The 72089-nt window shown below is 42.0% G+C and overlaps 1 protein-coding gene across 1 annotated transcript; it reads right to left on the reverse strand.

The window, feature by feature from the left end:
- Nucleotides 1-5640: 5640 nt before the first annotated feature.
- On the reverse strand, nt 5641-58226 carry LOC309385653 (uncharacterized protein). Its single transcript, XM_081940287.1, has 33 exons — nt 57992-58226; nt 56558-56671; nt 53780-53899; nt 48470-48697; nt 44431-44544; nt 44218-44337; nt 42519-42644; nt 42061-42267; nt 40581-40749; nt 39553-39721; nt 38210-38432; nt 37392-37517; nt 36570-36797; nt 34235-34552; nt 33596-33805; nt 29997-30311; nt 28977-29192; nt 27303-27541; nt 26262-26391; nt 24825-25000; nt 23331-23517; nt 20749-20967; nt 19688-19868; nt 16909-17110; nt 16470-16634; nt 15491-15691; nt 14446-14992; nt 13788-13916; nt 12642-12749; nt 11672-11908; nt 8638-9172; nt 6799-6916; nt 5641-6134 (listed from the first exon to the last, which is right to left on the reverse strand). Exons 1-33 carry the CDS (start codon nt 58209-58211, stop codon nt 6096-6098), a joined length of 6636 nt encoding a protein of 2211 aa, XP_081796413.1. The 5' UTR covers nt 58212-58226; the 3' UTR covers nt 5641-6095.
- Between the last annotated feature and the right edge of the window lie 13863 nt (nt 58227-72089).

Below are 72089 nucleotides of genomic sequence, written 5' to 3' on the forward strand. Positions count from 1 at the left end.
CTGGGGTGCTGAGGTTTGGGGCAGAAGTTCGGGAGTATCACCTCCTGAGCTCTGTGGAAAGGAGAATTTACCTTCGGCAAGAAGGTGGGATCTAGACGCAGAATGACACGGTCCGGGTGGATGATACAAAGCTCTTCCCTGACAGAGAAGGCAGCAATCTCCGACACCCGTCTAGCTGAGGTAATCGCTATCAGAAAAGCGGTTTTTAGAGACAGATGCCGAAGAGAGACCTTTCTCAAGGGTTCAAAGGGCGCAGAGGTCAAGGCCTGCAAAACAAATGGTAAGTTCCAGGTCGGGTATCTATGCACCACCTGGGGTCGTAAATTAGAGGCCCCCTTTAGGAAACTTTTGACCTGGGGGTGATGGCTCAAGGTCTGAGAGTGGTGTCTCGCCAGAATGGTAGACAAGGCCACGACCTGCCTCCGAAGAGTTTCTGGAGCCAAACCTTTGTCCAGCCCGGCCTGAAGAAAGTCCAGTAACTGAGGCACGGAAGCCTCAACACCAATGATGTTCCGCTGCTCGCACCAAGTTGAGAATGCAGACCAAGTCACTTCATATATACGAGTCGTGGCCGGTCGTCTGGAAGCTTGTATAGTCTGAATGACCTTGTCCGAGAGACGCAGGCACCAAATGGCTAGTTGAAGCCACTGGGGCTCTGGGTGAGTGATTGCCCCCTGTGTCAGTACCACCTTCTCTGGGGGAATCCTCCATGGTCTCTCCACTGAGAGGTCGGTCAGATCCGCGAACCAAGACCTCCTGGGCCAATATGGAGCCACCAGGATGAGCTCCGCCCTCTCCCTCAGGAGCTTGGAAATCACCTGCAGAATCAGAGGTAGAGGCGGGAACGCGTACAATAGCCCCGGAGGCCACTTGGACCTCAGGGTGTCTGTCCCCTCCGCTTGATTTGACCGGTACCGTGAGAAGAATCTCTGCAGGTGAGTGTTCTTTGTCGTGGCAAAGAGGTCGACTTGTGGCGGGCCGAACCGTCTCACAATCTGGTCGAACAGGTCCGGATGCAGCCTCCACTCCGAGCTGTTGAGTGTCTGACGACTCAGCCAATCCGCACTCACGTTGCTGGTGCCTGAGATGTGATCTGCTCTCAGCGACGCTAAGTGAAGCTCTGCCCAACGACCCAGGGCCTCTGCTTCCGCCATGAGTCTCCTGGAGTGAGTGCCACCCTGCCTGTTCACGTGCGCCTTTGTGGCGATATTGTCTGTAGGCAGAAGCACGTGGTGGCCCCGGAGTAGTTTCCAAAATCGTCTCAGAGCGAGTCTGTCAGCTCTCAGCTCCAGCCAATTGATGTTTCGAGCCGCTTCCGCGCACGACCACCTGCCCTGTGCCAGCTGACCCTGGCAATGCACCCCCCAACCGAAGAGGCTTGCGTCTGTAGTCACAACAATCCTGTCGGGCTCTTTGAACAGACAGCCCTTCTCCACTGCCCGAGACTGCCACCATCTCAGGGAACGGGACACCTTCAATGGGAGTCGAACTTTCCTGGACGAGTTGCTTGCCTTCGCCCTCTGCATTGGCAGAAGGAACCATTGCAATTCCCTGGCATGAAGGCGAGCCCAGGGAACCACATTGATGCAAGATATCATGATCCCCAGTAACTGGGACAGTTGGATGATTGGCAAGGTTGCAGCCCTGCGACACTGTTGGATTCTGTCCCTGAGATTGCGTAGTCTGTCTGGAGACAGGAAAACATGGCACGAGGCCGAGTCTATAATGGTGCCCAGGTGCTGTATGCGAGTGGCAGGGACCAGGTGGCTCTTCTCTAAGTTCACAGAGAACCCGTGGTCCTGCAAGGTGCGGATGGTGACACTTACGTCCTTTGCCACTTGTGATTGGCTCCTCGAGTGAATGATGATGTCGTCGAGGTAGCACTCCAGACAGATGGGAAGCTTACGCAGGTGGGCTGCCACAGCTGCAAGAAGCTTTGTAAACGTTCGTGGAGCCGGAGAGAGTCCGAACGGCAGCGCCCTGTATTGATAGTGTCTGCCATTGTAGAACAGTCAGAGGAACTTCCTGTGAGCCGGATGAATGGGCACATGTAGATACGCCTCCTTGAGATCGATGGAGGTGAGCAGGTCGTCTCGCCGAATGCAGCTGAGAATGGACTGGAGGGACTGCATCTTGAAGCGCTTGTAGGCCAGATACCGGTTCAGGCGCTTCAGATCTAATATGGCCCTCCACCCCCCCGAGCTCTTGGGAACCAGGAATAGAATGGAGTAAAATCCCTTCCCTTCCTGCTCTGGGGGAACGGGCTCTATGGCCCTTATCAGTAGAAGATGATCGATCTCTGCTTGCATGAGGGATCTTTTTATGGGATTTTTGGCCACAGGGCAACAAATGAATGTTCGGGGCGGGAATGATAGAAATTCCAGAGTCAGCCCCTTCCTGACAGTGTTTAGGATCCACAAATCCGTGGTAATCTCCTCCCACCGTTCTGCATAAAGTTGCAGGCGGCTGCCAATGGGAGCAGTCCTGTGGTGGTCACTTGCCACGTCTGAACTGTTGGTTGTTGGCTCCCCCTCGAAAGGGCTTTCGAAAGGAACCCTGGTTATGCTGCCTACCCCTGGGGTTGAAGCTGCCCCTGTCCTGTGCCCTGTCAGTGGACTGGTTGTAGGACCTCTGGTAGGGATAGGAAGAGGTGGAGGCCTGGGCGGAGTCCTGATTACGAAAGGACTGCTTCCTGAAGGACCCAGAACCCTTCCTCTCATTCTTTTTGAAAGTAGACGGAAGGACCTTACGTTTGTCCTTCGTCTCTATCACAAACTTGTCCAATGCATCCCCAAAGAGGAACCCCCCCCTTGGCCTTCATGTCTGCCTGCCAGTGCCGGAGCCATAGCAAGCGACGTGAGGTCACGTTGGAGGCCAGTGCCCTGGATGCAAATTTTGCAGCGGTTAGGGAAGCATCGGCAGAATATTCTACGGCCGTAATTATTTTGTCCAGATCGTGACGTCAGCGAGATGCCTCGGAGGGAGGCTTGGATCTCAATTGGCGTAGCCATAACAAGGAAGCCCTCGTGAAGAAAGAAGAGGAGGTGGAAGCCTTGATCGCCCAGGCAGCCGCCTGGTGCGTCTTAAGACAGGCCTTCTCAGACCTCTTGTCCTCCGCCTTCAAACCCTCCAGCAGGTCAGCTGGGAGGGAGGAAGAGGAGGTCAGAGAAACCACTGGAGCATCCACTTCAGGCATTTTTAGCACATCCTCCAACTTCTGTTCCAGAGGGAACAGAGTCTTGTCTGCGCCACTGGGATTGGCCAGAGTCCCCGGCTGCACCCACTGACGCTGCACCACGTCCATAAACATGTCAGGAACTGGAATGAGTTCCGGATCTGGAGTGGTCTCACTGAATAGCCCCGCTTTAAGGTCCTGAGGAATGGGAATAGAGGCCTTATCCTTAGGCTTAGTCCCTAACTCTGTAGAGGTCCTAGCCTTGTGCAATATGGCCTTAAACAAAGAAGGCTTGAACAAACCAGTGAAGGCTGGTTTGTCGGGGGGCATATCCTCATCCTCTGAAAGTTGAAACTCATCCGCAGTTTCATCTTCCCACGTGGACACCTCTGTGGTAACAGAAGTGCCTGGGGAACCAGGCTCGCGGCTCCTGCCCGCTGCTAGAGAGGAGGTAGGCCTCGAGGCCTTACCCTTTTTACTCTCCATGTGGCGCAAGGCCTCAACCACGCCCTGAGAGATGGTCTGAGTAATTATCTCCTGCATCTCTGCCGAAATAGCTGGGCCCTTGTCCTCAACAGGCCTGGGCCTAGAAGAGCCTGAACCCCTTGCATAGTGAGTAGGAGCTAAAGGCCCCTCCATGTGGGGGCAGCCAGAGAAAGGCCCCAAATCATCCCTTACAGAGGAACTGGGGGAATGATAACCCAGAGATGCAGCAGGAGAGCCAGATCTGGAATCCCTACCACTAATGGAAGGAGATTGATCCCTTTGGTTAGAGAGTCCTCTCTCTCACGTCTGCTTAAGACAGGGCCAAGCTCAGCCTCACAGGTTTGAGGAAGATGAAGGGCCTGGGCCTTGTCAGGCTGCTCTCTGGAGCCCTCAAGCCTCCTATCCCCTAGGTGCTTGGGGCCCTTATTTCCTGAGGAGTTATGGGGGGGTTGCCCCCTGCCCCTTTACCACCCTTTCTCCCCTGGCCCGAAGGATCTGGCCTACTGCGCTTGGCGGATGGCCCAGCCAGCTCGTCCCTCTGCTCCAAACCTTCGTCTGCCATGGCTGCACGGGTGTGGATCAGTTCAAATTGTTGGAGAAGGGCAGTCGACGCTGGCCAACCGGCTCCAAAGCGTCTGCAGATCTTCAAATTTTTCTGGAGGCTGGAAGAAGGCACCAGGACACTCCACAGTCGCCCCTTCAGTTGAAGGGTCACTCTAGAGGCTCCGGTACTGCCGGTGACCCAAGCAGGACACTCCAAGCTCTCCGCGGCGATCTGCTGAGAGGCAGAGAGGTGCGGAGAATCCAAGAGCTTTCCCTGCTGCTTGCAGTTAAAGTTAGCAGAGAAAATGGCCGCCGCGACTTTCGCGCACTTTTAAAATGCGCCCAGAATGCAGCCAGACGTCTAAATCGGCCGTTGGAAAGCGCACCAACATGTCGCTTCCAAAATGGCCGCTGCAACCTCTGGAGCCAGCAAGGACGCTGCCGAAGGAGAGATCCAGCCGAAATTCTCCTTAACGAGCGGCCGGGGGCATGCCGATGCCAGGATTGTATTTCCCCCCCTCCTACTTTGGCAATGCTTTATAATCTTCTACCAACTGTGTAGTTTGATGCTACTATGTACTGATAATAAAACTGGAGAGAAAAATCCCGTTCTTCATTCTCCAAATCACCTATTCTTCTGCAATGAAGTTCTATCTACTCACATTAAAAGCTTGTTAGGAAAGAGAACTGTGCTGTGCTGGCAACCCAAAATGGATCTAAACAGTGTTGGTTGTTTTAAAGAGAAATGCTGCATGATGATCCTGAGCTGATCTGGGCAAAAATTCCCAGAAAAGTTGCTAATTCAAGGAAGAGCCATGAAACATTCATTAGTGGAAGAACTGGAAAACTCAACAAAGGACCATGATGGAATAATGCTACTCAGTACCTAAGGCTCTAAGAAGCAAGAAAAGAGAAAGGAAGACGAGCCAAAAAGTATTGTTTCAGCTACACACACACACACACATACAAACACACACACACACACACAGAGGAGGTGGGGATATCCTGGCGAGTCCCTTTTTGGGAGAGGGGGCGGTCTAAAAATCTAAGAAATAATAATAAGTATATTTATCCTTCTTGTCTCTAAATAGAGATGTTAGAAACATGGCAATCAATAGAATCCATATACATACAGGCAGGGGGAAAAAATCTATGCTGCAAACTGTTCAATAGAGGGAAAATGGAATTTTTCAAAGAATTTTCCACTTAAGCCACAGTAAGTCATTAATGGAGAATGGAAAGTAGTGACCAGTGTAAATATAAATCTTTCCAAGAAATATACCTGCAAAAATGAAAGAAAATGCTATTTGATATTTTAATGAAAGGGAAGCATTGCTTCTTGCATCGAAATTCATGAATTCATAAAAGCCTGTGTCAGATGGATTAGTGAAGTTTAGTAGGTGTTGGATACAGATCATATTATTCAAAGGGCTGAATTCTTGTAGGAAGTTGTTTGCGCCAAAGTTTTTATTGTGCATTCTGTTTTTCATACAATTATATATTATCCTTCATTTGCAAAGCTGATATACAGCCTAGACATAGTACTATACAGCTTGTCAATTGCGTAACTGCTGCTAGTTGAGTACTAGATAAGCCGTTTGGCCTCTAGAAGTGATTGCAGTACATTTCATTTGGTCTCCACCTCACTGTAAAACTGGAATCTAACTCATGCTATCAGCAGAATCTCTCCATGTTTGCTACTTTTAGCTGGCTTTTAAAATACTATTTAAATAGCTTTTAAAATGCTATTTAAAATGAACACTAAAAGACTGAGTGGTAATATAATAAATATGACATTGAGAAATTCCCATTCTGTAATTCTCCACAAGCATCCCTGGTTTCCAGCTGGAGAAGACAGCATGAGGTTTATAGTTAGCATAGTTCATTTTTCTTACAAATCTGTGCTTGTCTTTACAGTAATTGTCATTTCCTGTTGGGGAGGAAAAAAATCAAGATTTCAACATTTTATATTACATTTTTTGCATGTTTACATTTTTTCCCCATTTTGCGAGATCCTGCAGCCAGGGTATGTGTTTGCATGCTCGTTTGATCTAATCAAGCACAATCTATAAAGAAACTCTATCAGCTTTGCAAAATAAGATGCAGTTAATTTAAGTGACAAACTATCCTTTGATCAGTCTCAAAATCAATTTCTTTAAGGCATGGCTCAGCAACCTTAAACACTCAAAGAGCCACAAAGGTCCTAACCGGAAGCCCACTATTCAATTCTGGAGCTGACCGGAAGTTCGGTTCCCCACCATAGAGTCTCCTCCTAGCACGGCATCCTTTTTCCTCTACCTGTCCTAACCGAAAGCCCTATCAATTGTGAAACCGACCAGTGACAGGGAGAGGGATGGAAGAGCCATATGAGGCTCCAGAGCCATGGGTTGCTCTAGGGAAAGAAAGGTTGTGATTCCAAAACTTTTTAACTCAAAACAACCGTAAATAGTTTAAATATCCTTGATATTTAAATTATATTTAAATTATACTTAAATATAAAGGGGCTATAATCAATTCAAGATTATAGAGAAAGCTACCAAGTGTACGTGCTTGGGACTGAAATACAACTTTAAAATTTTACTAGAAGCTGTTACCTGGCCTGGGTCATAAGCGGCATTGATGCACGTTTCATCTTCAACATAGCTGTCTCCTTCTGGCTGGTTATCCTTCTGGTAGATGGCCAATGTTTTATCGGACCCCGTACTTGATGTCCTTTGAGAAAGAGGGACAGAATTCTAATGTGAGCAACAGTTTAAATGTCAGAAATTTTCTATCAGAGTTGTAATTTTACATTAGTATCAGTCCTATTACATTTCCCTTTCAATACCATGTTGGTACTTGCTTTATAAAGGCCATAGTTGTTGTTTATTTCAAGACAACGTCATAGTCCTATACAAAGGCCAATACTCTGTGAACTATAATGTCTCCAATAACAAAAATAACCAAAGCTCAAGAACAGCAAACACACACAATTGAGGCACATCAATATAGGCAACACCTCCTGTATAAACAGAGGCATAGAATCAAGATCAGGTGAAGTATTACTACTGCTTTATAAAACCCTAGTAAGACCACACCTGGAATACTGCATCCAATTTTGGTCACCATACCACAAAAAAGACGTTGAGGCTTTGGAAAAAGTTCAGAGAAGAGCAACTAAGATAATCAAAGGCCTGGAACTAAAACATATGAAGAATGGCTGCAGGATTTGGGTTTGGGTAGTCTAAAGAAAAGAAGAATTAGGGGTGACATGATAGCATTATTCCAATATTTGAGGGGCTGCCACAAAGAAGAGGGGATCAAATTATTCTCCAAAGCACCAGAGGGCAGGACAAGAAACAATGGATAGAAACTAATCAAGGAGAGAAGCAACCTGGAATTAAGGAGAAACTTCTTAACAGTGAGGACAATTAACCAGTGCCTCCAGAAATCATGGGGACTCCAACACTGGATGTTTTAAAGAAGAGTCTAGACAGTCGTTTATCTAAAATGGTATAGGTTCTCCTGCTGGAGAACCAGAGCAGGGGGCTGGACTAGAAGACCTCAAAGGTACCTTCCAGCTTATTCTATTCTATTCCTAGGACAAACTCAGCTAACATCTTCGACCCGAGTGAACAGTCAGGACTTCAAGGTCTTCAAAGTCTATCAAGGTTGGGACCTGTTGAATCTCCTGTGTTGAACTCCATAGGATAGGTACCATGACAGAAAAACCTTGCCTCCTAGTCCCCTAAGATACATAATTCACATTCAACATGAAACTAAAAGTTCGTTGTCATAGGTCAACAGCCACCTGAAAATAGAATTAAGCAAGTATACTGACTGGATAGGACTGGGTTTTGAATTAGATAGCATTTAAGCGTTTGAACAGACAATGTCATGCCTATTTAGCCTTCATGTTGTTTGTATAGCCTTCTGCCTACTGGGTGTCCACCTCCAAGTTTATAGCTTCATACTTTCTAGCAGCAAATGCAGTCCTAACTAGATGAATATCTACTTAAGTGGGACTAAAAATGCAATTGGTAGCACATGTGAAGAATCTTATCAGGCAGGATTCACTTGACTAATAGAGCAAGGTAGTACAATTTATTTTAAATGCCAGCATCCCAAATTCCTTGCAGAAAAAGTGCAATATGAATACAGCAAGCATGTATAGAATTATAAAAATAGAGTGAGAGAGTTACGGTTAGTAGAATTCACTCTAATGTCAAACACCAATTGTTGTTAATTCCAAAATGTTAATCCTTCAAAGGGGAAATACAGAAAAGCAGACACTAATGTTATTATAGATCAGGTAGCAGAGAAATGTATTGCATTCACCTAATTTCACCACTGAATGTGGGTTAATTAGAAAGAAAGAAAGAAAGAAAGAAAGAAAGAAAGAAAGAAAGAAAGAAAGAAAGAAAGAAAGAAAGAAAGAAGATAACGAAACTTACCTTAGACGTGATCTTTGTCTCCTAAAGTAGATAAAGATCCCTGCAGCTCCCATTACAAGTAGTAAGACAGTAATGATACTCAAAACAATGGAACCAGCCATAGACTTCGGTTCCTCTTTTTCGCAGTAGTCACCACTATATCCCAGCATGCAATTGCACTTTATTCTATGGTTTTCCACACTACAATCTCCTCTCATGTTACAGGTCTCGCTGTTACAAGCATGCGACCCTAAGTCACTTTGTTTAATCCCCTGAACTAGAGAGGGCTTTTGCCATTTCCCTGCTGTAGGTTGTGTAGGTTTTTCTCTTCTTCTTGAAGGAAGGATTCGCGTAGTGGTAGAAGTTGTACTTTTATAGACAGTAACAGTAGTTCTCTTGTATTTTGTCTGTGGTTGCACATGCACCTTTTTAGTGACAAGTTTCTTTGTGGTGATTTTGATGGGTGCCAGAGTTTTCTTTTCGTGAAATGGTTTTGTTTGCAGCCGTGTTGTCCGAGATGGAGTGATTGCCTGGGGTTTATTGACAATGTAGTGACCTGTAAGTAGAGAACATCATTTACATACATCATTTTTGAATACAGCAGAGTCAAGGTTGAATGTTTTGCAGTTGGCGAGAGGTTCTTAACAGAAAGAGTAGCTGCAAGCAAGCCGGATTTCCCCCACCCCCAAAAAAACCTATAGTGTCTACTCAAAGGTTAGGTGTAGGGCATTGGGATAGATCCAGGTTAGTGGAAGGACTGTCCTATCCTTCATGGTTTTTGCTAGATGGTACATTCCAGCTAAGGCAGCATGCTCAGGGTTCTTTCAATTAAACAGTGCCACCTACTGGGACCCAGGAAATGTGCCTTCTTGTCATTGTGCCTGCCCCCTGGAACAAGATCCCACCTGAAACCTGTGTGCTCCTACATTAGAACCCCGTTTGGTGTTCTATAAGGTGCTGAAGACCCGGTTCTTCTCCAAGGCATTTGGTTAAGGTGGATGGAACCCCTTGTTGGATGTGTTTTTAGTCTATAGTTTTTGCATTGAGCAACTGAATCCCTTCTTGTTTTGTTCTGTATTGTGTTCTTATTATTTTTAGACTGAGCTGCCTAAAGTTAGTTTGGTGGTCAGGAGGCACCTAAATTTAAATAATTAAAAACTAAGCCATCAGACTTGTCTGATAAATAAGATGTACGGTAGCATACAAATAACCTTTAAAAAATAGGCAATGCTTGCATTTCAGATGTGATCACCTTTCACTGAAGTTTATTTTCCTTTCTTCCCTTTATTGCCCCTTCTACAGAGACTTACAGGCTCTTAACACCTCACCTACTAAATATAGGTGGAAACTCTGATCATTTTTATGTAAAACTGTTATTGTTGGATCAATATGATTGAGTTTCACTGAACATAGCTAATTTTTGTTAAACTATCTGTAAAATTAGGCAGACTTTGACCATCCATGGATTTCACCATCAACCGTAAAATATTTCTATGCTTTGTTCTGTTTGGTTCTGTTCTGTTTTATTTTAATGTATAATTTTTTGTGATTGTCCAGGATGGTAAAAAAAAAGAAGATCTGATTTTGATTTGATCCCTTTATTCATATTACCCTATTTCCCTAAAAATAAGACCTCCCTGGATAATAAGCCCACTCGGGCTTTTGAGTGCATGCGCTAAAATAAGCCCTCCACCAAAAATAAGCCCTCCCTGAAAATATATGCAACACAGAAGCAGCCATGAGGTGACCACGCTCGCCACCTCCTGTACCTCAAAAATAATAAGACCTCCCCGAAAATAAGGCCAAGCGCTTATTTCGGGGGGTCAAAAGAAACATGGTATATTTGCATAACTCTACTGCTTTCTGAAAGAATTGGAGCGAACTGAATTTTTAAATATGATGCTGAATGTTGGGAAATGTTAATCCCTTTTTTTATGTGGCTACAATTTCCAGGAAGCGGAACAAAAACGACTAAGTAATTTAAACATGTCACACTATGTTAGATTTGACTAATGTACTATTTCAGCCATTTGATACCAAAACAAAACAAAGCAACTTGAACTGGGAAATTTGATGGGAGATTTAAAAATCTGATGTGCTAATCCCCTTTTAATTTCTGAGTAACCATTGCTACATAGAAACTGCAGTCATTTGTTGTTTCCCCAAGCTAGTCATAGGAGGTGTGACTTTTACTTTGAAATGGGCACTGAATTAAAACAGGCTATTTTATGAACTAGCCATTTATTTCCAAAACCACATCTTGTAGTAAATGCACCCTTCTAATGTGAATGCCCTTCTCTTGCTTTTACTTTTAAAATACTGTTTCATTATATCGTCATAAAAGGCAGGTGCTTCATTATAGAACTATTGTATAAATTATTAACACTCTGATGGTTTAGGTAACTTAAACCTTTTTTTAAAAAAAAGAAAAAAGGTCTTGTGAACTATGATTTCAAAAATGTTAATGTGGATACACATAAAGCTGCTTAAATTATGTATCGAGAGCTGAGGGTAGCATTTGTGTGTACTAGGAAAGCACCTTATTTCAGTAAATGCAATCAGCATATCCAACATTCAGAAGTTTATAAAAAGCATTTGTGTTAAATAAACTGGTTTTGACATTTAACAAAAATCAATTTTAACAACAGCTATCCATCCTTCAAGGGACGAAGTGGCTCAGTGGCTAAGTCACTGAATTTGTCGAGGGTTGGCAGTTTGGCGGTTCAATTTCCTAGCGCTGCATAACAGAGTGAGCTCCCGTTACTTGTTCCAGCTTCTGCCAACCTAGTAGTTCGAAAATATGTAAAAGTGCAAGTAGAAAAAATAGGAACCACCTTTGGTGGGAAGGTAACAGCGTTTCGTGCGCTTTCGGTGTTTAGTCATACCAGCCACCTTCGGCTTTGAAATGAAGATCAGCACCGCCCCCTAGAGTGAGGAACAACTAGCACATATATACGAGGGGAACCTTTACCTTTACCTTATCCTTTGGGTATTAATGAGCTGTTTCCCAAGCATTCATCTCTCTGATTGTTTAAATACAGCTTTTCATACTTACAATTCAACTCATCAGATCCATCAGGACAATCAAGATGTCCATTACAGACTTGTTCTTTTATAATGCATTTGCTGTCATCCAAGCAGGCTTGCAAAGGCTCTGAGCACCTTATGCCTTTGATGCACACAGTATCACGTTCTAAAAAGTACCCGGTGGTGCACCGGCAGCTTCGTCCTTGCGGATTTGGTAAACAGATCTGACTGCATCCTCCTTGCTTTTCCGAACAGCCATTGCTACCTAGAAACCACAAGATAAAAAAATAATTGCTTCAGTTCTATTTCCCGTGCAGAATATGGTACAGTAAGGAAGCATCTACTTGGCAACCTGGCTGGCATGCTCTTTGACTTGGGAAGATATTTCTGACACCATCTCACCAATTTCAACAGCTAGAAAAAAAGTCAATATAGGACAGGTACTATTTTTCTAGATACTATTTTTCCGGAACGGTCTCTCACTTAACCTATGCCTAAGGGAGAGAGAGGTTCTCAGTAAAAACAATGGATTGATGCTTAGAACAACACCCCACTTTCTATATGCTTAAAACTTAAAATGTTTGCTTTACCAAAAAGAATGTTATTGTTCAGTGTAGTCCAGCCCTATGACAGGGATGTCAAACTCGATTTCATTGAGGGCTGCATCAGGGTTGTGTTTCACCTTGGTGGGGATGGGGGGCATGGCCAGCTTGACATCACTTGTGTTGGAGGTGCCTGTGGTGGCCCAAGTGCTCTGCAAGTGAAAACGGCCCTCCCAAACTCTGTTTTCACTGGCAGAGGGTTGCAGGAGGCAGTGGCAGCCGAAAACAGCGCTCGGGAGCCCGTTTTCACTGGCAGAAGCACTGCGGGCCAGTCCATCACTGTTTCCAGGGTGGCCCCGCAGGCCAGATCTAAATACCCTGCTGGCCGGATCCAGTCCTGGGCCTTGAGTTTGACACCTCTGCCCTATGATTTCTCAAAGTTATATTGAACTTTACCTTGTTGGTATAGTTTGCTGTAGATCTTTATATCCACAAGTTTCTGATTTGTTTGAAACCACCAGTCTTCTACCGCTTCCAGCTGACTATGCCACACCTTCATTGCATCTGTTAGGAATAAAGTTAATCAGGCAGGAGAAAATATTTTACTGCTACGCAGAGTATTGCTATTGACTTACAGGATACTACCCAACACTAGTATTATCTGACTAGAATCTGTTAATTTCTGAGCCAGCTGGAATACAATATAGGTGGTTCTGAACTTATGACCACAATTGAACCCAAAATTTCTATTACTGGGTGAGACAATTCTTAAGTGATTTTTGCCCCATTTTATGACTTTTCTTGCCACAGTTGTTAAGTGAATCAGTGCTGTTGTTAAGTTAGTAACCCGGTTACTAACTTCCTGGCTTCCCCATTGACTTTGCTTGTCAGAAGGTCACAAAAGCTGATCACGTGACCCTGGGACACTGCAACCATCATAAATATAAGTCAGTTGGAGAGGAGCATCTGAATTTTAATCAGGTGACCACGAGGATGCTGCAAAAATTGTAAGTGTAAAAAATGGTCGTAAGTCACATTTTTTCAATGTCGTTGTAACTTTGAATGGTCACTAAACTAACTGCTGTAAGCTGAGGACTACCTGTATCACATTACACTGTAATAGGCTAATAACTACACTGAACACTGCATGAACATTTGCCAATCATATATTAATATAGCTGGACGCAGGTTTTGAATCTGAACTTACAAAATATTTGTCGTGCAGGCATTGACATAAAAATCTGATTTCTGGTTCCCTTGATTCTATGATATGTCGTAGTTCTGAGTCAGATAAATGACCCAAGTGACACACTGCTTAATATATTATGATTGAGCCGCAGTGGCGCAGTGGTTAGAGTGCAGTACTGCAGGCTGCTTCTGCTGACTGCAATTTGGGAGTTCGAATCTCACCAGGCTCAAGGTTGACTGAGCCTTCCATCCTTCCTAGGACCCAGATTGTTGGGGGCAGTATACTGAGACTGTAAACCACTTAGAGATGGCTGTAAAGCACTGTAAAATGGTATATAAGTCTAAGTCCTATTGCTATCTGTGACAGAGAGCTTTCCCTTTCCTTGGGAATTCCTATAGTTCAAGCCGGCTTACGATTGTGAGCTGCTGTTGTCCAGGACATCATTCCATCCCCTACTGTGAAGAGCATAAGGCCATGCATTCCTCTCCGAATGACTCTGTGCCCGGAGCCATCTAGACGAATGCTTTCCACAGAACCTTTTGCTATAGGAAACAGAGCCTAGTCAGAAAAGTAATACAATAGGAAAAAGGAATTGCACAAGACATTTGATGAAATAGAAATAGATATGTCGTCATCTCTGGTAATCCTTTATGGACTTTTCTTGAAACAGGTCTGAAATTATGAGGTTTTTTTAATGGGTTTGTTTATGGATAAAAGAGATGGGATATGGGAAGAAGGCATCATTTGTTGCATTTTAAAAGAAGGGGATAAGTTGCTTAAATTGTGAGGAATGTGGGAAGTCGTATTTTATATTTGCTTTCTTTACTGCATTTTTATTTTCTATTTCTCTATTTTTTTTCTTTCTTCCTTTTCTTTTTTGCACCTTTTATTATTTTTAGGGTTTTTTACTGTTTATATTAGTTTTTGTTGTCGTAATTATAACTCTTAATAAAATTACTGTTAAAAAAGAAGTACATACAGTATACTAGTCTAGGAGTATGACCAATTTTTTCATAAGCTGGGAAAATAAGCTGAACCCAGAGAGTTTGACCAACCCGTTAGACTGCTTACCTTGGTCAGCCCAATAGAGCCAAGTGCCAGCATCCACTATTGTTAAACCAACAGGAATCATGGATCTCTTCCAGAGTATTCTCCGCCTACTCCCATCCATAGCAGCACATTCTATCGTGGGATCGGGTATGCCATGTTCACCACCTAAATCCACAATGCACATGGATGCAGTTGGGGGATGCACCACCACAGTGGTTGGGTTGTAAAGACCATCACTAAGTACCACGTCCTTATATTTGCCTTCTGATGCTGCCACTTGGACAGATGTATATTTAGTGTCAATCCAATAGATGTTGGCACTTAGCCAATCAAGTGCAAGCGATATCACAGTGCCCTCAACTGGCAGAATCTTCTTCAAAGAAGCTCTTCCAGCATCTTTAATAGCCAGGACTTTTATGAAGTCATCATTTAAGTCTGAGAAGTACAATGCAGCACTGCGTACAGAGTAGTCTACAGCCATCAGGTGAGTGACATTAATCAAGGGGAGAGTGCTGTGCTCAGGAAGAGCTGTCTGCCCAGCTGTGGAACGCAGTTTTTTCAGGTAGACCTAGAGTTCAATATTAGAAACAACATTATTATATTTTCAGTTTACAAGGGGCTGTTTGCATTCAGCAGCAACCTGCTCTAAGACAATTCTATCATAGTAGAAGCCTAGGAGTGCTGAAGCCCATACAGATTTTGCTACCTTGTGCGATGCTAAATGAAAATACTCTACAACAGCCTCTATTGATCTCTGTAACACTTGACTACAAGGGGTAAACTGTCACTTTCCAACAGCATTTCAATAAGATGTTAAAAAAAAAAAGTGGCTTAACTTTTGACTGAGTCACTCTTTTTGAGAAAGGTGTGTGTTTGTGTGTATGTGTTTTCAGGGCTACTCTGTAAAAATTAACATGCAGTCAACAGCATTTACTTGTTACTAAGGAAAACTCAGACGGAAGCCACTTTGCTCTGCCAGCCAGTTAAACAGCTGTAAGAACATTTCATTTGGGCAACTTGGCTTGCAGCTGACTTATTCTCTTTACTATCCAATTGAAAGCAATACCTGTGTAATATCTCTATGACCAACCAGTAACATGAATGCTGACTCCTTTAATGGAATGCAAGTCTTTCCATCACTTGATAGCACAAATTCAAGCGGGCAATGGCAGCTTCCTTTTTTGCTGGGGCTTAAGAGGCACAAATACGAACATCCAACTTCTACACATGGATTAGGGGCTGCTGGCTGCAGAACTTCATGCATCACCTGAAAGCCAAATTTCAAGAGCATGAGATTGTTACACTAGGGCATCTCTACTATGCACTTTTGTATATTCCTCCTCAAAATGTATTAAAGGAATGCACACTGTATAAACTATATTCCACTATTTTCATCCATCGTCCACTTGCATCATATGGCAAAAGCCTGAGAGTTTCAAAAAAAGCAGTCAATCTACTTTATGACTGTGTTTTTTTTCCCAGTTGATAGGACTCTTAGATCAACTCCAAATCTATAACTGGTATGTTACTATCTTCTTTCTCATCTTTCAATTTTCAGAGCCATATATCACCAAGGAAAGACCATTGATAACAAAGATTTTAAAATAAGGCCAAGCAATATCATTCAAATAGCCTTATTCTTCACGATTTTATAAAAGTTTGACATAGTCTTTCTCCCCACCATCTTCATGAGTCCAAGAAAACAAAACAATGTAATACTTTCACTTCTTTGCCTACCATCAAGTCTATCATCACTATAGGCATACTGGTTGACATTACCTTTGTCTTCTTTGTCTTCTTAATATCAACCAACATTTTTTTTCATTTACCCCCTACGAAGGGAGATTGAGCAAATGAAATAAACCAGTTCTATTAATAGAGGAGAAATCTGAAATAAATTAGAAGATCTGAAGATCCAGGCCAAATAAACTTGCCTTAACATTTATTCATTCCAAGCTAGAGACATCCCCTTGGCAAAGTAAAATAAAAATAGGCACTTGCTCCAGTAATCAACCTTTCCATAATGTGTACTATTGGTGCAATACCTTTAGCCCATATGGTTGTCCATGACTCTTTAGGAGAACTCTTCTATTTTTGCCTGTCCTTTTGTCTATCTTCTGTACTATCCTTGTTTGCATGTCAGACCAATAGATGTAGTCTTCAAAGACACTCACTGAAAAGGGACTATGTATCTCATCCAGCTGAAAAATCTGAGAGAAAAACATTGTTGTTAAGAGATGCATCATAGCTCAGGGACTGAGATCTTATTTTCAGACAAACAAAAAGATCTGGAAGTTGGACACATTCCCACATTTATTTCCACAACTCTAGTCAGATATGGAATTCTGAAACAACATAGAATGCTACCTAGGGAAGAGCAAGATTATGACATTATCAGAATTGACCCTTTCCTTTAAAACAAACAACTCAAATAAATTCTTGCCTGCTTCCAGCTTAGTCAAGTGTATGTACAGTAGGCAATACCTTTATATCGCTACCATCCAAAAAAGCTGAGCCAATGGAGTGAAACTTGTCATCAGACCAGAAAATTCTCCAGCTCAAGAAGTCAATGGCTATGCTTGTGGGCCAACCTATTCCATCATCAATTAGCACTTCTTTATTACTTCCATCCATCCCTGCTTTCTTGATTGTGGATTCAAAGCCTATTTCACACCAGTACATAAATCTAGGAAAGAGAAGATAACATTATATATTTTTATAGAATGGAATTCAATTACTATGGCTTACAATGCTTTCTAGAAGGGTTATTGACCACCAAGTTAGATGGCCTTCATTGTACATTTTCTTTAGGGTACCAGACAAGGTGTCCCACTGGTATTTCAGATGATTTCAGACTCTAGGAGAACATTGGCATCGGAATTCTTTTGGCTAATGTCTCTTCATTTGAATCTTACATTCTTTGGAATTTGAAGTTAGATCGCCACTATCTTTCTATCCAGTCATGCATCAGATATACCGTTTTAGCACAATTATGACATCATGTACCTTAGCTCCCATTAAGCATGCCACTTGGGGGAGGGTGGACTACTCTGTTAAAGTTTAATACATCTGGGGACTAATCCTAACCCTTCAAATTTCATTTGCATTTAAATAGTATTAGAGCCAAACTAAAGAAAACAATATTTATTATTTTACATCCATATCATTTAAAATTTCTGATAATCTGAGACAAGTTTTCATTTTGAAACTCCATTCCATTCCCAAGCTAAGGGTCATTTCTAACCCATGTGCATAATATACTCCATGTGTTTGTGTTCTGACCCCCCTCTTCCCCTGCAATCACAGACACACTCCAAGCCAAAGATACGAGGTTTATTGCACAGACAGACAGATCCTTGGCAGCAATCCAACACAAACTCGACCTTCAGAACCCTCCGGCACTGACACGCAATAGCAGCTATCCAGCCTGCCACGCTCACAAGACTGTACTCCCACAATAGTTCCTGCGTTGACTTCTGCAAAGGGCGTGTGCACAAGCAGTCCTTTTATAGTCTGGAGAGGAGTCTAATTATCAGCAGCTGAGAGCAATTACCTCCTGTAACTGCGCACTTGCTCCTTACGCCTGTTAGTGCGTCGGTAACGAGCATCTAACAACTCACTGCTGATGTCTGACTCACTGTCCCGTGACTCCTCCCCACTGCTCCAAGGCATGACATCAGGAGCCCTTTTCCTTTGGCTTTCACCACTGCTCCATGCCTCAGGCGCCTCCTGGTGGCCGACCAGCCTCTTTGATCCCTGCTCGGAGTCAGAACCCTACCCAGGGTCCTCCACATCCTCCAGAGCCAACTCATAGGGACCCTCGCTGTCGGAGTCTGGTGGCCGCTCCAACGGCTCCTGCTGGGCCACAACATGTTTGTGTGTATTTCCTCAGCTAAGAGTAAGCAAGGTCACTAACAAAATTAAGGCAAAATTGAAGAGCTTCAAGTGCTTCAACATGGTATTAAACACTCTAATTTAGTCCTCTCACCAATAAAGGAGAAGAGCAAGAAACCATTTAAATAAAAAGTAATAATGATTCAATAAAAACTCCAAGAAACATATGAGTTTTTGAAAGTTAAACTTTACAACCTGAAAACAATACCAGACCAGACTGCAGAGAAGGACGAATACATATTAAACTGCCTTGGAGGTTTAAAAGGCTTACTGCAACCCTCAGGTGAAAAAGAGAGGGAATACTGCAATCTTGTGCTAAAAATACCCTCTTCAGATCTAGCTAATATCCATCCATTGAACCCTCCTAAAATGCATCTTTTCTAGCACTTCTAACCCTAACCCACAAAACAATCCTTTGGGATGCAACTTCAATTTAGGATTTCTCACCTATCCCATCATATTCAAGTGTGGAGAAGGCCCACACAGCTTCCCTTGACTCTGATGTGAAGCGAGTTTAAGCTGGGCATCATTAGCCTAATGATAAAGCCATTACAGACACTGAATAATCCCAGGAAAAGAATGGAATCCCCTTATTAAATGGACTGCCAGTGTATGCTCATCCAGTGCTTTTATGGGGCGCAGCATAATGAATAGGTAGTAGAACAACCGTTACACAGCCGACCAAAGAAATTTCCTGATCAGAATCAGAACCTGATCCTACCGGTTCGGACCAGTTCGGCCGAGTAGGTAGCAACTCGGCATGCCACACCCCCGAACCGGCTCTATTGGTGTCGGCGCCATCTTGATTTTTGGTTCTGTGCATGCAGAGAACAGTCATTGCAAAAAATTAATTTTTTCCCCTTTTCTAATGTTGTGCACACGCGCAGACCTTTTTATGTGCGCCGAAATGGCAGCAGGAACCCACCCTTGATCAGAACGTCAAAATCTGGGAACAATCTTGCCTTTGGCTTTTAAGTTTTGTATCGACTGTGGTTAATATTTGAATATTTATTATTTTGATTGTTAATTGCCCAGAATCGCTTTGCAGAGTGAGATGGACAGCATATAAATTTAATAAATAATAAATAAATCAAGCAGAATCAATAGAGCAGTACTCCTGGTTTCTTCTCTCTAAAAAATTCTATTTGCCTTATCAATTATGATTCAATCACACAATTGGACAGACCTGATCATACATCAACATGAGCCCGGACAATGTTTCCAGTCATGACCCTCTGAAATATCTTCCCTAAAAACATAACATTAGTGACTTAATAATAGGAGATAACTTTGGATGAACTCACCTATCCAATTCATTTCTGAGATCTGTTTCTAATAACTTTGCATAAGCAAAATATAAAAGGCTTACCCATCCAGTGGGTGGAGAGCTAATGACCGTGGTTGCTCCAGATCCTCAAGAACCATCGTATAGACCGGATTTCCCTTCCAAGTGATATTTAACCATGTAGCCAAGATCTGTCCTGAGGTACCATCAGTCCAGTAAAGATTGTTTCCTAACCAGTCCACTGCTATACTGTCAGATTTGATGCCTGTAATCAGATGTTTGAAATGACAGAAATGAATCTACACCAGTTTCCACGTGTGTGTGTGTGTGTGTGTGTGTGTGTGTGTATGTGTATGTGTATATATATTTGTGTTACAACCCCTGATATGCCCAAATATGGGAGGGAGCTCACTACTCCCCCTTTCTGTCCTTTGGCTCATTACAGAAGACCATCCAGGCAGAAAACCATATTTTTATTTTTAATGTTGCCTTTGCTGTTTGTGTTGTATTTGTGTATGTATGTATGTATGTATGTATGTATGTATGTGTACGTATATATATGTATGTGTGTGTGTGTGTATATATATATATATATATATATATATATATATATATATATATATATATATATATATATATATATATATATATATATATATATATATATATATATATATATATATATATATATATATATATATATATAAATTATTTTTTAAATAGCCATATTAAAAGAAAAAAACATCCTGTTCAGAGGTTTTTGTGCAGAGTACTTTTGGTTTAAGCCTGAATAGTTATGACTCAGTTCCCAAAAGATTGTTCACTGTTAACAGTACTTGAAATCCATCTTCTTAGGCAATCCTCAAAAATACTCATACTTGACCAATACTCATAAAAGTATGCTTTTTTAGGGGCCAGCTTTGCTATTACTGCCCCTTTATATTAGCATACACTGGAGGAACATTTACATTTATACACTAGAAGCTGCAGATTTCAACCATCTGAGAGTGAGAGTCAGCTTCAAGAGTCAAATATGAGTTCTACCAATAGTTTATCTTGCCGAAATTACAATTAAAATTAGTTTTGTCCTAAGCCACTAATTTTTTAAAAACTGTCCAGACATCTGAAAATATATTAAGACCTACCTTTTATTAGAGTTCCCTTTTCATGGGTTTTCATATCAATCCACTTAATACTTTCTGCATTGAGATTCATCCAAAAGACAGTCTGTGATACAAAATCGTAGTCAATGGAAAAGATAATGACGTCATGATCAACTCTCAAGATAACATCCTCTTTCATGGTTCTTAATCCGAATACGAGTAAGTCAAACTGAACTGCAACTAGCAGTGATGGCTCAGAACCTATGGCAAAGACAAAACTAGTTACTTTCCATGCAAAATATGTATAAAGTGCAACCACCCAACTATGTTTCAAGGTGTTGATTACCATCTTCAAAGCGCTCCATGGCACAGGACCTAGTTACCTGCGGGATCGCATCCTACCGCATACATCCCTGCGACCAATTCGCTCTCACAGGGAGGGACTCCTCCGGGTGCCGTCCACCCAGCAATGCCAACGGGCGGCGCCTAGGAGTAGAGCCTTCTCTGTGATGGGCCCAACCCTCTGGAATGACCTCCCCCCCGATATTAGAACTACTACCGACCTCCGCTCCTTCTGACAAAAACTTAAGACTCACCTGTTCCAACTAGCTGGCCTGGCCCATTTATAGTCCCATTCATACCTCCTGGCAAATATTTTTATCCTGGGATAGTTTTTAGGGGTGTTTCTAATGTATTTTTAAATTTTTAAAATTTTAATCTAACTTTAACTTGTACAGTAAACTATTGTTACCTCCTCCAGCCCTATATTTATTTTCTATTTATATTATGTATACTCACTGTTTTTAATATGACTGTACACCGCCCCGAGTCCCTTTTGGGAGAGGGGCGGTCCAGAAATTAAATAAAAGTTAAAGTTAAAGTATGTAAATTAAGGGAGAAGAGGTAAGAAATGGTTTAACAAGTCATCTTTTAATGAGGGATGATGTTCATTCTTCCACTCTATTCTTCGTTTTCTATTATTTAGCACTGCACTCAAATTTAGACACCACAAATATACACACAAAACAGAAAGATTCTAAAACCATTTGAGACAAACTCCAAAATAATTCACTACCATCTTATCCGGATGGTGGGTTGCCTTGTGTTTGCTGATAAAAACAGAGGCCATTAACCAAATAATGGTCTGGAAAACCTCCAAAATCATTCTTAAAAAAACGATGGATGCCTTTGAAGATTAGCCTGAAGTGGCAATCCTAAAACAAAAACATGGGGAAACGGGCAACTCCCCATGATTTTTGTTTGTTTTTGGTCGACTTTTTATTTTATGGCAAACTTCTCTTAAATTCAGGCTTGTCTTCTGTTTAAGATACTATTTTGCTCTAGGGAACTATTCAAACTACATTATTTGCCTCTCAGGTTTTCTCCATAAGGCCACCAAAGTCATTTTATGCTGAATGTTACTTGCCACTCAGCCCTATCGAGAAATTGCTAAGGATGCAGGGAAGGGGCATTGTTCCTTTAGTGCCAATAGGCTACTGCAGGGGTGGGCTGCAACTGGTTGAACAAGTTAGAGCCTTTGTGGACCTAGGATTAAAAATGGCAACATGATCCAAGTTTCTATATTTTCCTAGGGGAGAATATGAAAATAACACAGAACTGACTATCCCTTTTTGTTCCTACCTTAGAATGGATGCCTGTTTTGAACATTTCAAACTCAAAATGTTTTGCACATACGTTAATGTGTGAAATTCAAATAGGATCACTGCAGAATCAAAACACTAAACAACTATTTACTTTACCCAAAGTATTTATATTTCATTATGAATGCATTATTTTAACTTTGTCAGATTTTTCTTTCTGAACTACCATAGTAACTGCAATCTTAGCAGGGAAGGCAGCCGTTAGTTGGATAAGATCATCATAGAGAGCAGGGGTTCCTAATCTTTTGCCACACACCATCCTTTTGTGTAATCTTAATGTATACACCCTCCCCTAAAAATCCAAGTATGAAAATGAACACAAATGAACAAGGAAACAATACAATGAAAGTTGGGGAGAAAATGGATATATTGCAACAATATAAGTAAAACATTCTTTCAATCTCAACTGAATTTAGTTCCTTCTCAAGGGAAGGAACTCTCTGAGTTTGGGAAACCCTGATCTAGGAAGTTAGAAGTCTTTGCCCACCTAAAGGTAAATGTTCCCACTGTCTAGTTGTGTCCACGATTCTAGGGGACGGTGCTCATCTCTATTTTTTACCCAAGGGAGTCAGTGTCGTCTGAAGACATTTCCATGCTTACATGGTCAGAATACTACATGCTGAGGTGCACAGAATGCTGTTACCTTTCCACCAACGTGGTACCTATTTATCTATTTGCATTGGCATGCTCTCAAACTGCTAGATGGACAGGAACTGGGGCAAGTAACAGGAGCTCACCCCATTGCGCGGTGCTCGGGTCTCAAACCCAGGCTCCATCTGAGCTTTCACACACACCTTCTTTATCCACCTAATACAATCCTCCAGCTTAATAGTACAAAGCCAAAGGGATGGCAAAGCTTTCTATGTTACATTTGCCTTCAAAAAAAGCTTATGCGTTCACTAAATTTTGAATCATATAGATTCAATCAGTGGAAAGCCAATCAGTAGATGGGAAGAATCTTACCAACTACTTTACATGTGTGGTCATCAGGCTCCAGTAAATATCCAGGGTGGCATGTGCAATAGTAACTGCCTTCTGTATTGACACAGGTCTGGCTACATTTATCAACTGCCAACTCTTTGCATTCATTGATGTCTTTGCAAGAGCGCCCATCACTACTTAGCTTGAACCCCTCATTGCAAGCGCATTGCTGAAAATTAGAAAACATGCATTATTGTCTAGGTAAATTTTCACAACTTCTCTTTTTCCTCTCTCTGCCCTCCAAAGGTTGCTGCTGGAAACCCAGAATCCAATACAAATTGAGATTTAATTCGCAAGTATGCATTTACTGTAAATAATACATTTGAAGGCATTGGGGTTTTTTTCCAATTATTTTTCCACTAAAGAATTTTTTTACAAAGTAAAACAATTCAAGTTTAAAGAAAAAAAAAAGGAGAAAGTGATAATAGAAATGAAAGAAAAAAAGAACAAAAGATATAAAGAGGTAGCTTCCAGTTTTCTTTTAAAAAGTTACAAATGCATTTATACTTATTCTCTTGCTCTAAGGAAGGGAGTGTCCAACCTTGGCAACTTTAAGAGCTGTTGGCTGGGGGAGTTATGGGAGTTGAAGTCCACAAGTCTTAAAAGTTGCCAAGGTTGTAAGATTACATAGTGGCTCCCCTTTCCAAACTTTCAATCTGCTTGCATTGCTTGATGCTGTTTTTATGATTTAATAGTAATCATCTCACCAGGATTACCTATCAGTAACTGCTTTGAGTTCTTTTAAAATTATGTTTAGGTCATCAACAAGATAATTTTAACTCCTGAAGCTTTTCTGGTCTCTTTTTCCATTGAATCACATTTTTCCAAATATCTGGGATTTCAACAACTCTTGCCTTTGTACTGCTTGTTCAAAACATTTTATAGTTGTAGTTTAGTTACTAACACTTTCAATGAACGGTGTTATTTTCTTTTACCTACTTTTATGTTATTGGTTCTCACAATCCAGGTTATTCTGAGACATGGCCTCCAGAACCAGAGTTTGAAAGTATTACTTCTTTATTCAGCCAATCAAACTATAATGCAACTTTTACATTACAACTGGAAAAACTATTGCCTTGATCATATATTCCTTCGTTGCCAGCAAGATGCCTTTGCCTTTTAATACTTTGTCCAATCCGTCATAATCTTTCCCAAGTATTTCTCATTTTCTCATGGCTACAATCACTATCCTTGTAAAAAATTGTTTAGCTTAAGATGACAAACCCTGTTGCTTTAATAGTAGCAATGAGTCCATATTGTATTATTATTTGAGAATGGCCATCTATTTTTCCTATTTTGAAAGAATTTTAGAATAAAGCCTAGGAAGAAACAAATCTCCTTAACCCATTATTTGCTTTTACAATACTTTCAGTTTAAAATGTACATGTTGTCCATTTTTAAACAGTTGTCCATGTCGTACATGTCCATTTTTAAACAGTAACATCAACAAGATTCTTAATTCTGGTCTTTACTTACAGGCCCACTAGGAGATTTATAACAAATGTGAGCACATGATTTTTCGCATGGCATGGCACAATGGCTGCCTTCATCCATTCCATCTTGGCAATCAGATCTCCCATTGCAGGCCAAAGTGTAATTGATACAGGTATCCCCACAGTGAAATTCATAGTCATGGCATTTCCCGGGCTTACCTGGAAAAGCAAAGAGGAGTTCAAGATTCTAGTTTTAGTGCAATTATAAACAAAATAACCATTGAAATCTAATGAAGCATAAGCCAAACTCAGTATGTCTTTTCATGTGATTGATCTGGAATAGGGTAGGTAAGAAGAATATGTCAACAAAGAACATGAAGAAAAATCTGGAACTTTCTTGTTATAAATGTTGAGAGAAGCGAGAATGCTCTATGCATAAAAATAGAAAGATATCCTAATTCCCATAATAGAAGAGGGCTGGCTGAAAATTGATGGAATTAAAAGAGCAGAGGTGGCACAGTGGTTAGAGTGCAGTCTTGCAGGCTGCTTCTGCTGACTGCAATTTGGGAGTTCGAATCTCACCAGGCTCAAGGTTGACTGAGCCTTCCATCCTTCCGAGGACCCAGATTGTTGGGGGCAGTATACTGAGACTGTAAACCGCTTAGAGATCAGCTGACTGCGAGCTGCAGTTCGGCAGTTCAAATGTCACCAGGTTCAAGGTTGACTCCTTCTGAGGTGGGTAAAATGAGGGCCCAGATTGTTGGGGGCAATATGCTGACTGTAAAAACTGCCTAGAGAGGGCTGTAAAAGCTGTATGAAGTCTAAGTGCTATTGCTATTAGCAGAGATGGCCAAATTAACTGCTTTAATCAAAGAAAAGGATCCAATGTTGCTTCTACTTGGAAAGTGCTTCTAGATTTTGTGCTTGAGATAGAAAAAAAAAAGAAACTTTGACTTTGGGATTTGCTGATTAGACAGGTTTGCTATAGAAATGGCTAGTGCATATTAAGGACTGTGTGCAAAAGTAAAAAGTTGAGGCTGTAATGTTATTTTTTATTCTACTATGCAGAAAAGAGTCAGAAGTTAATGCTGTTCCCTTTCCCCTTTAACCTACACTTCTCTCTCTCTCTCTCTCTCTTTTCCCCTTCCCTCTTTGCCCACTTATTTTCATTTTATACTTTGATAAGTTTCATAAAGTTATATTTAAAAAGGAGAACATGAGCTCAACAATCTGGTAAGCACAAATGGAAATAAATGGCAGCGGCAGAAGGATGGTGAGAATGAGGTGCCCTACTATATCCTTAAATTTCAACTCCACAGGAAATTAAACCAAACATTTAAAGACCAACATAGGACTACTACAATTGTAACTTGGCTCTTGTTTTGCAGAACTTCTCTCTGTTAAGCTAACAGATCCCTCCCATCATTTCAAAAAAACCAGACTATTGCACTAGCTGACAGGATGAAGAAAGTTTACATACATCCAATCTCATCAGTCCCGTCTCTGCAGTCACGCTCCCTATCACAATTCCATTGATCTGGGATGCATTCTAGTGAGTTGTGACATTGCCACTGATGGGCACCGCATTGTTTCTTTGGAAATCCACAGTCCTGTAAAAACCAATCAATCAATCCATCAAGAACTGCTGCTGTTCAACAATGAAACATTTGAAATACTTGAAGACTTGAGATGGTGTAGGTTCTGCTGCTTGAGCAGGGGGGGTAGACTAGAAGACGTCTAAGGTCCTTTCCAGTTCTATTCTATTCTTTTTGCCTGCTGGCAAGGTAAGACTGACTTGACTTGAGATGCTATATTGATGTAGAAAAAAATGCTATCTGAGCCGTGATGCTTTACAGCAACACAGAGAACATGGTGGAAATGGAAGCAGGCACTATTGAGAAGAAACCTGGAAAAAATGGTTTCTGTGGGGGGCAGGCGGCTGCTTGATCCCGCCTTCTGATTTGCTGAGAAGTCTGCCTATACATATTGCATATTTAGAAAGAAGTATCTTAATATCTCTGTAGCAGTTCAGAGACATTTGGTGACCATGAATGGAAATATGTTGTGTGCTGAAACTTTCAACCTTGACAAGAGCTATACATCTTGAAAAGTATTCAGAAATAAGCATTACACTTTTTTTTTCTTTTTATGATGCTGTAATCCCTTGTATTGGGATGGAGCCGGGGCAACTGGTTGGAGCTGAGCATTTATTGGCCGGATGCCCTTCCTGATGCCACACGGAGTTCACAGCAGATATTTTCTCTTTCTGCCCTGATAAACAACTGCCACTCCCTATGACTGAATTCTCAACCTCCTCAGGGTGAGACAATCTCCTTAATCTCTAAGTCACCACGCTGCTCAAGCGTCACACAATTAAGGTTACTTAATTCTTAATTAAGGCAAGGACTGTAATGGAGTACCCCAGTAGCTATTCCAGCTGCTGAGTGGTTGAAAAGGCACCATTTCTCCTGTTTACCCCAAAGGGACAGCTAGCTTACTTTAGGGTTTTCACCATTTGTACCTGCTCATCTGACCCATCTTTGCAATCCAGGTCCCCATCACAGAGCCATTGCTTTCGGATGCATTCTCCACTTTCATGGCATTTGACTTCATCATTGTAGCAGTGCACCTGTTTGGGGACTGGGCAGTCTTCTTCATCGGAATGGTCCTTGCAATTGTAATTTCCATCACAGTGCAAGAAATAAGAAATACACTGCCCGCTTTTGCACTGGAAGTGCAGGTCACTGCATATGATCTGAGCTGCAAACAGATAATAATGTTTAACCTTCCCTTGTTTCATGCCCTCCTCAAAAACTTATCCAGACAGTACAAATCAATTAGTAAGTACCTATCAAGATTTTATAAAAGAATGCTATTCACCTTACATGGTAGAAGAGTAATATGTGCAGCAAAAGATTTATGTTCCCTGTTTTGGACATGACATTGTAATACCGCGTTTCCCCAAAAATAATATATTATATATTTCTTCCCACCCAAAAAGGTACCAAGTCTTATTTGAGGGGGATGTCATCCACTGACTCACCTCACATGTGTGCGTCGCCCCCTGCCTCCTTTTCACTGCCAGAGGCCTAACCCTAACCCTCCTCTAAGATCACAGACTACCTTGTAGAAACCACATTTCCTAGTTATGTGAGTGCAGAACAAGAGTTAGAAAGCCACTGCTCTCAGCCATGCAAGAGTCACAGTTATTAGAACTGAGGTGGTGCCTGCTTAAGCCCTTTGTTAAGTTCAAAATGTGGTTTTCACAAGGCAGCCTGTGATCGTAGAGCAGGTAGCAGTTAAACTTGTTGAGGAGTCTTTCGTGGCACGTGCAGGAAAAACCAAATTCATGCCTTATTTTGCTTTTGTGGCCTATTCTTCCCCCCACCCCCCAAATAGCTGAGGGAAAATATTTGGTAGAGATGGTGTGTCTGGTGTGGTTAGAAACAAGGAGACTGTGAGTTCTAGTCCCACCTTACGCTTGAATCAAACTGGATGGCCTTGGGCCAGTCACTCTCTCTCAGCCTTAGGATGTAAGCAATGGCAAATCACTCCTGAAATCTTGCCAAACAACAACATGTGGGAACTAGTTCCAAGAGTCTCCAAGAGTCAAACACTGACTCAAGACCACCAAAATTAATAAAAAAGTTAACTTGAGATAGGAAAGGCTGTCTTCACTGCGTGTAACTAAGAACCTGATATGGGAAAAGGGCTTCCTCCAGAAATCTAGGCAATGTAAGTCAATGTCACTACTTTAAATTTGCCTCAGAAAAACATATACAACCAACATAACTCTTTGAACCTTCAACCTAAATGTAGCTTCCTCTTGATTTCTTTTTCCAAAGCATCCCAAATAGAGACCATTGCCATAATCTAGTGAAGAGGTCATTAGGTAGAGTTGCTCAACTTGTTGGGACTCTATTTATGTTTATTAGCCTACCTCAAAGCTTGACTACCTCCAGCCACTGACCTACCCCACAAGTTTTCATCTGATTCAATGACAAGGAGAAATAGAAATGGGTATAACTAGCATTTATGTTGCATTGTCCCTGACCCCCTAGTCATTTAGCCAAGTAGCTTCAAATGTATTTCAAAGAATTTCCTGTTTATTCCAGCTACAACCTGCCTAAAAAACCAATAATCCAAAAACCGATTGTTCCTTCTTAGATATCTGTCTTTTTCTGCACTGGCTTACCACAGTTTTTTTCATCTGCCTCATCAAGGCAGTCTGGGTTTCCATCACATAACCAACTCTCCGGCATACAGCGAGTGTTGTCATCACAACGCAAAGCACAGAGGGGTGTTGGCATCCAGCAGCTAGATTCATCAGAGCCGTCAGGGCAATGTTGTACCCCATCACACTGGTACTTCTCATTTATACATCTGTGGTCACTCTGGCACTGGAAGACTCCTTTAAGAGAGACACATTACAATAAGCTCTTATATTCAGGCACTTAGTTACATATTTGCAGATTCCTTTCTTTTTCCTATTAAGCCGATTTCAGCACGGACTATTTACAAAGCCAGTTGCCATATTCAGTAAGAGCAGATTTCAATCTTTTACATAAGTAAGTCTGGCCTTGATGCAGATTTAACCACATTGATCAAGACTGTCTACAACATTAGGTTAAGAGTTGCTCTGTCTGCTCTTATACTGTAAGAACATGTGATGCTGTATTTGTTTTATTTAATTACTACTTGACTTAGATCATTCCCCATTCAATAGACTTCTGGCAGTCCACAAGTAAATTCCCAAACAACAACAAAAATTAGAAAGTTAAAATTAACAATAACATTAACACCAAGTAGTCAAGTAACAGGTAACTCCCAATATGTGGTGAAAAAGGACAATTCTCGTCACCTTCCTACAAGTCAAAAGTGTGGGAACCATCCAAAGGGGGCAACTATTCCCAAGAGCTTGATAACTACAAATACCTCCCTAATGCCTTGCCAAGAGGGAATCCAAAGCATCCTTTTACAGATTAATTGCATAAGATGGACAGATTCTACCCAGAAAAAAATGGTCCCCAAATATCCTGGATTCAGGTTAAAATGTTGAATTGTATTTGAAACACACAGGCAGCAAATGCAGTGCCTATTCCTTATGCTCCAAGCCACTAGCTTCAGGTTAAGATACCTCAGAACAAAACTGATAAAAATAACAGAAGCCCATTCGGCTCAAATGTTTGGTGTCCAGACTGTGAGAACTTAGTACCTGGGTTATTACAGAACAGGGAACAGTCTTCTTCATCAGATCCATCTGAACAATCTTGGTCCCCATCACAAATGTATTCGTGGGTGACACACTCTTTTCCATTCTTGCAAAGCAATTCTCCCCATCCACAAACCAGAGGTGTCACAACTTTGGCCTTTGTAGTAAATGCAGTATGTAGAACAATAGGTGCCATTGTTGAGGTGGTAGATGTAGTCCTGGGCACGGCTGTCATCAATTTTGTCTGTGGAACTGCTCTAGCCGTAGTATGAGGCAATTTAACAGTCGGATTTGAGACAGGAACCACTTGCGTTACAGCTAAAAAAAAAAATTGAATTGCAGAGTAAAAGGTTAACTTCACAGCTCTTTGTGTGTTCATGTATTTATATAGCACTATAGTTCTTGCATTTGATAACAAATTTTCTTCTTTTCTATGGAAAAATGGGAGTAGTTGCCTAAAAACCCAGGAAAGCTCAACCAATATGGGGTCATAGCAGAGGTAGTATTCAGCTGGTTCGCTCCGGTTTGGGTGAACCGGTAGCAGCGGCTGCAGGAGGCTCCTCCCACCTGCCCCAATGAAATGCACAAGGACTGCATAAGCACAAAAGGGCAGTGACATGCGGTGAGGTTTATGGCTGGTGAGGCTGGTGACATCATCAGGAAGGCGGGGAATGGGACCACGTGTGCTGGAAGCTGAGGCTGCCTCAGCCTCCAGCACATGTGATCCCATTTCCCGCCTTCCTGAGCGTGCTCCGCCGGCTTGCGCTCCGCAGTCCTCGAACGTGACTGGGGAATGACGAGAACCTTCCTGCCTCTGCTGGACTTTGCAGTCCAGCAGAGGCAGGAAGGTTCTCAGCGTTCCCCAGTCGCTTTCGTGGCTTCGTCATCCAGGAGCACCGACAACATTTCTGCCTCCGCAGCTCACAGGCGCAGACGGACAGAGGTAGCCAGATTGGCGCCGAGGCAGTCCGGTGGGCGAGCGACCGAGGACCTCCATCGCTCGCTCTTTCATCCGCCCGGACCGCCTTGGCGTCGTTCTGGCTACATCTGTCCAGCCGCGCCCAGAAGCTGCAGAGGCAGAAATGTTTTCGGCTCTCCCGGATGACGAAGCCACGAAAGCGACTGGGGAACGACGAGAACCTTCCTGCCTCTGCTGGATTTTGTGCAAGTCCAGCAGAGGCAGGAAGGTTCTCGTCATTCCCCAGTCACTTTCGTGGCTTCGTCATCCGGGAGCGCCGAAAACATTTCTGCCTCCGCAGCTCACGGCGCGGACGGACGGAGGTAGCCAGAGTGGTGCCGAGGCAGTCCAGTGGGCGAGCGACCGAGGACCTCCATCGCTCGCTCGCTCTTTCGTCCGCTCGGACTGCCTCGGCGTCGCTCTGGCTACATCCGGACGGCCGCGCCCGGGAGCTGCGGAGGCAGAAATGTTGTCGGCGCTCCCGGATGACGAAGCCACGAAAGCGACTGGGGAACGTCGCTTTCATGGCTTCATCATCCGGGAGCGCCGAAAACATTTCTGCCTCCGCAGCTCCCAGGCGCGGCCGGGCGGATGTATATAATATTATAATATTATATAATATTATAATATTATAATATTATATATATGTGTGTGTGTGTGTGTGTGTGTTATATTTGTACTGATAAATAAATAAAGGGAGAGGTTGTAACACAAATACATATATATATATATTTGTTTTCGTAGATTTTCACGGGTGTAGGTATGCTGGTTTTGTTGTATTCGGGTCTTTTCCCGTGTAAGGTTGAGATTGTCTTTGCAACGTTTCGTCAGGATCTGACCTGCCATCTTCAAGCAATTTTAAGCCCACATTGCTTGAAGAGGGACGTGCGGTCAGGGGAGGCAAGGGAGGCAGAGCCTCACCTCTCTTAATGAAATAATAGTATATAATAATATTATTATATACTATTATTTCATTAAGAGAGGTGAGGCTCTGCCTCCCTTGCCTCCCCTGACCGCACGTCCCTGCAAAAGGGGGTACACATGTGTAGACACAGCGCGTGCGCTCCCATTTGCGAACCTGTAGGGAAGGGAAGGGAATTTCACTGCTGGGTCATATCATCCTTTGAGTATTTCAATCCCCCTCAAAAGATTGAAAGGTGTTACCAGCCTTCACATCAGAATGAAAATGTTTACCTACTGCACGTTTTTAAGGATCAGTCACTTAAAAGAAAAAGAACCTCCTTTGCTTTCTCTTATTTAAAATATGCTGTGAAACTATAACATTACATCACTGTAAAATAGATTATATAAAGACACTGCATATCAAATAAATTAAGCAAAATCAAAACATATTTTACACACTAAGTGAAGACAGTCCTTGGATTTAGGATTGTAACCCAATCATCCAATTTACTTTTATATAGAGTTCTGCAGCAGAGTAATAAGAGTTTTTAGCTACCAGTGTACACAATTCTAATTATTACTAAATTATTATTCCTAAAAAGTTACTAGTAAAAGTTAAAAGATTATTCATATGAGGTAACAGCAGAAACATTAGCAAAAAGCCCACTGTGGACCCATTTTCCATTCCTGCTTATATACTGAGGACTTTTTTGGTATGATGGTTAAAAATACAAGGAGAGAAACTAAGCGACAATGGGTTCTAGCTCTGTCTTAGATACAGAAGCTGGCTGGGTGATTTTGAACCTTAGCAAGGACAAACCACTTATGAAAATCTTGCCCAAAATCCTGCAGACATGTCTGGTCAATTTCAGGTCTGACTTGAAAGCACTAACAACCAAAGAAACAAATAACTAGTCTTTAAAGATAGCCAAATAGATAAAAGGTATATTAACTTTTTGAACTTTATAACCAAAATAGTCCTCTGTTAGAAGGAAGCAAATCACCAATACAAAGAATCTGGTGACCACCAGAGTCTTAAACCCCCCCCCCCTTTTTTTTTTCCTAACCATAAACCTAAGTCTTCTGAGGGCAGAATGCATGGAACACTCCTTCCTGTAACCTTTTGCCTCTGGTTTCCAAGTTGCAATTTATTTTATTAGGGTGCCACCACCATGAGGTGGTAGTGCTAATCTGTACTGCTAGAACACTTATAAAGCATTATTAACACTGGGCAGCTATTTTACACTATCTTTAATCTGCTGAACACTTTCTATTCAATTTGAGGCAAGCAGCAACATACCCCATTTTCAGGTCATGCATGATTGCCTGAAGCTGGTTCTTGGCTCAAACTTAATGACTATAATTTTTAATTGAGACTTAGAAGAACCAAGACCACAACCAAAGTAGTAGGTTGCCTTATAATTTGAGTCTGCTTTTTTTAAAAATCTTCTCACAGTTCTATAAAGATGCTATTCTATTCCAGGAGCTACAAAGGGGACAAAACCCAGGAATCTGGCAAATCAAATCAAAGGTCAACTCTAAGTATCTGCCAGTCTTCCTTGAGACATTTAGGTATAGGCTGATCCTGCAGAAATTGCTTCAGCATATAGAAAGCTACCAATTCAAGCTGCCACCAAAGCAATCCACCTACTGTCAAACTGGAAGTCACTCTCCAAGTAAAGATTTTTGCCTGGCCATCACTTACTATTCACTGGCAAGGCAGGGGCTGGAACTTGCTTACCACTTTTCAAATCTGTGTCAAAGACGAAGAGTGCCTTTTTTACTTTAGCTACTTGCACAGTGGAGGCCTCCATTGACTTCATGTTCCAGATCGTAAGTGATGTGCCATTGAATGTGACCAGGTAAGGCCTATAAGCAGCTGCCACTTCATCGGACCAACCCTGCTTCAGATTATATTTCCGGTGGGTAATGACATTCAGTACATTAAGCACTATGATAACAGAAACAGTGCAGATATTAGAATCCCTTTGTGACAGGTGGAAGCAAATACTCTAGATGTATATCTTCTTTCAAGAAGCAATGCATTGAGTAGTCTAACTTTAAAGACCAAACCAGCTGACAGATCTAACATTTTCATATGAACGCTGTAATAAAGTGACTTAGACGTATCTAGAGCAGTGTTTTTCAACTCTGGTGATTTTAAGACTTAAGAATCCCCCAATCAGCATGCAAGGGTGTGATGAGCTAAACGGCTTATTCTAATTCTTAACCACAAACCTAACTTGCTCTTTAGCTAGTCAAATGTAAATACCTGCTACTAGGAGCACATCAAATTGAAATGAGATAAATGTAGGCTTGTACTACATTTCCATAGTGTTTCATATTTTAGCCCAATCTCCATAAATAATAATTCGGTTACCCATGTCTTTTGAAGTCCAGAAAAAATTGCATGAACTTGTATCCAGAACTAATGGAGTATCTTCTGTCCAGGTTTCATTCCACACTTCCTTGATTAGTCCACTTTTCAGAGGGTGGAGCTGGATGCGTTTGCCACTTTCAAGCCAGAGGAGAGATGACCTCTGCCAGTCCATGTAGAGCTGCCATATAATATTCTTGAGGGCCGCATGATAAAGGATCTTTGTCACCAAGCCAACAAACGTGGTAGTCTTAATTTTAGTTCTGTCACAAGTTAACCAATAAACATCTCCTGATGGTATATCAACAGTTGCTGCACAGACTACAAAGGGAAGAAAAGAGAAATCAGCTACTTTCCTCCATAATCCTTAACTAACTTGCTGGATAGAAAATGGCCATTTGCTCTTTCTGTGTAGAAAACTAAACCTTAAAAATAGAATAAACTGCTAGTAAAAAGAGGCAGAAACTATTCAGATCCAAGATTCTTCAATAGGCAGACATAGAGCTCTAGAATCTGTGGGAACTAGTCCTCTCTCACAAGTTAATACTTTCCTTCTTGCCATGTGTTTCTCCTAGCTGGTTATAGAAAACCTTTTTGCAGTTCCACTGATATCTACCAGGCCACGTTGCCACCACCATCTACTACCTACATTCATTGTCATCATTCTGGAATTGAGCCAATGAATGCTCTGAATGTGCCTTCCTTCTGTAATATGGATTCCTTGATTAGAGAAGTCAAAGTGTTAGTAGTGGCTGTTGTACCAGCTTTTAACTGACTTTTGGTTAACTCAGGAAGCTAAGCAAAATGAGGGAGAGAAGGTTTGGTGTAGCTGTTTTAAGGCATCAGAATAGAAACTGGGAAACTAAATTCTAGTCCCACCTTAGGGACAAAACCACCTGGGTTTGGTTGGAAGTTGGGGGTTCAACATAACAAGCATTCAGAATTATTTTCATTTAGTTTATCTAAGGACAGAATGAATAGATTAATAGATTAAGACCAAACATACTATGCATATTAACTATGCCCTTTCCTTTGTTTCATCTAAAACAGGAATAGGTCTCAAAATCCTCACCTCCAAAGCATTTTAGAGTCTAACAGTTATTTGTAGATAACCTAAATAGAACCTTTGTGTAATTCTCAAGTCTTTGATCCAATGTTAAGGATTGTGGTGCTTGGGATCAATATGGCCTCAGATTTCTCTCTACAATCACTATTCTATAATGTAATAATTCCTAATCCAATCACTATATTCCAATCTTGCCAGTGGGAGATAATGTCTGTTTAGTTCAAAGTTTCTATGCCTATTTTGATTTTTTTTTAAATTCCTCAATTAAATTCCTAACAAAGGGACTACGGTATATTTCCTTCTTTGTCCTAAAATGTTTTATTCATGGGAAAGATTAAAACAAACACTCAGTATGGATATGGTGATTAAAACATACAACCAGCATGCTCAAGATTCAACATCTGTTTTTCAGGTTACAAATCTTCAGTTCTATCTTATTAGCCTTCTCTGTCAATATTCCACATTCAGAAATTGGTATTGAGTGATCTGTTTCTTTTCTTCCAAAAATATCCAAAAACATGGAATTACTTTAAGTTTTAACCAAGTTTTTTTAAAGTAATTTCATCCTTAGCAGTGGTACAATCCATCATGTGCATACCTCCTTCAAATCAAATAAAATTAAATATGAAAGTAACTTCCTGTTGTTATGTAGGCATCTACCTCAATTTCACCTTCCTGCATACACAACAAGATGCCAAAGCCAAACCTTCTTGCAGAGGAATGAGTCTTTAAGTGGTTATACACTTCAGGGTCAAATTCTTCTACATAATTCTACAGCAGTTTTTTTTCAAATTCATCAGTTTTAAGAGGTATGGACTTCAACTCCCAGAATTCCCCAAGCTGGTTGGGGAATTCTGGGAGCTGAAATCCCCACCTCTTAAAGTTGCTAAGCTTGAGAAACTCTGTTCTACAGGCTTTTGCTCTCTGTTCTTGGATGTCCTTAAACACACGATAAAAAGTATTCCTTTTTGTGCAACTGTAAAACCTAAAAAAATGTTGGCATTAGCAAAAAAGTGAGGTCTTTATGGCATTATACCAGAAAATCTATAATACCCAAGAGAGTAAACTACTGAGAAATCTAGTTATGAATATGTATTCTAGCTGCCAGAAACATCAATTTCTTCATTTTTTGTGGTTTTAACACTGATTGGAGGCAGTTCTTTTAGAAGGCTGCTAATAACCTGTAGGTTATGTCAACATATCAAGGCTTGGAGTAATTTTAACACTAAGAGCTGTATTATATTTCACTTATACCAATGGATAGTGCTTCACCTGGAGAGTTTGTAGGAATTATTAATTTTGTCTTTGTTGCTATATTGTAGCGCATCAGTTCTCCTTTGTGATCAATCCAGTAGAGGAATCCTCTTTTCCAATCCATGTCCTGAAAATAGATTATTTCTGGCCATTCAGGTATCAGGGGTTGATGCTGCTGAATTACATCTTCTGGTCCAATGTGCACTTGGAAAATTTCATGGTCAGTAGAATACACAACTTTCAATTCTGTCAAAGTACACATAGGAAGAATATCACTTTGGAGACTAACTTCACCAGTCATTCAAGCACCAAGAACATTCACTTAATATTGTACCTAAGAATCGCAATAGCCTTTGGCTTTCTATATCAACAGCTGGCATTAGTGCTTCCTTGAATGGAGAAAATATAAATAGCCTGGTTTCTAGTTATAAGCCATTCTTCACAGAACTTGGAAATTGTTTTGTCAAAAGAAATTAAGACATGGTTAAACATATTCTAGCTGTATATTTGTATTTGCCTGAAGGTCTGCTTTAAGTCTTTTGACAGCTAGCAAGGACCAGCTACTAACCTTACTGCCATTGGCTTTTGATATATTAAGATAATGGATGACAAAGGGATCAAAACAACAATTGGATATAAGAGGTAGCTACCCAAACCATCATTAACCTATCTTTCCTCTGTCAACAGCTAAAGCATATTCAGTATATGCATCACATCACAACAGCTGACGTCTAAAATATACGAGTCTCAAAACTAGTATTTAAAAGGTCAAGAGAGAGTTTCCACCAATGTTCCAGGGACTTATGGTCTTCCAGTTGCATCCGAGAATTATAGACCTACCTCCACATTCACCAGAAGCTAGAAGAAAAGTACCCGTTGGACAGGCGCATTTGTAGCCTTTGGAATGAACTGGTGACAAAAGACAAATGTGGCTGCACACTCCAGGTAAACATGCATTTGTGTTATCTAGAAATTAAGGGAATATGTTAGTATTCAAGGCTAATTAACCTCTTCTCCAAACTATGTAATTTATTCACTTAGGGCTGTACAATGCTTTGGAGTCAAAGGAAAAGATGCTCCAGAGCAGGAGTCTCCAAACTTGGCAACTTTAAGTCTTGTGGATTTCAACTCCCAGAGTTTTGGGAGTTGAAGTCCACAAGTCTTAAAGTTGCCAAGGTTGGAGACACCTGCTCTGGAGCATAGGTGCAATACTTGGCTACAATGTCTTAAACCAAATCTTTTTCCCCAGGATCAACCTACAGCTACTGAAGGCAGCAATTTTAGGAAAATGTGTTGTTTTTTTAAAAAATTACAGACATATGGTACGCAATTAACTCAGGTGCTCTGAAGCAAATGTTGCCTTCAGACCTAAGTGCTCCACAATTCTACCATGAACCCAAGAAAGACCTTTCAACCTTTGGCTCAAATGAAGTTGCTTTAGATGTATCTCCTGGTTGCCTCTTCAACCTCCCTACATGTTCCTGATTATCATTTAATACAATCACCACTATATACTGTAATTCTCCCCAAGCAAGTTTATTACAACTGCTTATGAATTCCTACAGTGTATCCCAGAAACACCCATGGGGGAGAAAATGTAAATTATTTTTTCTTAGTAGCTCAGCCCTGCTTATGGCTTGCCAAAGAGATCAACTTACTTAGTGACTGCTGTAACTCGTGCAATACTGTGAAGGAAGAGATTGAGGCATCCAGCAGTGTACCAACACCGGGTGAGGTGCGAGATGCATAAAACAAGTGAGTTCCAGTGCTCCAGAAGAACATATTTTCAAATATAGCAAGTCTTAGGGGATCCTGATTTTTCAGCATTGTATCAGGGAAAGTGTGTCTTCCAGAACCATCTACTTTTACTGTTTCAATGGACTAAAAAAAAAAAAGCAATTTGAAAACAGCATTCAGACTTACAGAACTATCACTAATTGTTTTAATTAACTAGCCATGTTTTCTGATAACCAAGGCAATTCTGTATGGCATTTTTTTTGCTCAAATTCTTCTGATTATATGGTTTATACATTGTGGCCCTCTACATGGATTAATAGGGACACAGTGGCTCAGTGGCTAAGACACTGAGCTTGTCAATCAGAAGGTTGGCAGTTCGAATCCCTAATGTCCCATAACAGAGTGAGCTCCCGTTACTTGTCCCAGCTTCTGCCAACCTAGCAGTTCAAAAGCATGTAAAAACGCAAGTAGAAAAATAAGGGACCACTTTTGGTGGGAAGGAGTTCTGTGCGCCTTTGGCATTTAGTCATGCTGGCCACATGACCATGGAGATGTCTTCAGACAGCACTGACTCTTTGGCTTTGAAACTGAGATGGGCACTGCCCCCTAGAGTCAGAAACGACTAGCACATATGTGCAAGGGGAATCTTTACCTTTACCTTTATATGGATTAATGCTAGCAATTCAACCCTTTCATATCCTCATTTGAGAACAATTCTGCAGAGGATTCGATCAATTCAGGAAAATATTTTTGCTTCTGAACAGACATTTAAAAGAATTGTTCAGCCAGATTGTTTAGCCTTATGCAGCAGGGATTTTTTTTTAAATTCCCTGAGCATTTTCCAAAGTTATCTAAAAAGCCAAATAAAAAGATTTTCACAAAATTTAGAATCAGTGGAAATATAGCAAAAATAATAAGGATCATTTCAAATCTATAGCCCTCTGAACCCTTAGTCTAAGTCATATATAAAACTCTCTGTACAGATTGTCATTCTAGGACCCCTTTGTTTGGCTCCCTATTGAAATAGATGGACTGCAACAAGTATAAAAATGTAATGGTTTCCCTGAGCAGAAACATGAAAAATTGATATATGGTATTAAATGTAACAACAATATTATATTTAATTAAAGAACATAAACACATTATTAGGATTTGTTTTAATAAATCATGAGAGAGAAGGGAGGAGGGAGGCAAGGAGAGAGAGAGAGATGTGGAGATGCAAACCATAGGTAGCTTTGCATTTGGGATGGGCTGAATTGCACACCTTTTTATACATACTGATCCAATAGAGTCTACTAGTGATGTAATCAAGAGTCAATCCCACGGGCTCTTCAGCAAATACTACCACAAGCACATGTCTGTCTGATCCATCCATCCCTGCAGCTTCTATTACAGTCCTGCCCTTTTCACCACAATTCACCCAGTACATGTATCTGTGATAAGACAGAAAACCAGAGCAAAAAGCTTCAAGAGCAGTGGTCTTGAAATAGGACTCTTTAGTCACTCATCCAGTTTGTTACCACACATGAAGGACTTACACACTCTTAGATCAGGATCTTCTCAGCAGCTGAGCAATATTATGTAATGTTGTATAGTATCACGGGGACCAAAAATTATAAGAATGGAGTTAAACGTTTATCAAATTTCTAGGTTTAAAAATTTCTGAGATTATGCTACAGGCAGTCTTCAACTTACAACCACAACGGACGCCAAAATGTCTGTTGCAAAGTGAGACATTAGTTAAGTGAATTTTGCCCCATTGTACGACTTTCCTTGCCACAGTTGCTAAGTGAATCACTGCAGTTGTTAATAACATGGTCCTTAAATGAATTCGGTTTCCCCTTTGACTTTGCTTGTCACCAGGTCACAAAAGGGGATCACGGGACACTGTAACCATCATAAATATACACTGCAACTATCATAAGCATGAGTCACTTGCCAAGTGTCCACATTTTGATCACACAACCATGAGAATGCCACAATGGTCGTAAGTGTGAAAAATAGTCATGTCACTTTTTTTTAGTGCTATTGTATCTTCGGATGGTCACTAAACAGTTTTAAGTTGAAGACTAACTGTATGTAAAGATGTGGGATTCCTGCCCTAACGGCTTATGGGATTTCTGGAGAGAACAGTGAAATCTTACTAAATTTGGTAATCTCTTGAAACTTTGGGCATTTTGAATAAATAGTTTGTGTCTTGGAGATATTATATGGGGAGGCTTCAAATATGCATGAAATTACGTCACTATGACAATACTGTAAATACAGTACTGTCTATTCTGGAACTCGTACCTTTTTTGTGGAAATGTAATCAGCTGCTCTGGCAACAGATTTTTCTCCAGGATCTTTACATAGCCCCTACCATCATTCAAACCAGCAAAGATAGCACGAGGAAAATTGCTGGCCCAGTATAACTGCCCCGTGAACCAGTCTACAGAGATGCTGTTGATGCCACTGACATCTATAGACAAAATTAAGAGAAATTCAAGAAGACAAAATATGGGAAGAGGCTCAGTGAGTTTTTGTTATAGTCCATCTGTAACTTGTAGGGTTCTATAAACACCCTACATAAATATTCTTTTGTAAAGGGGCTTGTTAAGTATATCTCCTTTTGGAGACTAGAGTTGAGTAGCAGACGGTAGCAAGGAATGTGCCGCTGAATAGTCACGCTATCAATCACATCCGCTGAAGTTAAAACAAGGATAACTTTACTTGCGTTAACAAAAATAAAGTAGGATAAACATTCTCCAAAACAAGCGATAAGTAGTCTTGAATTATATATACAGTCTATGATACAACACGTTGGTTTACAGATGCTCAACTCACAATTCATCATGTAGACAGGTAACTAACATACAGAGTAGCCACCATCCAATACACAGTATTCACCTCCAATAACAAGCATGGAGAACATACAGAAACAACCAGGAACAAAACAGTAGTAGTTCCCATTCCCTCTTATGGCTGATTAAAGCAACAGCATCCAATCACATCTCACTTGAGCATTTAAAGTGATAGATACATTATTTCAATCATGGCATATATATTTTGCCAACCCAAGACTAGGGTTACATCCCTAACAGGACTCTTTACATTGCTTCTCTCTGAGGCTTAAGAGGTCTCTGTGTAATATTTTGCTTGCTATTTCACCTTCCTGTAAATTCAACCACACGATAATAGGATATATTCCATTTATTCATCAGTGTAATCGTCTAATTATGTCTTCATCAATGGTCATCTTCTATTATGTAGAAAATATAGAAAATGTTGCATTTTTTAAGATCAGATTTTCTCTAGTGTTTGGGCTTTGGAGAGTTAACTGGAAATATCAGTGCCTTGACTAACCCATGACTTACATTACACATTGGTCTTCTTCTCAAACTATAAAAAGGTGGGAAATTTGCTCAGTATTAGGTGGAAAGGAAGATTTGGGGGCTTACTATAGTGGATTTATGCCATGGCAAGCTTTGAGACACACATTTTGCCTGTTAAATCTCAACCTCCTCAGAAGGAGGGGGGAAAGCCTTAATTTTTACTCCCACATATTCTGATAGGCTCTAGGAATTGTGTTCGGTTCTAAAGGAATGCCACACAATTCTGTATGAAAAGACAAACTGAGGCACAGTTAACTGCAAACTGATTTAAGGTTCATCCCAAAGAAAATTAGGATTCACCTAGAACTGAAGCTGAACATTGCTTTTGCTGAAGTATAGAGGCAAAAATAGAAGGGTTAGTTTTTGATTCTGGATTTACCCGCAATAAACAATTTTACCTGGATAAAGAATCATCTCACTTTTTCCAGACACATAAACATGAAGTTTTTTATCTTCACCAACCCAATAATAGCTTTTCCTTAAGAGGTCGTAAGCAATGGAGACAGCCTTTGTTTTTGTAGATACTAGAATCTCCTGGTGATGTGTCTTTAAATCCAGGAGAGCAAGACCTTGAGGGGCAGCTAGTAGCATTTTGGTAGTCCCATCTGGAAAAGAACACAAACTTTAATTACCTTTGCTTTAAGACACAGTCAAACTCACCCATCCCAATATGAAGCCCTCTTGATCTGAGCCAGCATTGCACCTCTTAGAATTCTTAACCAGCTAACAATATATAGCATTTAATTGTGTCTCAAATTACTTGTAAATTCTGACTCCAGTGAAACTAAGAGATCTCGTTTTTTTCCAGCCCCTTAGACTCATTGCAGGCTAATTGTACTGTACACTGAAATCTTACCTATAACATTGCACATGGTTCCATTGAAGAGTTCATATCCTTCAACACAGTCACAGGTAAAGGAACCTAATGTGTTCTTGCATAATTGATTACAAGGACTGTATGCTATTTCACACTCATCAATATCTGGAAAGAACAAAACAGGCTGTTGAAAGTTGCTATAAATTGTAAAGGCAGTTGCATCAAAACTTTAATCATTTATTGAAAACATTAGGTGTACATAATAAACTTGGGAAGATCCTGGAAAAAAATAATCAAGCAATAGATCTGCAAACACCTAGAAGCAAGCAAAGCTATAACCAGAAGCCAACATGGGTTTACCAAAAACAGATCATACCAAACAAATGTTAGTTCATTATTTGACAAAGTGATAAAATTAGTGGACCAGCAAAATGCTGTGGACATAGTATACTTGGATTGCAATAAGGCATTTGACCAAATAGACCACAACCTACGTCTTGGTAAACTAAAAAAAATGTGGAATAGACAGCATCACCACCAGATGGATTCGTAACTGCTTAACAATCCGCACTCATTGTGCAGTCCTTAATGGAACTACATTTACATGGAAAGAAATAAACAGTGGGGTACCCCAAGTTTATGTTTTAGGCTCAGTACTCTTCGATAGCTTCATAAACGATTTAGATGAGGGAATAGAAGGGGATCTCATCAAATTTTCAAATGACACCAAACTGACAGGAATAGGCTAAAGATCCAAAAGGATCTTGACAGACTTGAACACTGGACCCTATACATTCAGGGTAAAGTTAAGGTTTTATACTTAGGCAGGAAAAACCAAATGTACAGGTATAAAGTTAGTGGAAGCTAGCTCAACAGCAGCAATTGTGAGAGGAATCTTGGAGTTCCAGTGGACAACCACTTATGAGCCAGCCGTGTGCAATAGCAGCAAAAAAAAAACCAATGCAATCATAGGTTGCATTAATAGAGGGATAGAATCAAGACCATGGGACATATTTGTACTGCTTTATAAAACCTTAGTAAGGCCACTCTTAGAATACTGCATCCAGTTTTGGTCATCAAATTATAAAAATGATGTTGAGACCCTGGAAAGATGCAGAAAAGAGCAACAAATATGATTAGGGGGCTGGTGGCTAAAATGGTTGCAAGAACTGGGTATGTCTAGTCTAGAGAAAAGAAGGACTAGGGCTGACATGATGACAATATTTCAATATTTGAGGGACTGCCACAAAGAGGAATGGGTCAACCTATTTTCCAAAGCATCAGAAGGCCAGACAAGAAGCAAGAGATGGAAACTAATAAAGAAGAGAAGCAACCTAGAACTAAGGAAAAACTTCCTGACAGTGAAAAGAGTTAACCAGTGGAAGAAACGAGTTGCCTTCAGAAGTTGTGAGTCCTCCATCACTGGAGGTTTTTAAGAGATTGGGCAGCCAGTTGTATAGTGTCTCTTGCTTGTGCAAGGGCTTGGACTAGGAGACTTTCAAAGTCTCTTACAGCTGTGTTATTGTTATTGGCATTGTTTAATTGTCTAATACATTAGAAAATGTAGTTTCTATTTTATGGTAAGTTCCCATTTCCACTTTAAAAGTTCAGTTCCCTCAACTGCTGAATTTGAGGCAGTTGCTTAAGTAGTCAGTTCCTACTTGTAATATTTGTTACAACTTACAATTGAGAATATATATATCAATCTAGCTCAGGGATTGTCCCTTTGCATTCATACCTGAACAGTTTTGACCATCAGCAAGAAGTTCCCAGCCAGCAGCACATGAACAATTGACACCCCAAAATGTCTCTGTACATTTCTCCATGCAGCCACCATTATTCAGAGAGCATTTTTTGCCTGGAAAAAAAACAGAAGCAAGAATTACTCCCTCGTTCAAGTCTTGATTAGGGAAAAATAATATTAACAGATCATGCTGTTAGGGTTTATTACCACAAGACCAGGGTTCATCAGTGCCATCCAAGCAATCTGCCATTCCGTTGCACATTAGAGATTCCAAAATGCATTTCCCTTGATCACAATGGAACATTGTTTCTGGGCAGTGAGCTGTATTCCAGAAATTTAAAAAAAACCACATTTATACATGGTTCGCACTGATTGCAAGTCAATCTGTCACCAACATAAATTCATATATCCTTTTCTTCAAAGCTACAACCTGTTTTCTCAAAGCGATATTCACACAGTATTTCTAGACATAAGCACATTCCAGATGAAGAGTAGGAAAAATGGTATATTCTGAACAAATGGACCTATTATCTGGGGAGGGGAGCAGACTTTCTTCTACTAGTCAGAAGCTGGATGTTCCCCTTTCAGGTATACCTGAATTCCTGTTTTGAAAAGAGGATGGGACTAGACAAACATACAGATTTCCCTTCCAGCTTTGTGACTGTGGACAAGTACAAAACAACTCTACTTGAACCTGGTACCGTCCCCATGTGCTTGGAATGAATGCACCTCTTAGAAGCCTCACATTAGCTGGTTCCCATTGATATTCACTAAAGATTTGTAACATCTTTTGGAGTCATCCAATCATCATGGCACAAAAGTAACAGTAATGAGAACGGTTTTCATGCCACTTCAATGATAGTTAGGCAATACAATAAAAATGTGCTAAGTCACTAGTGGGAAAATGGCCCAAAACTTCCATTAGCTTCCAAGTAACAAGTGATACAACTGTGTTTCTAATTCCTTAGCACAGGCATGTATATGTTAATCAAACAGACCTACAACCCAACTGTAAAGACCTGCCTCAGTTACCTTCTCAAGAAAGTAAAACTCTTGAGGCAGATTTTATTATCCAACCATCTGAAGAGTTTCATATAAGATTAGTTCAAAAGCTGATCTCATAACTTACATATTTCAACTTTGGGGGCACTAAGAAGCTTAGTTTGGGTTTCTGAGTCAAATAGATTGTTGATACCAAGTCCAGGTGTTTATATGCTTAAGAACATGATGCAATTATCAAAATCATTTCATCAGCATTGCTATTCAATTAAACACGTAATAGCTGGACAAGGTACGAGTTACTGATATTTAAGATGCACAGTTAAAACCTAATTCTGGAGAATAAAACATTGTTACTATTCAGCTGCTTTTTCACAGCATGTATTGTCTTCGGCCTATTATTTTTCAAAAAAGAAATGCCACATTAAAAAAAAGTTATTTTCCTGCAAATCATGAATCTAAATCAGCCACCTAGTTTGCTTTATGGAAGACATCATAGTTGTATATTTCTAATTCCTCTAAGCGATACTGAAATTTGTACATAAGGAAGCTGCCTGCAGTATTTTCAGATAATTTAAAAAACTGACCATATTTTTGATTAACCAATGAAAAACATGGTCAGTTTTTGATCAATTTATCAAGTAAAAAATCCTCAGAGCCCATTGGTCTATATTACTGGGCTTTGAGGATTTTATATTTGATAAACTCCTTGATTAATAAAATACTTGAGACATTTGGCTATGGGGCTAACGGTATTCTATAGACAGTGTCAAATAAATGAAAGTTGTAAACAAACTATAGATAGTACTTGTGACTTGACTAAGTGCAATCAAGTTAGTGTGGACTCTAAAAAGTTTCTCCAGGAAAAACATGTCCCTAACCTGATCTTTCAGGTACTTCAATGGTTTACCATTGTCACAGTCAAATAAAAAATATACTCTTATTAAAACTCTTATTAAAACAAAAAGCAGTAGAACACATCCATAATGGCTTGTCCCACCATGAGGAAGGAAGAAAAAGGAGCTCAATTTCAGCTTCCCAGACCTAGGTTGGTCAATTAAATCAATACATTTATCTCTGTAGAAGGAATATTCAACACTAACATTCATAAAATTCACCTCAGGAGAAATACAGGGTTTTTTCTGTTTACAACATAAAGATATTAATAATGGGAGCAAAATAAGTTTAAGGTTATGTTACTGTGAAATACTGCCTTATCTTGTGTGAGGTTTATATATTAGGTCACTTCTTCACTTTTCTTTGTTATATGTGTAATTAATATTATTTGTAATAGGTTGTTTACATCCCTCTTCTGGTCTGTTAGTCTAGAGCACTGTTTCTCAGCCGTGACAATTTTAAGACAAATAGCCTTCAACTCAGTGACGTGCGGTGAGGTTTATGGCTGGTGAGGCATTGACACAGTGGTGAGTTTCAAAAAATTTTAGAGCCTCTTCTGTAGGTGTCGCCTGCTTTGTGGGAGTGGCTTGCTGGCCATGTGACTGGGTGGGAGTGGCTTGCCAGCCATGTGACCGGGTGGGAGTGGCTTACCGGCCATGTGGGTGGGGTGGAAAATGTGGTGAAACTCACTTAACAACACACTTGCTTAGCAACCAAAATTTTGGGCTTCTCTCTTTCTTTCTCTTCCTTCCTTCCTTCCTTTTTTTCTTTCCTTCCTTCCTTCCTTCTTTCTTTCTTTCTTTCTTTCCTTCCTTTTTTTCTTTCCTTCCTTCCTTCTTTTTGTCTCTCTCCCCAACTTATTTTCTTTCTCTTCCTTCCTTCCTTCTTTCTTATCTCTCTCTCTCCAACTTACTTTCTTTCTTATTCTTTCATTCTCTCTCTCTCTCTCTCTCTCTCCCACACGCACGCACACACACACACCATTTCCCTCATGTCTGCCAGACTGCCACTGACAGCTCTCAAAGAGAAGGACTCCTGCCTTGGGAAGGGGTTGGACTAGATAAATCTTATCTGTCCAGGGTCTAAATGGATGAACAGATTCCTTTTCGAATCCACTCATCCCACTGGCCAATCAAGCCAGTCACATGGACAATAGCTTAGAGTTCCATTCAAGAGATTGCAGGGGGGAATTTATTTCTCTTCTTCTTCATTCTGTCTGCAATCACCTGGGATCTCCTAATCTGGGATATGAGAACGCTTTGGAAACGCTTTGGTGGGTGCTGAGAGAAAGAAGGAATGAAGGAGGCTGCAGGGCAGACTCATTTGCTTGGCTAGGCTATCTCGTTTTGTGAGACAGACGGAGAACCAAAGGAGATAGCCGAGGCAAATGAGCCTGCCCTGTAGCCTCCTTCATTCACACACATTCGGGCAATGGGGGGGGGGGCCTTTCTGAAGGTGTGCAAGAAAGCCCCCCCCCAATGTGTGAATGAAGGAGGCTGCAGGGCAGGCTCATTTGCCTCAATTAGGCTATTTCCTTTCGTAAGGCAGACAGAGAAGGCAGTATTGGTAGCGGCGCGTTCCTGGGCAGTAGTCAGGGAGGGGGAGGGCACAGCACCTTGCCCTTGGGGCTCTTCTTGTGGGACATGCTGGCTGGCGCTGCTTTAGGGCACTCTGGCCGCCAGCTCCTCTGCGCGCAGCCCGGCTCCCAGAGCGAGCCGCTCAGGAAGGAGGGGAATGGGATTGAGTGTACAGGAGGCTCCTTAGTGCTAGCCTCAGATCAGCGCGAGCCGCAGTCCCATTCCCCTCCTTCCTGAGCCAACATGAAGGGGAACGCGGCTTGCGTTGATCTGAGGCTAGCGCTGAGGAGCCTCCTGCACACACGGTCCCATTCCCCTCCTTCCTGAGCGGCTCATGCTGATTTAAGGCTAGCGCTGAGGAGCCTCCTGCACACGCTTGCATGCTTGCAAAGATCAAAGTTGTCACAGTCCTCCCTTTTTAGAGGCTTTTTTAAGCCTCACCTCAGCACTCGCCTTTTCCCTTTTACATTTGTTTTCTTTTCATGAGAGCGGCGAGGCTCTGCCTCCCCTGCCTCCCCTGACTGCACGTCACTGCTTCAACTCCTAGAATTCCTCATACTGGCTGGGGAATTCTGGAAGTTGAAGGCCCCCATGTCTTAAAAGTTGCCAAGGTTGAGAAACATTGTTCTTTAGCAGGGGTTGGGGAAAATGGCCATTATAAAGGGGCCATCATTTCCCACCTCTGCTCTATAAGAATCATATTGGATATGCATTCTTTGCTACGATGAGTTAGCTGGATTTGTATACATTCATGGGTAGATCAAGTTGCTTACCACAGAACTCTTCGTCCGAGTGATCCCCACAGTTGTCAACGCCATTGCACTTCCAGTCTTCCATAATACAGATGTTGTTCTTACACTGCCACTGTCCAGCTAAGCAGCTACTTGGTGAGCAGTTGGATTCGTCCGAGCCATCTATGCAATCCACATGGTCATCACATACATCCCAAGGATCAATGCATTGATTGTGGCTCTGGCATGCAATTTTTTTCTCTGCACATACTAGATTAAAATAATATTCATTACATTACTGGCGTAAATTGGACTGCCCTGATTTCTGTCTACTACGAAGCAAACTTTGTAATGGCTACATTAGAGAGGTCTACACCTTTTTCAAAAGAGGTGAGGGAAGTTCTTTTGCCTGCCCAGGAGAGCAAAAAGAGTTTTAGAACGGCATGGAAAACCCAAACATTGTATTTTGTATACACAGGACCCTACAGTCAGTTCTTAGCATCTTTAATTAAGGACCACTAGTAGGACGTTGAACAAAAAATCTTTGCCTCTAAAATAATCCTTGAAAAGATTGGCCTAGGTCAGTGGTGGGCAACCTTTTTTTTTCAACTGAGCCAAATCTCGCCAAAACCACGATTGAAATTTATTTTGAGAGCCACATTTTTAAATACATAGGATGGTACACTGTTTTTAGTTTCAATAAGTTTCAATAAGTGAACTGTGTGGATGACTTTAAAGTACTTATATTGTAGTTAAGATTTTAATTCTAAAAAATTTCTAAACTCCATACTACTTGCAAATTAAATAGATTGTTAAAATGGCTCTACCATAGCAAATAAGAGGAAAAAAACACCTTCCTTTTGTTTATAAAGTAGTGATTTTAATTTGCTCCAAATGATTTAACATTACAACGTGGGTGGGACTGGAATTTTTATTAGTCAGAAATGTGGTCACAAAGCATGATGTCATGTCATGTGACCGGGCTCTCCAGGGATCTGCAAAATTGGCTCTTAAGACTGGTGGACTTCAACTCCCAGAATTCTGAGAATTGAAGTCCACCAGTCTTAAAACAGCCAACTTTGCAGACCTCTGTGTTATAGTAGCAAATTAGCTGATCACGCGGCATACACGGAAAGCGAGGTTTGACTGGGTGGGGCAATGAAACTCCAGGGCTAATTCCCCATGAGAACTGTTGCCTCTGAAGCGATATTTTGCTCCAATATTTTGAAACTTTAAGCGCCCCTTTCCCTTTTTTTTTTCAACCCACAATGATTAGGGAGGATCCTGAAGTCGGGCGGGGCTGAGAAGCGAGGAGGCAGAAAAAGAAACGGAGGCCAAGGAGCTTCCCCCCCGCCCCCTCCCAGCAAAAATCTAACCGGGGAGCCGGGCGGGCAGTAACAAATTAGCCGATCACGCCGCGTAGGCAGTAGCAAATTAACCGATCACGGGGCGTGATCGGCTAATTTGCTACTGCCCGCCCGACTCCCCGGTTAGATTTTTGCTGGGAGGGGGCGGGGGGAAGCTCCTTGGCCTCCGTTTCGTTTTCTGCCTCCTCGCTTCTCAGCCCCGCCCGACTTCAGGATCCTCCCTAATCATTGTGGGTCGAAAAGAAAAAAGGGAAAGGGGCGCTTGTTTTGAAGTGCCCCTTTCCCTTTTTTATTTTTGACCTACTCACTGATTAAGGAGAATCCTGAAGTCACAAGTCAGGCGGCAATGAACTGCGTTTAGCTGGAGCTGGCTGGAGACCGCGTGTCCACACCAAATACGCGACGCTGGTGCTGCGCGGCAGTTAGAAATTAGTGTGCGGCGTACTCTAGGCATGTGCGTGGCCGCGCAGGCGCGCACCTTAGAGGGAACAGTGCACGGGGCGCGCACTGACAGAGGCTAGCTGCAGAGTCCTGACTTTTGGGGCGGCTGCCCGAGAGAAGGGAGGGGAGCGGGCACCCAGCACACAGAAGAGCCGCATTAAAGTGTGTAAAGAGCCGCATGTGGCTCGCGAGCCGCGGCTTGCCGACCACTGGCCTAGGTGACTTTGCTATGTATTATTATATGAAATTGTTCCAAATTTCAAAAAACAAAACAAAAAACCAAGAGGTCTTCTACTGTATATTCATGTACAAGACTATTTAAGTGATCTTTAGAGACAAGTCTATTTTCTTTGCTAAGGGATTTTCTTAAAACATCTTAAAACATTTTTCACACATTTTTTTCTTTGAGAAATGTTGGGTCTCAGTTTTCATAACTCCTAACCAGCATAGCCAACATACCTAAAGCATACCAAGCTAAAGAGGCCTGTAATATCACCTATAGCTAACAATACAGCTTCAGGGCAAAATTCCAGTTGCAACTCATGTCCCTTAAAATCCCATTTACCCTCACCTTCTTGAACGGAATATGCTTCAAGATGCTTAAGAAGTAGCAACCAGAAAAGCTGCACAGAAAAGAAACTACTTTTATTTTCTTCACAAGGGTCACAATGCTGGACTCTTGATCCCAGGTTCTAAACAGGGGTGAAATGTGGTAGTAAAAAAATGCTTAACAAAGTAAAAAAAAAAATTCTGACGGTCAGCTGTGCTGCGGGTTGGTAGGAATTTTTTAAAACTTTTTTTAGCATTTGGGGTCCATTTTTGTTCCCAGGAGGCTTCCCTAAAGGCCTGCTAGGCCAAAAACGGGGATTGGAGGGATTCTGCGAAAGAAAGAAAGAAAGGAGGGAGGGAGGGAGGGAGGGAGGGAGGGAGGGACCACAAACCTGGCACTAGACGCAGCTTCAGAGGATACCTTGAAAGAGCACAGCAATCCAGGGCTGGAAGGGACCTAGAGGTCATCTAGTCCAACCCCCTGCTCCAGCAGGACATTGTTAAAGTGAGTTTCTGTCTTTTGACACCCCCTCAGTCACATGACCATACAGCCACGCCCTAACCAGTCACATGATCTCCCACCAAACCGGTAGGAATTTTTTTTAGATTTCATCACTGGTTCTAAATGCTAGTTATCAGGGCAGAAGTAGCCTAGAGATGCATGAAGGTAACTCAGCAGCCTCCTTTAGTTCCTAGAAAAAGGAATACTTTTTCTTGGCATAGGAAGTCTTTCTTTTCTTGCCTCTATACAACATCATGGGGCAAACCATGTTTTCAGGTCTGCCAACGCTGTTATTTCCTAGTATTTTTCTACGTAAACTGTCGCTCTGCTCTGTCTTTACAGTAACGGAGGATATAGCATGCAGGTTCTATGCTGCAGATTCGAAAGTTAAAGGTACCTCACCTAGTACAAAGCAGTTTCTAAGACTGCTACCTCACCTAGTACAAAGCAGTTTCTAAGACTGCTACCTCACCTAATACAAAGCAGTTTCTAAGACACCTATTCCAGCTAGCCGGCTTGGCCTAATTCCACCTATCCCACCTCAGTTCTATTTCTAAATTTTTAAGATTGGTTTTAAGGTCTGTTTTTTAATTTTTATAAATTGTACAGGGGTTGTTTAATTTGATTTTTACCTATGTGTAAGATTGTTTGTATGTTTAAAATTTATTCCTGTACACCGCCCCGAGTCCCTCCGGGGAGAGGGGGCGGTCTAGAAATTTAATAAATTATTAATTATTATTATTATAAAGATGATCTTTTCTTTCACACAAGTATCTGTCTGCAACAGTGGTGGGATTCAAATAATTTAACAACCGGCTCTTTGCCATAATGACCAGCTGGGTAGGCATGGCTCAGCGGTCATGTGACTGACTGGGCATGGCCAACTCGACATCACTCATGTTGATGGGCACTTCGCCTTAGCTGTTACAATGTAATAAGGGTTAACCGGAGAGGCAGTTTCTGTAAGCAGGGCAACAAAGATTAGGCTAGAAACAACACCAGAATGTTTCCTTCTTGCCTTCCTTACAGGATTAGCCCTGAAAAGTGGGGAAAAAACAAAAGGAAATTTCTTCCAACAACCGGTTCTCCGAACTGCTTAGGAAGTTAACAACCGATTCTCCTGAATAGGTGCGAACTGGCTGGATCCCACCATTGGTCTGCAGAGTTCTTTTTATAAACACAATTCTCCAATTGCATGCAATGGAACTGCATCTACATGGAGGGAGGTATGCAGCGGAGTACCCCAAGGCTCTGTTTTAGGCCCAGTACTCTTCAACATCTTCGTCAATGATTTGGATGAGGGAATAAATGGGGAACTCATCGAATTTGCAAATGACACCAAGCTGGCAGGAATAGCCAACACTCCAGAAGATAGGCTTAAGATACAGAAGGATCTTGACAAACCTGAACAGTCTAGTAAAATGAAATTCAATGGTGAAAAGAGTAAGGTTCTACATTTAGCCAAGAAAAACAAAATGCACAGGTACAGTATAGGTGGTACCTTGCTCAATAGTAGTAACTGTGAGAGGGATCTTGGAGTCCTAGTGGACAACCATTTAATTATGATCCAGCAGTGTGCAGCAGCTGCCAAAAAAGCCAACACAGTTCTAGGCTGCATCAACAGAGGGATAGAATCAAGATCACGTGAAGTGTTAATACCACTTTATAATGCCTTAGTAAGGCTACACTTGGAATACTGCATTCAGTTTTGGTCGCCACGATGTGGAGACTCTAGAAAGAGTGCAGAGAAGAGCAACAAAGATGATTAGGGGACTGGAGACTAAAACATATGAAGAATGGTTGCAGGAACTGGGTATGTCTAGCTTAAGAGAAAGGACGACTAGGGGAGACATGATAGCAGTGTTCCAATATCTCAGGGGTTGCCACAAAGAAGAGGGAGTCAAACTGTTCTCCAAGGCACCTGAGGGTAGAACAAGAAGCAATGGGTGGAAACTAATCAAGGAGAGAAGCAACTTAGAACTGAGGAGACATTTCCTGACAGTTAGAACAATTAATCAGTGGAACAACTTGCCTCCAGAAATTGTGAATGCCCCAACACTGGAAGTCTTTAAGATGTTGGATAGCCATTGTCTGAAACAGCATAGGGTTTCCTGCCTAGGCAGGGGGTTGGACTAGAAGACCTCCAAGGTCCCTTCCAACTGTGTTGTGTTGTATATTGTGTTAAATTTATATTTACCGACAAAAATTTAACACAAAAATAGTTTGTCGCCAAAGCAACTTCCTGTGAAGGTTTCTGGATTGGGGCTGAAAGGCAAAAGCGAAAGCAGTATGCTGTGTCCCATATTTCGGTAGACCAGGTTGCCCTGATAAAACACACTAAATTCTCCAAATTGTATATTTCTCTCTACACATACTTTATAGTTTATGATACAGCTGCCTGTCTTTTTCCAAACTATACCTTATCTGTCAGTTTCTTTTTTAATAGCAGTGTCATGAAGACAGCCTGTTTGGGGCTTTAAATGTAATGCATACCACAATTCTCTTCATCGGAGCCATCCAGGCAGTCGCTGGTACCGTCACAACGCCACTTAGCAGCAATACACGTTCCATCTTCACATTGCCAGGCATTAGGATCACCACCACATTCTACCACTATAGAGAAGAAGGAACAAAACGGTTTCCCTTAGATTCACCTCTAAGAACTGCTCTGCAGAAACTGTCCCCAATATGTCTGTAGAGATTCTCAGTCATCCAGGTCACAGTTGTCCCAAAGGTGCTTTTTAAAGGTTTTGTCCCCGATAGGATATCCCCTGGTGGATTGGGACAGACCTATTCAGAATTCCTAAATCCTGGAGATGTTCTTCCATTCATTTGAGTTCTGGGAATATAATTCTATAAAGCACAGTGCAAATCTATGAGAGAGATGCACAGGATGATTTTGTTAAACAAGTTGGCTTATGAAGTAGTTACCACAATAGGTATGCCTCAGTCAAGACCTCACGGTTAAAGAAGACTCTACAGTTTAAGGGGGAAACAGCTCTCATCACTAATGCAATCCGCTAAGCCAGGAGTCCCCAACCTTGGCAACTTTAAGACTTGTGAACTTCAACTCCCAGCTGGCTGAGGAATTCTGGGAATTGAAGTCCACAAGTCTTAAAGTTGCCAAGGTTGGAGACCCCTGCACTAAACTGCTTCCGAAGATGCCAGTGACCAATGTTATATATCCTATGTTCCATGGGAAGCTAATGCCGTTGTATATTGAGAATTCAAAACAACCAGTCATTCTATAAAGACAAGTTACAACACACATGCAGTTATACCATGGGGTGGCATTCTGTTCCTAGCTGACTGCTCTTCTAAAGTGCTCCTGCTACAGGGAAGCTGGAAAGGCCAGCCCTATCTAACCTGATTATCCTGGATGAGATGGGCCATAGTTCTCAACTCCAGAAAGTGAAACTTACAGCAATGCTGTCTAGGAAACTAGAGTTCCCACTCAATGCAAATCAAAGCCACCCTTATTCCATCATAAGCTTACGCTATCCAACCTGATTGCGTTCAATCAGTTATTGATGCTTTATGAACACTAATGAGTCCATGATTTTATTTGTTCTTGTCATTTTGCAAACATGAATTACTGTAACCTAGTTAAAAGCTCATCACTGTATTTTAGGGATTGACTAATAATATCAACTTTAGCCAGACATCCACATAATGTCTTCATTATTCATTCTTCATTGCTAAGTCTTGTCAAAAGTAATTTTTTTTTTGGGGGGGGGGTTTGCATTCACTACAGAACATGGCAAAAAATCATAGCAAAGACTACTAACTTTAGGAAACTATTCAACACCTTGCTTTGTAAACTCAACTTCAGCTTTTTGACAATGACACAGCAAAATGTCAAATTAAGGTGTTCCAAATGGTTCAGATAACTACCCCAAACTACTCCCTATTACAGTAGTCATGCCTGTCTGGTATGTTGAATTTATAGTCCAGAACATGTGGAGGACATTAGGTTAAGCAATTAACATTGCTTGTCTTACTTTGATCTGTCCAATCAGATAAAAGGGCAAAGGTCTATGGAGATTATTGCATCGCTTTACAGTTTGAAATTCCTAGATAAGAAGAGAGGGAGTCAATCAGCGCCATACTTATAGCTGATGGCAAATGAAAATATCTCAAGAGCAACAGATTGTATTAATTTTATCCAGAATTTCTTTGAAACATGAGAGTTTATTTGAACGAGGCATAGCTCTCTGGAATGAGTATCTTTCCTTTCAATTATGATCTGGTTCAGGTTCCCCACATATGTACAATAATTCATTTCCTAGGTAGGTTGGTCCCTATTTATCTGGTGTTAAATAGAATAGGCTGTGGCATTCTATAGACCCATGACGGTGAACCTATGGCACATGTGCCAGAGGTAGGCATGTGTGCCGTCTAAGGGCATGCGTGCCGTCATGCATGCCATCATCAGCTGCTCTTCTAGTTCCTGGCGTGTGCCCATCTGATCTTTGCATGTGCCAGAGTGCCGGAAACCCGAAGACCAGCTGCCCGTTGCAAATATGCACACTGGCTACCTGGTCTTCGGATTTCCGGCCCTCCGGCACGCGCAAAGACCAGCTGCCCGGAGCACATGTGCACACACCGTAAACCAAAAGACCAGCTAACTAAAATGAGCAAATTTAGACTTGGGCTAGCAAGAAGCAGCAGACATGGACCCAGGATGAAAAAACAACAACCATGCTATTCAACTAAGACAATTAAAAATGCCTGCAGTGTCTGTTCCTCACCTTTTCAACCTGTATACCTTGAAATAATACTAAGCAATATACAGAACACTCACCTTACCTCTAGTACTGTTCTCTAGTACTTGAAAAAGTAAATAATTGTAAGTATTAGCAAGCCAGGACTAGGCAGTTTTGTGCTTGTGCAAACTTTCTTTGGGGCTTTCTGGTTTATTTGTCCCAGCAAAAACAAAAACAAAAAACCCAGCACCAATTTCCCCCCTCCTCTTTGTACTCTATTTCAGAAGTGCAGCCCCGTATTTTGCCTGATGTATGTGGACTTGTTCCTTCCCCAGCTTCAAAAATGTGGTAAAAGTGTATAAATTAGCCACTATCACTCCCTTTTGCAAACCGGCCACAACTATTTTATCAGAATTAATAACCTATCCAAAATCCCAGCATTTTCACCAGATTAAAAAGGTTTTCCCACCCACCCCCCTCCTCCAAATTTGGTACTTTTCAAATCAGGGCCCCAAATGTTTGTTTCCTGGCCCTCAACTGCATGGAATGCCCTTGAAGAACTTACCACAAAGTTCATCTGAACCATCAGGGCAATCTTCTTCTCCGTTACATAGCCATGAGAAAGGAATACACTTATCTCCACAAGCAGCTTGCAAGGTGGCATTACAAGGCCTTCCATCTGGAAGAACAAAAGCATGGGATCAAAAACAGTCAGCCTAGACCACACAACATTTCAGCCATGAGCACATGATTAAGAATCCGTATTGAAATGTGGTCAATGAAATCCAGAGAATCACTATTTCCATGCTAGCAGTCCATTTTATTAATTAGTAAAATTAATAGTGGCTATTCTGACTCAGAATTATGTAAGTAACTATCCCCAAAGGCCTGGATGAAGAGACACTATAACTCGGGGGAAGTCCGATTCCAAATATTTCTATGCTGTTCTTTGGGCAGAATGTTTTTTGAAATTTGGACACAGCTGGCCTTCTTAAAGCAACTCTCCTTGTCCTGGAGGCACAGCTGCTTCCACAAGGCTTCTAATTTAAGGTGACCTTAACAGGAGTTAATGCTTATGCACATCACACTCCAAATCAGTGTTTGTCCTTTGAATCAGAATTCCTGCAGCCATTTTTTCAAAAACTATCAATGCAGGAGGCATTCAAAAAAGATCTAAACAGCAAGCCCCAATCAAAAAAAATACTGCAGTTTAAACCAGATATATGTCCAACCTTGGCAAATTTAAGACTTGTGGACTTCAACGCCTAGAATTCCCCAGGCAGCCAAGCCAGCTGGGGATTTCTGGGAATTGAACTCCACAAGCCATAAAGTTGCCGGGGTTGGACATGTATCTGGTTTAAACCATTTAGAATGTGGCCCCTTTTTTATAGCTAAAATTAGGGCTGAAATATACTTCTAAAGTCCCTTACCAAGGAGCCCAACAAACAGGGCTTTCCCAGCAGAGCACTCCAAATTTTCCAGAAGGGAGCCCTAAAAACAGACAAGAACTCACCCACCCAACCTACTTTACCACTGAATGATATTCATAAACTAAAAGCTATACTGAAAAGACCGCAAAACACTAAAAAAAACCAATAGCAAATATGCAGTTTGCAAGGAAGCTACATAGGTATGTCCATGTAAGTTGAATGGTTCCTAAATCATTGATAACCCTGAACCTAACATGGTTCACTACAGTCCAGATAACATGAATATCAACTGAATCTTAAAGACCACAAGTAGGTTCCCACATTTGGGCTGGAAGGAAAAAAATGGCAAAACTATCAATTTCTCCCGGTTTAAATAAAAGTAAAACAAGCAAACCTATCTCTTTACTGTGTCATCAATAAAACTCCTGGGGGAGGGGGGAGAGACCATTGTTTCTTTGTATGGTTGTTTAAGTAAGCTATGATAAGCAGACTCCAAAATAAGGCACTCCATCCCAGGATACTTTATCCTCCCAAAGCAGGAGGGACACACACAAAAAGACCCTCCTCACCTCCGCCGGGCGACAAGCGACCCCAGCCACTCAATGCAGTCAAAACCAGGAGAATACCGTGGAGCATAAAAAGCTCCATAACTGGGGAGAAAAAGCACAGCGAACCAGCGCTGTCTAGGACAAGCCGAGCAGGGGGTGAAGTTAAAAGAATAAATGATCCACAAACGGCGATCTCGCAACGCCGCTTTGGAGAAGCTTTTATCGACCGGCCAAGTCTCATTGGGTTCAGCTGGGCGCTAATCAAACCGCTTTGGGTCCGGTTTCACTTAAGCTGCTGCTACCGACGCGCGCACCAAGAGGGCGTCGTTGCGCGCGGCTGTCGCCATCCTGCCCGCACTTAACTGGGGAATAGAAAGCGGCGGGCGGTTTTGTTTTTTTTAAACTTTTGAGTAAACGTATATGGGAATCGCGCTGGAGCCCTCCCCGAGAGCCTTATATTATCGAATTACTCGATAATATAAGGACTTGCCAGATAACTCTGCGTTTTCACCTGCACATCAACGTGCTTACCAGATCATTTGCTTTCTGTGTAAGCGCGCATTGCAATTTAAATTGCTTTGCAGAATTATAACACTTCGCCTGGCGCTTATCTATAGTAGACTTTTTAATTTGCTTTTCATTTTTCTTCTTTAATTAATTAAGTAGACTCCCCATTTGATCGTAGATGTTTGATATAAACGATTGGGTAGGTTCCTTAAGGGAAGAAATGCTATTTTCTCCCCCGTCACTTCCAGGAGTAAATTTAATGGATCCCACCTGCAGAGATTCGGCTGGTGAACTCATTTTCTGGCTTGGGGGCACCAGAAAGTGGAATTCATTACCAAGAAGAATGTTGCCAATTGCGGTTATTTTTAATGGCAGGAGATCTGTGCCAAAAAACTGACATTGACCACCACACACGCACCAAAAAATAAAACAAAAACTGAACTCTTTAACCATGTCATCTCAAATAAGACCACCAAGGTCTGGATTCACATAACACAATGCATTAATCTCCTGGGTTAAATACCCACAACACATTAGGCTAAAACAAGTGACTAGCTTGTGATTCAGTGTTGTGTAAAATTAGCCAAAAAGCTGATCCCTCATCTGGTGTTCTTTTACAGCAGTATTTCCCAACCTTAGCCACTTTAAGAAGTATGGATTTCAACACCCAGAATCCCCCAGCCAATGCTATTAGTGTTTAATGCATACAAGTGTTAACAAAACCATAAAGCCAACTATGAAATAATTAAACTTCAGAATATTGAATCTTGCTTGTTAAGAAGCTGATTTGGATTTTCCTCCCCTCAACCTCACTTTAAAAAGTAGTGAAAATGACTTTGTGTCTGAAACAAAGTTTATATCTAGCTAGAGGGCTAAGGAATTAGAGTTTTGTTTTCTTGTAATACCATCTTTTAAAAATGGATTAGTTGAAGTAATGTTTCCAATTCATGTTTCAAAAGATTACATCTGTCTCTTCCTTACTTACTTACTCACACACATACATAATTAGAGTAAATAATTGAATACATTGATAACTACTTTCACAACTTCATACACTTTTTATGTTACAATATAAAGACTGACATAACCATCCTAAGAATAATTTGTCTTTTGTACATATTACGATTGCTTCTTGGTTACATTTATTATCTAAATTGTGTACTTCCACGTCAGTAGGAAATGGGATTTTAAGGATATTTAAGCTATTTAAAAGCGATGTTCATCATAAAAATGTGCTTAAGGAATACAGCATTATTATTTAATTTTAGAAAATGGGTATATATTTTGCTATTATACTTGCAAGAAAAAGGAAACAAAATTCCAAATTCCAAATTTTAGAATGCATTTCTTTATTAAAATACAAAGCAACAGCAAAAATAAAAATAAAGAATGATTTAAATAGACCACATACCAATGCAAATATTTTACACATAGAAAATAGGGGGAAAAAGCTCTTTTCCGTCTGTCAAAAAAAAAATCAACCCAATTTCAGAGACTGACAATGGACATATGCTAAAAATAAATTGTTGCAAGCAGGATGCAGATTTATCCTTTCAATATTATATGATTTTTTTAAGCTATTCTACATGCACAAAGCATCCAGGATCTTTAATTTCTTGGTAACTTTCAAATGCAGGGAATATACAGGTAGTCCTTGACTTAACAATCATTCTTTTAGCGTCTATTCAAAGTTACAATGGTATAGAACCGTGATGGCGAACCTATGGCACGTGTGCCACAAGTGGCACATGGAGCCATTTGTCAGAGCACGCAAGGTGCTGCCCTGTCAACTGGCCAGCGCGCATGCGCGCGCTGGCCAGCTGAGTTCACCTTTTTAAAAGCTATTTTTCGCCTTCCCCAGGCTCCAGAGGCTTTATAGGAGCCTGGGGAGGGCGAAAAGAGCCTTCCCCCCCCCGGAGGCTTCAGGGACCGTCCGGAGGCTTCTCTGACGCCTTCGGAGCGCTTAAAACCACCCTCCGAGCAAACCGGAAGTGTCTTCAGGGACCATCTGGATGGCGGAGGGAGGGGGGACTCTATAGCCTTCCTGCCATGCATCCCGCACAGGAATCCGTCCCCTCGGGGCTTTGCGCGGGCGTCGCAAGGGTTAAGCCGAAAGGGAGGGGAAGGGGGAGGGGGAAAGCGAAGGGGGCTTTGTTGTCCTCCTTTTCCTTCTCCTCCTTTCCCCCTCCGGCTCGAACGCGGCGCCGGGGCCCGGCAGGCAGCGAATGAGTCGGAACCTGCCGACTGGAGGAAGAGGGCGAGAGGCGGGTCCCGTGAACGGCGGCAGCAGTGGCGGCGGCAATAGTTGCAACTCGGCGGCAGGCCGCCCCCGCTGGGAGACAAAGGAGGGGAAAGGCGGCAGGCAGCCGAGCTCCGAGGACGGAGCCGCCCGCGGGGCTGAGCACGATGCGGCGCGGGGCCACCATGGCCGGGATCGAGGCGGCTGTGCAGCCTGCCTGGCATGGCGCGGCTAGAGGAGGAGGAGGAGGAGGAGGCGGCGAGGGCGGCGCGGCCGAGGCCTGACAGACTTCCCTTCGGCTGAGCCCGTCCTGGCGACGGCGGTGGCAGCGATGGGAAGGCCGGGCCCTGGCGAGCGCGCCGAGGCTATGCAGAACGTCGCAAGGACGCCGGGCCCAAGGCGCCACGCAGCGGAGGCGATCCGGGCCTGGGTGATGGAGACGCACGTCTCGTGCCTGTTCAGGGACCATCCCGAGCCTTCCCTGAAGTCTTCGGAGCACTTAAAACGACCCTCCGAGCAACCCGGAAGTCACTTCCGGGTTGCTCGGAGGGTGGTTTTAAGCGTTCCGAAGGCTTTAGGGAAGCCTCCGGATGATCCCTGAAGCCTCCGGGGGGGCGGGGGAGGCTCTTTTCGCCCTCCCTAGGCTCCTATAAAGCCTCTGGAGCCTGGGGAGGGCGAAAAAAGCATGTAAAAATGGGGGGGGCGCGTTGTGCACACATGCGCACTGGGAGGGCGCATTGCATTATGGGTGCGGCATGCCCGCACACGACCCCCCTGCGCTCCCCCCACTTGTGGCATGCGAGCCAAAAAAGGTTCGCCATCGCTGGTATAGAACAAAGTGATGATAAGTCCTTAGATCACAGGTATCAAACTCGCCATGTCACATTGCCATCATGTGACATTTCACAATGTTTTTCCCATTTGTGGAGCTGGGGTGGGCGTGGCCTGCATGTGACGCATCAGGCCCACAGGCCGCCAGTTTGACACCCCTGCCTTAGGTCATGTGATCAAAATTCAGATGTTTGGCAAATGGCATGTATTTATGACAGTTCCATTGCCCCAGGATCATGTAATGGCCTTTTGCAACCTTCCCAGCTGGTTTCTGAGAAGCAAAGTGTACTTTAAGAATTGCTGCAACAAAGTTTAATTGATCCAACATGATAATAAGACTCCGGATTTGCATCTCTTGGTCCCCCAACAGGATTTATCATTTTTGATTCTACTAGATTCTTCCCATAAACCTTCTCATGGGATCAAACTCTTTTCGGTCTAATGTATTCTTTTTTTTTTTAAACAAAGTTTTATTGGTTTTTTGGTGTTTTGCAAAAGGAAAAGGTATGGGGAAAGTTACAAATTGTGGCAGCCGCAAACTGCGGTAGGTATACCCCCCCTCCAGACTCATGGTGTACATTTGCATAGCATTCAAATATTACATAATAACATATAGTCAGTGTGGTAAATTCAAAGATAATTTCAATCAATTTGTATCATGTGGATTTTCTTACTTATTTGTGTGATCTGAGCTTTCTTGATGTCGCCCCATCTCCCCCCGTTGGCAGTGCTCCGGCCCCTCCCGTGTCTTGTGTATCTACTGGGATGTCGTCTGGTTTTTCTAGGAGTAATTTATTTTTTTCCATAAAGGCCTGCGCCTCTATGGGCGTGTTAATTCTAACCCTTGTCTCCTCCCAGAATATTAACATACCTTCAGGCAGCAACCAACGAAACCACACCCCCTTCTGGTATAATTTATTCGCCAATTGCGAATAATATTTTCTTTTCTCCCTCACTTTCTTGGGGATCTGTTTCAGTATGGTTATCTCCTTATCTTTGTATATCAGGGCTTGTCCCCTTTGTGTATTCAGGATTTCATCTCTTGTGCTTTTCCTAAGAAATTTAATATGCACCTCCCTGGGGACATTGTGTGTTCTAGCATATGCAGAGTTCACTCTATAGACCAGGTCTATTTCCCACCCCATCTATTGTTTTTCTTTCTGGGTATACTCAGCCAAGATAGTTGTCATGATGTCCCTAATGTTTTCATCATCTGTCTCCATCACATTCTGAAATCTAAGATAAAAGGACATTCTCTCAAACTCTATTTTCATTTGTTGGGTATCAAGCTCTTTGTTTCCCTTTTGCACGCCCTCCACCACCACCCCTCATCTCAGCCGCCCCCTGCTCCAAGAGATCCAGTCTCTGTGAGTTCTTATCAATTTTTTCCTGGTTCCCTCTAATTTCTTCTTTCATCTCCTTCAGCTGTTTCTTAATTTCCTCTTGTCCCTGTAGAATTTGCTGAAACATTTGATGAAACTCCAAGTCCGTAGTTTTAACTTGTTTAAAAGCTTTCAATGTTGATTGTGTGCTCGGACTTGAGGTAGCAGATGTCGGGGCAGAGGCAGCAAAGCCGGACTTTCCAGGAGGTGGTCTTTTAGATGTCATTGTTAGTAATAAGGAGTCCAGTCAGTATAGAGAAGAATCAGTCAGAGTGGTAGAGCAGCCAAGGGAGTTCGGGGGGTAGAGAGACCAGGCACAAGGGAACTCTCTAATCACCCTGGCAGGGAACAGACGTTTTTCACTCCAGAAAGTTCAAAAGTAAACAATCTACAAGAGAAGTATCCAAATAACACGGAGACAAAGACCGGAAGCCTGAAGCTAAAAGGTGGAGTCAAGTTCAGCTTTCATGAAGACAACGGAAGTGTGCCATCTTGCCCTGCCAACTTCGAGTACTGAGGCAACAAATAAAGTTTTCAGAATTCAAAGTTCCCAAAGATCACATTTTCTTAAAGCCTAAGGGTTTAAGTCTGAAGATCCATTTAGTTGGAGTGTGACCTCTTTGGTTTGGCTCTCCCCCTCCTCCTTCCCTGGGGCTACGAGCACTTTTGTTTCTAGCCACTTGTCCAAGGGGGGGGAAATCCCCCTCCCCTCCAGCCGCACTTCTCCAAGTTAAACAAAGGTTCCAATTAACACAACTGACAAGTTTTAGGATTGGTAATAGGTATGAAGGGAGTCTACGCCTCACCGCACCGCCGCTGCATCCTTCAACTATCTTTTTTTCTTCCGGGCAGCCTCACAGCGAAGACGCTTCAGCGCGCCTCCCCTTCGCGCTCCTCGGTGCCTGGAGTGAAGCGAGAGCCCCCCGACGGCCGCTGCCAATGCAGGGGCCCTCCCGCCGCGCCGCTCCTCCGGCAGAACGCCTCTCCGGGGCGTCCTGTGCCCCCCAAGGAGTGGGGAGCCCACCGGGGATGCGCGGGGCGAGCAGTCTCTGCCCGTCGCCGTCAGCCGCCAGAACCGGAAGCCGGTCTAATGTATTCTTGAAGACTTAAGGGCAGTACCTGTAGCTAATTAACCCTTTACACAATGGAAAAATAATACTGTTCAGGGACATGACATAGACATTAAACAAAAAATCATGATCCATCTGTGATCCCAGCACCACAAATCCCTGACCCCCTCCTTCTTCTGATATGTGTTTCAACAGATCTTGGTTTGGGAAAACAGCAAACAAGCTGGAACTGCAACTATATTGAAGGTTTGAAAGAATTGCCTGTTAATTGGGCCTGTGTAAAATGATAGGAAATTAATGGAGCGAAGATTGGAACACATCATTTTGGCAGGAATGTCATCTGGATTCTCTGGGGCTAAGTAAATGAACAAAGTGTCTTGCCAAGCAGTAATAGATCCTATCAGGATAGAATACAAACTGTTCCATGTTTCTAGTCATAGATGTCCTTGCAGTGTACAGTTCATTCCATAGTTGAGGAGCATGAATATCCAGTTCCAAAAATCTAAAATATCATACTAAACATCAGCCACATTCCTGGGTAAGGAATCTTCTGATAAAACAAAGGTTGCTGTCATACAATAAGTGTATGTTGCTTTTGTTGGAAGAAATGTCCTTCTGGGTTCAGCTCCAAGTGGGGAAAAAGACACTGGAGACATGGAGGCTGCTTGGAAAGATGGTTTAATGGTGGACAGGACCACATGGCTTGAGTCCTGAACAGAAAAGGTGATCACGTGCTTCAGTGTTGGGTGAAGAAGAAGGGAAGAGACAGAAGGGCTGAAAGTTCCTGGCTTTATACTCTGTTCAGCCCCACCTCTCTGTTTACTGTTCCTGTGTAAGAAATGTATTCTGATTGGTTGTCAGACTCCCATGGGGCCAGGTTTGAGTTTCCAGATGCCATGTGGTGAGTGGGGTAAAGGGCTAATACTATCATGCCTTAATCCAGTGATGGCGAACCTATGGCACGCGTGCCACAAGTGGCATGCGAGGTGCTGCCTTGTCAGCTGGCCAGCGTGCATGCATGCGCTGGCCAGCTGAGTTCACCTTTTTAAAAGCTATTTTTCGCCTTCCCCAGGCTCCAGAGGCTTTATAGGAGCCTGGGGAGGGCGAAAAGAGCCTCCCCTGCCCCCCCGAGGAACGCTTAAAACCACCATCCGAGCAAACCGGAAGTGATTTCCAGGTTGCTGGGAGGGTCGTTTTAAGCATTCCGAAGGCTTCAGGGACTGTCCGGAGGCTTCCCTGATGCCTTCGGAGCGCTTAAAACCACCCTCCGAGCAAACCGGAAGTCACTTCCGGGTTGCTCGGAGGGTGGTTTTAGGCGTTCCGAAGGCTTCAGGGACTGTCCGGAGGCTTCCCTGATGCCTTCGGAGCGCTTAAAACAACCCTCCAAGCAAACCGGAGGGCCTCCAGGGGGGCGGGGGAGGCTCTTTTTGCCCTCCCCAGGCTCCTATAAAGCCTCTGGAGCCTGGGGAGGGCGAAAAAAGCATGTAAAAATGGGGGGGTGTCGCACGTTGTGTGCGCATGCACACGGGGGGGGTGTCACACGTTGCATTATGGGTGCGGCACGCCCGCACACAACCCCCCTGCGCTCCCCCCACTTGTGGCACGCGAGCCAAAAAAGGTTCGCCATCGCTGCCTTAATCCCATCACCCTGGAGCTGAAGGGGAGAACTCTTTATTATGTAGAATAGACTGGCTTGGACATTTAATGGCCATTAAGGAAAGTGGGGGCTATTAAGAGTGAGTATGTTTCCTGCCTAAAACATGTTTCTCCATTTCTGATCCAGGGAAATGTAATATTCTCGCTTTTCAATATTTCCCAGGATATTTCAGTTTTCTAGCAGAGGGCTAGGTTTTAACTTCCTACAGTTTAATCAATGAAAAGGAAATGGCAGAAGCTTTACAATACAAACTGGTCTCAGAAGCTGGGCAGGGTTTTGTTAGATTTCCCAGAGTTAGATAGTCCCAGAGCTGCCGCTGCCAGAAGACTCCGCAGCGGATCACCGGAGTTTGGAAGCCGGTTATGCTTGGAGCATGGCAGCGGCAGCAGTGGGACTGCGGCGGCAGCAGGGCCATGGGGGCGGCAATGCCCTGGCTCAGCCCTGCAGGGAGAGTTGGACATGGTGAGGCAGGGAAGCACGCTAGCTGGAGGCAGAATAAGTGCTCGCGCAACCTCTCTTTCCAGCCAGGCAGAGCTTAGCGCCTTTGGGATATTACTGGGTCGGTGAGTGGCGCTCTGCCTGGCTGGAAAGGGGCATTGCCGGGCGGCTGCTCATGAGCATGGTCATCTCATGACGGCTTTGTTGTGCTGCTGCGACAGCGCAACACAGCCGTTTGCCCCTGAGACTGTGCCCGGCTCTTCAGGTGCCCACTCGCAAGACAGCAATCACCCAGCAACCCCAAACCAACAAGCCCACCCCACCGATAATAAGGTCCAAGCAAAATTTGGGGGGGGGGGGTCAAAAGAAAATAAGACCCTGTCTTATTTTCAGGGAAACACAATAGTTTGAGGATATGAATTTTTATACAAACTGCAAATGAGGACTATGAGAGGAGACCTAAAAGTGTTATTAAATATAATCAATTTTTATTTAGAATATGTTAGAAAGATGAAATGTTATTGAATGGAATGCTATTATATAGTTTTACCTCTAATTTAGGATATTTCATACAAAAGGATGTAAAAGCAATTTATAGTCAAATGAATGTTTAATAATTATAATAATTTTTACATAATATACTGGATTGATGATATGAGAATTTGTTTGAAATGAGTTGATAATTTGTGATCTTACATACATTTGAAAGTGAGGACTATGGAAGTGATGCACAAAAACTTTACAACCAAATGATATGCTGTACATGATTGAAGAAGGTTCTTTGTTATTTGTTGTCTTTCTTTGTCTGACCAAAAAAGAAAAATATTCTTTTTTTTTCTTTAAAAAAAACAAAAAATGATGTACAAAGATTTTTGGGTTTGCGGAAATACCACCCCAAGAAAATGGAAATTAAGAGCTGGAAAAGACACTGCAGCAATAGAAAAAGAAGAGAGGAAAATGCGGGAAGGAAGAGAGAAGGTGAGGAGAGGAAGAGGGAAGGGGAAAGGAGAGAAGGAGAGAGGGCAAGAAGGGGAAGAGGTAGAGAGAAGTAGGGGAGAGGTAAGAGAAGAAGGATGGGAAAGGAGAGGAGGAAAGAACAAAGTAGAGAAGGGAGAGAGGGAGAGAAAGAAAGAGAGGAGAGGAGATGAGAAGAAGGGGAAGGAAGGAAGATAGTGAGGAGGAGAGGAAGATGGAAGGGAGAAGGAGAGAAGGAGAGAGGGTAGGAAGGGGAAGAGGAAGAGAGGAGGAGGAGAGGTAAGGGGAGAAGGAAGGGAAAAGAGGAAGGAAGGAAGTAGAGAAAGGAGGGAGGGAGAAAAAGAAAGAAGAAGGTGGTGTCAAAATAGGTGAGGGATGGTAAACAAAACAACCTGAATGGAATATTACAATTCTATAAATGGAATGACAAATGTATTAGAATTATGAATGTAAAAAAGAAGAATAATTATATGAATGTATATATAGGGAACAAAAAATAAAACACTTTATTTAAAAAAAAAGAATAATAGTAATACAGTCTTAGTAAATAATTTGACAGTGTTGTGGGAATTAGTTGTTTAGCAGAGTGATGGCATTCGGGGAAAAACTGTCCTTGTGTCTAGTTGTTCTGGTGTGCAGTGCCCTATAGAGTCGTTTTGAGGGTAAAAGTTGAAACAATTTATGTCCAGGATGTGAGGGGTGTGTAGTTATTTTCACAGCCCTCTTTTTGACTCGTGCAGTATACAGGTCTTCGATGGAATATGAATCCTAAAGAGATAAATATGAATATGATGATAAATTATGAATAAATTATGAATGAAATATAAAATATGAAGATACAATAAAGGAGATAAATATGAATCATAAGGAGATTTTCATTCTAATTTTTGTTGCAGATGCCAAGAAAGTGCCCCTCCCCCCATTTGCTCTTTCCAACTGTCCGTATCCTCGTTTTCCAGTTCAAATATCTGGTAGGAGACTAGGAGCCAACTCTTTTTTTTTTTTTAAATTAAAAGAGTTTTGTACAAACAAATTTTCCCCCTTTTCACCCCCCCCTCCACACAATATAAATCTCATACAAATGCTATACCCCCCCAACCCCCCCGCAAAAATTCACATTCAAATATTATACCAAACACTTTACCCCCTCCCCTCCCCCCATCTTATAATAGATTACTCATAACCCCTCTCCTCCCAAAAAACACTATATAAATTACTCTTAAATTAATAATAACACATTGATCATTTTCTAAGCTAATTTAACATCTATAACTCTTAATATAAATTTCTCCTAGCCTAACAATGTTTCATTAGTCCCATCTTCTAATTTATTCATACATATATATTGCCCCACCCTCCACCCTAACCCTCCCCCACCTCCCACACAAACCCACCCCCCTGACTTCCGCTGTATACCACTCTAACAATTCCAAACATCCCATATACTATTTACTCTGATCATCTATCGGTCTAAACATTCTTACCTAAAGGCTAGATAATAACTCCTAGTCTGGTATTTATTCTGTATATAATCAATCCATTTTGCCCATTCCTGTGTGTAATCCTCCTGTTTCTGAGCTTTTAAGAAAGCTGAAATTTTTGCCATTTCAGCGAACCCCGCCACCTTCTGAATCCATTGATCAATTGTCGGCAAAAAGTCTTTTTTCCAATGTTGTGCAATCAACAACCTAGCTGCTGTAACCATATACAAGGCCAATTTTGTTTCCCCTTTGGTAAAATCCTTAACTATACCCAATAAAAACATTTGTGGAGTGAATTGTATTCTTTTCTTAAATACATTCTGCATAACCCACCATATTTTTATCCAAAAAGCTTTAACCTTGTTACAAGTCCACCATACATGAAAAAAGGTAGCATCTAGACACCCGAATCTCCAACATTTTGGTTGAACATTTGGGTACATGCATGATAATTTTTTAGGATCTAAATACCATCTGTAAAACATTTTATAGAAATTCTCCCTTAAATTCTGTGACTGTGTAAATTTAACATTCTGAACCCATATTTTTTCCCACGTTTCCAACATAACCAGTTCACCAAAATTCTGAGCCCATTTAATCATACAATCCTTAACCAATTCACTTTCTGAGTCTCTTTCTAACAGTACATTATATATTCTTTTAACTTGTTTTGGACCAGTCTCTTTTATCTGCTTAATCAGTTCCACTTCTTTATCCATAAAGCCAACCCTGCGATCTTCTTCCCATCTCTTCTGAAGCTGTATGTAATGTAACCAATTTAAAGTAATTCCTTCTTCCAACAGCTGTTCCAAAGTTTTTAACTTCCATTCGCCCCCATCAGCAATAAGCACATCTTTATATAAACAACCCCCGAGTGACTTAATATTCATAATCCCCATGGTGTCTGCAAGATCCAACCAAAGCGGTATTTTATAATCCCAATTGGGCCGGTGCTTCTTCCATATTCTCATCAAGGCACTACGGAGAACATGGTTGTTGAACACTTTATCCACCCTGTCTTCATAAAAAAGATATGCATGCCATCCCAGAACAAGATCATGGCCTTCTATATTGAGCAATTCCATTTTTGTTTTCCCGAACCAATCTGCTACATGCGTTAATACCGCAGCTTCATAATACAATCGAAGGTTTGGGAGTCTGAGGCCGCCTCTTTCACGTGTATCTTGCATAATCTTCATCTTTACTCTCGGTTTTTTCTCCTTCCAAACAAATTTATTTAATGTTGTTTGCCAATTTAACAAGGTTTTATCTGACTTAAGCACCGGAATCATCTGGAATAGAAAGATAAATCTAGGTAGAATGTTCATTTTAATTGCTGAGATCCTTCCAAGCAAAGACAATTGTAACTTTTTCCACGCTTCAAGATCTTTCTGTATCTTTTGCCACAACACTTCATAGTTATTTGAGAAAAGTTTTGTGTTTGATTCTGAAATTTGTATTCCTAAATATTTAACTTTAGAAACTATTTCAAAACCTGCTAAACTTACAAGTCTCTTTCTTTATTTATTTATTTTATTTATTATTCATATTTATAGACCGCCCCCTCTCCCGGAAGGGACTCGGGGCGGTGTACAGTCACTAAAATACGTTATAAAATACATACAAAACAGTTAAATAATTAAATACGTAGGTGGAGGAGGTTGCAAGACTGTACATAGAATAATAAATATTAAATATAGTATATAGTATATTAAAAACTTTTTAAAACCCCAAACCCAATTAAAATGAATAAATCCCCGGGAGGTAAAACTAAGAAAGTGCCAGGCCAGCTGATTGAAATAGGTGAGTCTTTAACTTTTGCCGGAAGGAACGGAGGTCGGTGGTAGTTCGAATGTCAGGGGGGAGGTCATTCCAGAGGGTTGGGCCCATCACAGAGAAGGATCTACTCCTAGGTGTCGCCCGCTGGCATTGACTAGCAGACGGCACCAGGAGGAGCCCCTCTCTGTGTGAGCGGATAGGTCGCAGGGACGTGTGTGGTAGGATGCGATCCTGCAGGTAACTAGGTCCACTGCCATGGAGCGCTTTAAAGATGGTGATCAATACCTTGAAACGCACCCGAAAGGCCACAGGTAGCCAGTGCAGCTCGCGCAGGAGAGGTGTTACGTGGGAGTAACGTGTACTTCCCATAATAACCCGCGCGGCTGCGTTCTGAACTAGCTGCAGTCTCCGGATGCGTCCCAAGGGAAGCCCCATGTAGAGAGCATTGCAGTAGTCCAGGCGAGACGTCACCAGCGCATGAGTGACCGTGCGCAGGGCACTCCGGTCCAGTAGGGGGCGCAATTGGCGCACCAGGCGAACCTGGTGGAACGCCCCCCTTGCCACGGCTGCCACATGGTCCTCCATTGACAGCCGGGCATCAAGGAGGACGCCCAAATTGCGCGCCCGCTCCACAGGGGACAATTGTTCGCCCCCTATGGCCAGCGATGGAGTCAGCTGGCTGAACCGAGGCGCCGGTAACCACAGCCACTCGGTCTTGGAGGGGTTGAGTTTAAGTCTGTTGTCCCCCATCCAGACCCCGACGGCTTCCAAACACCGGGACATCACTTCGACAGCCTCGTTGGGGTGGTTTGGGGTTGAAATATACAGCTGAGTATCATCAGCGTAAAGATGGTACTCAACCCCAAAACCACGGATGATCTCACCCAGCGGCTTCACATATGCGTTGAACAGGAGAGGCGAGAGGACCGACCCCTGTGGCTCTGTTTGAGTCTCTGTCATGTTTTTAACCATCATTTTCGTTTTGTTTTGATTTAGTCTAAACCCAGACACCATGCCAAATTCTATTATGATATTTTTCATCTGGATTATTGATTTCAAAGGTTGTGAAAGGGTAACAACCAGATCATCGGCGAATGCTCTAGTTCTGTATTCCTTTTGCCTGATAGCTATGCCATCTAAGGATTTTGAGTCCCGAATTGCGTTCAACAAGACTTCCAAAGTTAAAATAAATAACAATGGGGATAATGGGCAACCTTGTCTTGTGCCTTTTTGTATCTCGAAAGTTGTTGACAAATTTCCATTAATAATAAGTTGTGCATTTTGTTGCTGATAAATAGCTCCAATCGCCTGCCGCAATCGTGGTCCCATATCCATCTTTTCCAAAGTCTTGGTTAGAAAGTTCCAATTCACTCGATCGAAGGCCTTCTCTGCATCCAAGAAAACCAGCACTGCAGAGATCTGCTTATTCTTATCAAGATAGTCAATTAAATCTATGAGTTGCCTTATATTCTCCTTCATATGTCTGCCTTCAATAAATCCTGCTTGATCATGATGAATAATCTCTTGAATAACCGGCATCAATCTGTTGGCTAGTACCTTAGCAAATATTTTATAATCTGTGTTCAGAAGAGATATCGGCCTGTAATCCTCTGGTTTCTTAGGGCCCTCTTTATCTTTAGGTATCAATGAGATAAAAGCCGCTTTCCATGAGGGAGGTATTTTACCTCCTTGTTGTATATTACAAAATAGTTGTGTAAGATATTCAATCATTTCCAGTTGTAAAGTTTTATAATACATTG

The sequence above is a fragment of the Natrix helvetica genome, assembly GCF_964273705.1.
Source record: "Natrix helvetica genome assembly, chromosome: 2".
Taxonomy (NCBI): domain Eukaryota; kingdom Metazoa; phylum Chordata; class Lepidosauria; order Squamata; family Natricidae; genus Natrix; species Natrix helvetica.

Excerpts from the sequence above, each read along its gene's own strand:
- LOC309385653 (XM_081940287.1), bottom strand. The coding sequence starts at position 58,211 with ATGAGACTTGGCCGGTCGATAAAAGCTTCTCCAAAGCGGCGTTGCGAG. Across the intron at positions 40,750-42,060 it reads TGAGATGATTCTTTATCCAG|ATGTCAGTGGCATCAACAGC; the intron begins GTAAAATTGTTT and ends TTTTGTCTATAG. Across the intron at positions 27,542-28,976 it reads GGCAGATGAAAAAAACTGTG|CTCAGATCATATGCAGTGAC; the intron begins GTAAGCCAGTGC and ends ATCTGTTTGCAG.